Here is a 71,500-nt window from a genome sequence, read left to right as displayed (position 1 = left end):
ACCTCCGACTTGCAGATCTGAGCCTTTGTTGCTGAGGCTCGGTAGCCTAGCTCCCCCAGAGTCTTCAGGAGGTCCTCAGTCCCTTGAACACAAGTTTCCGGGGACCTGGCCGCTATTAAGAGATCATCAACATATTGCAAAAGAGTTATTTCAGGGTGTTGCCGCCGGTACTCACCCAGATCTTCATGAAGGGCTTCATTGAACAGGGTTGGCGAGTTCTTGAACCCTTGTGGCAGTCTGGTCCATGTTAGCTGACCGTTGATGCCCCTCTCAGGATCCGTCCATTGAAATGCAAAGAGTTCTTGACTTTTGGGAGCCAGAGGAAGGCTGAAGAAAGCGTCTTTTAGATCAAGAACGGTATACCACTGTTTTTTGGGATGTAAGGCACTCAGAAGGGTGTATGGATTGGGCACAGTGGGATGTATGTCCATGACCCTTTTATTAACTTCTCTTAAATCCTGTACTGGCCTGTAGTCCGTACTGTTGGGTTTACGAACAGGTAACAGTGGAGTATTCCAGGATGAGTGGCAAGCCCGTAGGACTCCCTGGTCTAGGAGTCGGCGGATATGGGGCGTAATTCCTTCTCTTGCCTCCAGGGGCATAGGATATTGCCGAACCCAAACCGGGTCCGTCCCTGGCTTAACTTCCACAAATATGGCAGGTCGATGTTTAGCTAGCCCTAAGCCCCCAGTTTCTGCCCACGCTTCAGGGAAATGCTGGAGCCAAGAGTAAATTCCCTAATCGGGGGGCTTTTGCTCTTGATGGAGTCGGTACTCATCTTCTAAGGTGACAGTCAGGATAGATATTGGCCTGTTTTGGGAATCAGTTATCTTGGGCCCTTCTGGCTCAAAGTGGATTTGGGCCCCCATCTTTGTCAGCAAGTCCCTCCCTAGTAGAGGGCAGGGGCTCTCTGGGATGACTAGGAAGGAATGGGAGACTTTTCCCGTTCCTAAGTCTACAGTCCTCTGGGTTGTCCAGGGGTATTTTTTTATGCCTGTGGCCCCGTGCACCCAGGATGTTTTCTTAGACATTTTTCCAATTGGTTTGGTTAGGACTGAGCGTTCCGCCCCAGTATTGACCAAGAAGCGAACTGGGGACCCCTCCACTTGCAAAGTTACCCTGGGTTCGGGGAGGGGGTCCGAACCCCGTCCTCCCTAGTCAGAGTCCTGGGTAACGAGTACGGAGGTAGGGTTAGCTGGTCTCCGTTTCTTTGGGCAGTCTTTAATCCAGTGGCCACATTCCTTGCAATAAGCACACTGATCTTTTTCTAATCCTTGCCTAGGGCCTTGCTTTTTCTGCTTTCTGTTTTGGCCATTTCCTGCCTGGGGGAAAGCTGCTACTAAGACTTTGGTCATTTCTTTGGTTGCCTTGAACTGTTTTTCTTCTGGAGTATCCCTATTATTATAAACTCGCTGGGCCATCTGAAGGAGGTCCTGAATCTGCTTTCCTTCTAAACCTTCTAATTTCTGGAGTTTTCTTTTAATATCTGGTGTTGCCTGGTTTACAAAGGACATTACTACCGCTGCCTGATTTTCCGGTGCTTCTGGGTCCATAGGGGTAAACTGTCTGAAGGCTTCCATTAATCTCTCTAAATACACAGCGGGGCTTTCTGTCTTACCTTGTAACACAGAATATACTTTAGCCAAATTGGTGGGCTTGCGAGCTGCAGCCCGGAGACCCGCCATTAGAGTCTGGCGATAAATGAGCAGTCGTCCCCTACCTTCTGCCGTGTTGTAGTCCCATCTGGGCCGGGTCAAAGGGAAAGCCGCATTAATGAGGTCAGGATTTGCAGTTGGCTGGCCGTCATCTCCTGGAACCAGTTTTCTGGCCTCAACTTGGATTCTTTCCCGCTCCTCCATTGTGAACAGGATTCGGAGGAGCTGTTGACAGTCATCCCAGGTCGGCTGGTGAGTAAACATGACACTGTCTAACAACGAGATTAGATCTTTGGGATTATCTGAGAACCGAGCATTTTGGGACTTCCAATTGTATAAATCACTGGTGGAAAAAGGCCAATACATGAGACGGGAGAGCCCGGTATCATCGAGCGATCCTATTTCTCTGAGAGGCAGGGCTACAGTGGAGTCAGGGAGTCGGGAAGCTTGGTCCCGCTGTACGCGGCCTCGTGTTCGGCCGGCCGGCCCCCCCAGGTTACTTTCGCTCTCGGCTGCTTCCGCTTCTCGGTTTCCCTCTACGGAAGCACCACCCTGGGGGACTGGGTCCTGCGGGATAAGGTGCGGATATATGGTGGGGGAAATGTGGGTTCTAACGTTAGGGGGTCCTGGCTGTCCGGCAGCACAGGGGCCGAGGGAGCAGAGGGAGTCTTTTGTCTTGTAGGTCGCGTTACTAGGACTTTGCAGGGCTCAGGGATGAATGGAGTTATCCAGGGTGGTGGGTTTTCCACAAGATCCTGCCACACTAGAATATAAGGGATTTGATCAGGATGTCCTGACTGCCCTGGCAGGAAAATCTTAGTTTTTACCTTAGTAATAATAGAGAGACAGAAAGTTCCTTCGGAGGGCCACCCTACGCCGAAAGAGGGCCACTCCGAACGGCAGAAAGTAACTAGCTTTCCCTTCTTTAGTTCTACGCTTAAGTTACGCCCCCGAGCCTTCACATCCTTAAAATTGGTAACAAGGAGTGAGAGCGGCGTGCTCTGGTTGTTGCCCATCTTTGGACTGCTCCTACAAAGAGAAGGGGGGACGAAAATGAGTGTGAAGCAGAGGGGAGTATCCGACAGGTCCGGTCCTGGAAGGGGAAGAAAAGGTTTTATGTTTCGTTTTGGGCTTACACTTAACACTTAAGAATAACGGACAGACAGTAATAACGATGAGCATTTGCGAGCGCGTGTCGGACTTCCGACCTGAGTCAGACGGGGCAACCAAGGATGGAGGCCCCCAGATGGGCACTGGGGAACGTCTCCCACCAGTCCCGAGTGGCTGTCTTCTAGCGCATCCGCCAAGACCGTGCCACTTACAGAACAGACCAATACAGATTACAGATTACGGATTTCGCGAAATTTCAGGGAGACAGACAGAGACAAAGACAGAGACAGTGACAAAGCCGGCTTACCTACAGATTAAGATCCGTTGACTTGGGGGTCTGGTGGGCTTGGGGGAAATCCTGGACGAGCCCCCATTTGTTATGCCCAGACCGTTTATTCCCCGAAGAAGACCACCAGAGTCCAGAGTCAAAGCTAAGCAGCAAGGATCTTTATTACAGGTTCGAACCTGGAACTCTCCCTCGCTCGTGAAACGAGACGGGCAGGAGAGCTCCCCCACTCAGCTCCGAACAATGTTATATAGTCTAAGAAAAGTGGGCATAGAGTTATTATACAAATCAGATATATGATTGGCTAGTGTTTGAACAAGGCGATTTGGCTAACTATGATTGGTTCCTGCCATTTCTGATATTTTGGTTCAAACTTTGAGGCGGGAGAGCAGGTTTATGGCAGCAAGAGTTTATCTTACTTAAACACGTCTTGTGACCTTGCCTCAGAACTTACAAAATCTCTGGTATGCGCAAAACAAAATCTCTGGTACGTGCAGAAAACCAGGTACTCACAGAACTTACGAAATCTCTGGTATGTGCAAAGATTAGAGAGCAGAACAAGGGTGTAGCGGGTGGGGGGCGGGTACACATCTATCTTTGTGTCCTTTCAAGGGGACTAATCCATTCAGTAGGGCAGAGAAATTACTGATTTCTGAGCATCTTGCTTATTGGACATTTAAATCTCTTTCTGGTAAATTGCCTGTCAATATCCTTTGCCCCTGTTGTTCCTCTCTCTCTTCTTGATTTGTAGAAGTTCTTTTTATATGCTGAATAAGAATGCTCTACAGTCACGCCCTTCATGTAACCTTTTGGTCAATGGCAGGCTGCATATACAATAGTGGTCCCATGAGCTGATAATACTATTAATATATTTTGACTGTACCTTTCCTATGTTTAGGTATGTTAAATATGCAAATACTTACCATTACGTCACAATTGCCTGCAGTATTCTGTATGGGAACATGCTGTACATGTTTGTAGCCTAGGAGAAACAAGCTCCACCATCTAGCCTTGGTGTGTGACAGGGCTGTACCATCGAAGTTTGTGGGGACGCACTCCAAGATGCTGAAATGAGGAAATAGCCTAATGGTGCATTTCTTAGAACGTATCCCTGCTGTTAAGCAAGGCATGACTGTATGTGTTAAATGAATTGCAAACAATTTCCCTTGTTCTGTAGCTTGTCTTTTGCTTTGAAAGAAGTTATGTTATTAATTAGTAACAATTGAAAGACATTATTATATTATTACTTATAACATAGGCAAGTTTGGACATTTCTATGGCTGTGCTTTATGTGTCTTGTTGAGAAATCCTCCACCCCCCTAAGGTCATAAAGATGTTCTGCTATGTTTTCTTCTAAATCTTTTTCCATTTTACTTTCACATTGAAGTCTAATCCATGTGGAACAGATTTTTGAGTGTGTTTGAACTCTAATTGTTCCTCTGTCCTTGCCCACTACTCCTTGGAGTCAGGCTGGAGTGAAGCAGTGGGAAGGCACATCCAAGTAAACAGAAGCAACTCTGGGTTTGTGGCCCTGGTTATTCTCTGTGGAGTGACACATCGTTGCCAGCACACCGAACCTGCAGTAAGTGTGGATCAAAGTCACAGGCTGAGGGCTGCTGCACATTGGAGAATGAAGAGGAAACAGCCATCCTACAGGGATGAACTCCCCACGGCCAGAGGTCAGAATGCTGCAGCCTCGGCAGCCTGTGTAGAGGACAGTGCCAGGTGAAGCAGTACCCCGGGGGCACTGGGTCCAAGGAGCAGGGCACAGGAGCCAAACAGGCACTGGGGACGCTCTCAACAGCTGGCCTGCACTCAGTGGTGCCAGTTTCTGACAACAAAGCCCCTAGCAGCCATTACTACTGCAATTTAGCCTTCATGAAAATGCAAAACGAACAAAAAAAAATCTAATAGCAATACCTAGTATCAGAAAGAATCGGGAACTGGGATTTTGGTGAATTGCTGTTGGCAGTGTAAATTCATAAAAGCACTTGGGAGAACAATTAGTACCCAGCATCTTCCTGGTCTAGAGATCCTTCCACACCCAAAAGTTCACCTGACCCTCACAATGACCTTTACCTGGACAGGAAAATTCTTGTCTTCCTTTAATAAATGAGGAAACTAAGGCAGGGCAGGGAGGAAACCCTTCCTCCAGCAGAAGAACCCCCTGTGCAATGTTGTTTGCAATATTCTTTTCAACCCAGCCTTCAGAAACAGGGAAAAGAAAAAGAAGGCTGTCACCACGAGAAACTGAACTGTCCCAGTAGTCGCCCACGGGCTCTGCACCGGGGCCGGAGCTGTGCTCTTTTCTTGTTTCCATCCCTGCCTCTGGCCGCTCCCTAAAACACTTGGTTAGCCAAGCTTATAGAGTCAGCGCTCAAGTTTGGAAGAGCCAGGAGGGAGGCGGAAGGTTTTAGGCGCTACAGGAAAAAGGGAGACAATCAAACGTTTTTCTGCTAGGCAGAGCCCACACTGTGACACCAGTGATTTGATCTCTGGCTCCCCACGCCCTGGTGCTTCTGCATGGCTGGGACTGTTCTGCAGTCACTGTCTTATGCTGTGAGGTGTAAGTGGTTTTAAGGTGACATCCACTTCCTCTTATAATGAGACGGGTGGATTATTTTATCCTAGGCCATGAAGATGCCTATCAGGGTAAATGCTTTTGTTTTTAGAATGGTCTTAAGGAATAAATACAATAATGGCAATTTCAGGAAGGGTGAGGAAGATGTAAATCCCTTGAGTCACACAAGGTACCAGGGCCTGGTCCAGCCGGGAGCGGGTCAGTGGGCCCTGCCTCGAGGCTGGGCGCTCGGCTGGTGGAGGAGAGCATGCGTGGGGGGTGGGAGGGCACCAGCACCGCTCCCAGGAAGATTGGCAGAAGCCATTTTAATAACAGCAGTGACTCACTAGGGACTTTCCTCTATGGTAGCCACATGAGGAAGTTAAGGAATCGGTTGAAAACATTTTCAAGGACTGTATGGTTGCTAAATTAAAGGTCAAGATGTCAGCAAACCACCTGCGGGTCGTCCTCCCCCAGCAGCTCCTCCAGCGGCCTGCTCTTTCTTTGGGGGGCAGGGACCAGCGGGTAGCCTGTTTCCTTTTCCTTCCTCCAACACCCTCGCCCACCTATCCCTCCCCACTCCACAGTCAGTCTCCCGCAGACAGGCCTGCCCTTGCTTCTGAGTGGAGCTGCGGACTTTTCCTTTTTTTTTAAATGGGTAATCGCTTTTGCTAACTTAAAGTGATTTTGCTAATCACTTTTTTAACAAGACAAAAGCAAGACACAGGATGATTAGTAAGATTCTAGAATCTTCACATTCTTTATATTCAAGATCCCTGGTCCATGGTGCTTTCTCCCTTTCTGAAGGGAGCTATCAACTGATTTGAAGCTCAGTCTTCCATTTCAATTTCATGCCATTCAGGACATAGGCATTAAGGACTTAATATGGGCTGGGCACTGTCCTACTTCCTACGTTCGAGGGATACAGTAATGATGGAGAGAGAGAGAGAGACAGACAGAGATCCGTCTGTGACACTGCTCAGCAGAACACGGAGCATCAGCCAGAAGTATTTAATATTTTCAGAGCAGTCTCTTCTACCTGCTTAAGGGGCTCACCAAGAGCTCCCCTCCAGAGCAGAGAGGGAGCAGCTGGAAAGACAACTGTTGGTTTCCACACTTAAAGCCCCCAGAAGCAAATCTCCGGTATGTTTCTAATCACAAGAGTATATGAATAGGGGGATGTAGTCTCAGGCACGCCTCTCTACTGTCAGGATTTTTTTAAAAATCAATCTCTTTCATGATTAGAAATAAGAGTAACATTTACTTGTCTGGTTTTTAAATTGTTTCATTTGGAGGTGACAGGAAATCCTGTGAGGGTAAATGCTTTTCTTTCTAGAACGTTCTTAAGGAATAAACACAATAATGGCAATTTCAGGAAGGGTGAGGAAGATATAAATCCCTTGAGTCACACCAGGTACCAGGGCCTGGTCCAGCCAGGAGCGGGTCAGTGGCTGGGTACCCGGCTGGAGGAGGAGAGCATGGCAGGGCCACCAGCACCCCTCCCAGGAAGATCGGCAGAAGCCATTTTAATAACTCGCTAGGGACTCACTAGGGACTTTCCTCTATGGTACCCACATGGGGAAATTAAGGAATCAGTTGAAAACATTTTCAAGGCTAGACACCTGGATCCTCCCGGGCCTGCCTGCAGGGGACGGAAGCTCCTGTCTTAACATGGGAAACAGCTTTGGAAAGGGAAGTGAACAGCACCGGAGAAGCCAGTGCACAGAGGCACCCAGGGGGTGGCTGGGGCCTCCACACCTCGGGCGAGAGAGATGGAACCCAGTAAGGACCAGCGTGTTATTTCCCGGAGCCGGACGGCTTCACAACAGAAATGTGTTGTCCTGCAGCCCCGCCAGCTGGAAGGCCCAGATGGAGGTGTCAGCCGTGCTGGTTCCTGCTGGGGCTGTGAGAGAAGGATCTGCTCCAGGCCTCTCCATGGCTTCTCGTGATTTGCCCTTGGGGTTCCTTGGCTTGTAGAAGCACCACCCCCATCTCTGCCTCCATCTTCACATGGTTGTCTTCTCCCGTGTCTGTGTTCAAATGTCCCCCATCCCTTTTGTTTTGTTTTGTTTTGTTTTGTTTTTTGAGACGGAGTTTTGTTCTTGTGGCCCAGGCTGGAGTGCAATGGCCTGATCTCGGCTCACCGCAACCTCCGCCTCCCGGGTTCAAGCGATTCTCCTGCCCCAGCCTTCCGAGTAGCTGGGATTACAGGCATGTGCCAGCACACCAGGCTAATTTTTTTTTTTTGTAGAGACGGGTTTTTCTATGCTGGTCAGGCTGGTCTCAAACTCGTGACCTCAGGTGATCCACCCACCTCAGCCTCCAAAGTGCTGGGATTACAGGCATGACGAATGTCCCTTTTTTATAAGGACACCAGTCATATGGGATTGGGGGCCCACCCTACTTCAGTGTGACCTCATGTCAACTATTTATATCTGCAGTGACCGTATTTCCAAACAAGGCCACATTCTTAGTTCTGGGGGTTAGAACTTCAACACATAAATTTGGGGGGGACACAATTCAACCCAGATCAGAGGGAGTGGACTCTGGGACAGGGCAGGGAGCAGTCTTCCAGGCAGAGGTAGCCCTAGTGTCAAGGACATGCTCTGGACAGCCCTGGGCAGTGACATAACAAGAAGTCCAAAGACAGGCAGTCGGCCCTGGCTGTAAGGACATCACCCAGCCAAGGGTCTGATCTGGGACTTTGCTTGCTGGGAGCATTTTCCCAGGTGTGGTCTGAAAACCTCAAATGGCAGAAGCCAATTTGGAAGGTTCACAGAACAAACTCTATTTTGATATCTATTTGTTTAAATGAGTAGGGAAAAAATGTAACTAGTACCACAAAGTAATGTTTTATTAATGAGAGGATATGAATGAAGTAGCTAAGTTTTAAAAAGGTGAACCAGTTTTAAGAAAAAAATATCAATCCTATGTAGATATAAAAGTCCACATAGGGCCAGGAGCCGTAGCTCACACCTATAATCCCAGTGCTTTGGGCTTTGGGAGGCCAAGGCAGGAGGATCTCTTGAGCCCAGGAGGTCAAGGGTGCAGTGAGCCATGACTGTACCACTGTACTCCAGCCTGGGTGACAGAGTGAGATCTTGTCTCAAAAACAAAAACAAAAAAACAACAACCCACATGCAGATGGTATCTGAACAAGTTTTGGAAACTGTTCTTGCATCCATTTTTAAGCAGATTTGCCCTCTCAAAAGATGGATCTGCCAGCGTAGTGGATGTGGATAGGAATCGAGAAGGGGCCAAGGAGAAAACAGCAAGGCTTGGAGGCCCACGTTGAGTCCTGAAGGTGTCATCACAGTGGGCTCCCTGACCTCCATCCTCACAGCCAAGCTGCAAGTCTGACCCGGGTCCCCCCACTCCTCCACCCCAAGTCATCACTCCCTCCCTTAAATGGCACAACAAAACCCCTCATTGGTTCCCAAACGTTTTGAAATTAAAAAGCCACTCCTTAGCATGGCATGCTTAGTATGGAACATCAGCTGGGGCTTGCCTTCCTCTCCAACTCCACGTCCCTCAGGGCGCACTGCTCTGGTGTAATAACGACGCTCGAGATGCCCATCAATGTCTGTCACACGTATGGACACTGTATCACTGTGCCATTCACACAACAGAGCCCTGCCCCATTTCTACAATTGCTCACACAATACAATCCTTTTTTGAAAAAAAAAAAAAAAAAAGAAATTCCAATCTAAAGGCAATCTTAATATGTTTTGAGTTTTCCTGTTTTCTTTCACAGATTTGGATCGTATCTTCAAATGCCTAAGTTGGCTTGTGTATGGTTGCTTCATCAGATGAAAAAGATGTTATGACTCTACTCTTTTCTTCTCTTTGGAGCTTTTTAAAAATGAGAGTCCCAAAGGAAATCTGAGATTGGTAATGATTATGTTACAGGAAAGGGGTCCCAATTCAGACCCCAGGAGAGGGAGGGTTCTCGGATCTCACTCAAGAAAGAATTGAGAGTGAGGCCACAGAGTAAAGTGAAAGTAAGTTTATTAGGAAAGTAAAGGAATAAAACAATGACTCCTCCTTAGTGCAGCCCGAGTGCCTTGGTTGCCCATTTTTATGGTTATTTCTTGATTATATGCTAAACAAGGGGTGGATTATTCATGCCTCCCCTTTTTAGACCATATAGGGTAACTTCCTGATGTTGCCATGGCATTTGTAAACTGTTAAGGCGCTGGTGGGAGCGTAGCAGTGAGGATGATCAGAGGTCACTCTTGTGGCCATCTTGGTTTTGGTGGGTTTTAGCTGGCTTCTTTACTGCAACCTGTTTTATCAGCAACGTCTTCATGACCTGTATCTTGTGCTGACCTCTTACCTCATCCTGTGACTTAGAATGCCTCAATCCTCTGGGAACGCATCCCAGTAGGTCTCAGCCTCATTCTATCCAGCCCCATTTAAGATGGAGTTGTTCTAGTTCGAATGCATCTGACAATTATAAGAGTTGGGAAAACCTGGGTGACCAACCATTTAGACCACTGGCATTAGGAATAGTCAGTAGACACCATCCTATCCACAATCCTCCTGCCACAGTTACAAGATCTGTCCTGGGGATTCATCACCATGTATATATGTCAGTCTACTCCAGTAGAGCTACATAAATATGTATACAGTCGAAATAATCTTTAAAAAAAACCCAGTCATCTGAAGCCAGGAAAGACGTACACTAAGTATCCCATCACTACAACCTATTTTATCTTCCTAGCCTTTAAGACTCGATGCAAAATAAATTCCAAAGTTAAAAAAAATCTAACAGTGGGTTGGAACCTAGGTCTGGATAGTATTCTAAGCTCTGCTGCAGGCATGCAGTTTGCCCTCGGGCAAACTGGCTGTGTTTCACCACTCCCAGAATGCAGCCTAGCCAGTAATCCCTCCCTTTCATTATATGGAGAACAAGATACACTCATGTCCCTTTGCAGAATGGGACGCCTCTTTCCTAAGAAAGATTGAAATCATTATCGGGGGATATATTTTAAAGAGATTAGATTAAAAAAACATGACATGTGAAAAGAAAAATGATTAAGTTCTAGAGTAAACAAAACCTGAAATGAGTTTATAGTCTATTCTCACCCTTTTGGTCCAAACAAAAAAGTATTGCTCGATTATTTTTTCCAGCCTCACTAATAGATTACAAACTCCTTGAGAGAAGATAGATTCTGTGTGTCATACTTTCCATTCATTAGCAGTTGCTCACTGAACTGAAATATTTGCTACTTCCTCACTAGAGTGCTTCTCAATGTGTTTCATTCAGCATTGTACTCAACAAATGTTTGCTGTATGAAGAAATGTCTGTGTTGAGTAGTTACACCACTAGTTAACAATTTCCCTTTGTTAAATATTAGGTTTCTATTTTTTGTTTTACTAACCAATGCTGCAATATGCCTTCTCGTGCATCAGTGTTTCCCTATACATCTAATTGCCTTGTTAAAGTTCAATTTCTGTGACGTAGAATTTTGCAAAAAGGAAGGAAATTTACACAGCGGAAAACTATATATACAAATGAAACAAAATACATGATTTTAAAACACCGCATATTTAGAAGGAAAGGAAATATTCATAAACATTGCGGTTATTCCTCAATAATGAAATCACTGATGCTTTCACAATCAGAATAATATTACATATGTAAAAAAGTCCATGATACTGTCATTCGAAACAGGGAATTTAGTATTCCCTTACAGTTACACAGTTCTCAACAAGCCTTTTATTTTTTGCTCTGTCTGGTCTTCTGGCTCATCTCTTAAAGCTGCAAAAGTATAGTGTAGCCCACTGCACTTCGTTCCGAGGAAGGCGTCCCTCAGACAAAACCGAGGCTCTGTCCTGCTCTGTAAGGAACTAGGACTTGTTGATTCTCAGATTTTAATGCGAAGCCCTGCTCTCCGTAGGCGCTCCATAAATTTTAACCGGACATCTTCACCGCGCTCTACCGGGCCTCGGGGAGACCCGTGGCTCCCACCTGCTCTGGGCGCGGGCCCGCCGAGCCTCAACCTGCGCGCCGGGCAGCCGGGACTCCCCGCCCAGACCGGCTCCCACGCTGGAGACATCACGGTCCGCACCCGGGGCGCAGCCGAGACCCACAGCGCGGGCGGCCACCGGCCCCGCTGAGACCAATGCCTGGCCGCTCTACGCTCCCGAGCCCCCACACGGCCAGCCCCGTGACCTCAGAGCCCCGGAAGCCGCCGTAAGCAGCGGCCCAGCCAGGCCCCGCCCCCTGTACCAGAGCTCCAAGCGTTGATTCTAAACAGGCCCCGCCCCCGGCCGCCCCAGGCGTGGACCCAAGCCAGGCCCCGCCCTCTGCCTACTCCAGGCCCCGCCGCTCCAGGCCCCGCCCCCTGCCCGGACGCTTCAGCCGTCCCCTGGCCCAACCCCCTGCCCCGCTGCTTCCAGGCCTCTTCTGGTCCAGGTCCCGCCCCCTACCCGGCTACTCCAGGCATCCTCTGGGCCAGACCCCGCCCCCTACCAGCCGCTTCGGACGTCCGCAGCTCCAGGCCCCGCCCTCCGCCCGGCTGCTCCAGGCGTCCTCCGGCCCAAGAACCGCCTCCTGCCCGGCCGCTCCAGAGGTCCGCGGCTCCAGGCCCCGCCCCCTGCCCGGCTGCACAAGGCGTCCTCTGGCCAGGCCCCGCCCCAACCCGGCCGCTCCAGGCCCCGCCCCGCCCCCTCTGTGCGCGCTCCGCTCGGCAGCCTGTGGGACGCGACCGCGGCGCCAGTCTCGTTCCTTTGTGCTTCGGCGGCGGCGGCTTCTCGAGTCCTCTCCGACGCGTCCTCTCGGCTAGACAGCCCCGCGCTCTCCAGTGACGGACCATGTCGGCGGCGGGAGCGGGCGCGGGCGTGGAGGCGGGCTTCTCCAGCGAGGAGCTGCTCTCGCTCCGCTTCCCGCTGCACCGCGCCTGCCGCGACGGGGACCTGGCCACGCTCTGCTCGCTGCTGCAGCAGACGCCGCACGCCCACCTGACCTCTGAGGACTCCTTCTATGGCTGGACGCCCGTACACTGGGCCGCGCACTTCGGCAAGGTGGGCGCGAACGCTTTAAGGCGCCATTTTCCGCGGCTGTCCAGTGGGGGGTCGGTGAAAGCGGGTCTGAGGTGCGGAGGGCGCGGGGCGTGCCGGGATCGCGGGGCGGAAGCGGGGTCAGCGGCGCCTGTGCCTCGCGGGGCCTAAGGCGCCTGTGCGGCAGCGCTCGCCGTCAGGGGCCGCGGCGGGGCAGCCGGGGGGCGCGGGGCGTGCCGGGAGCGCTGGGCGGAAGCGGGGTCGGCGGCGCCTGCGCCCCGAGGGGCCTAGAGCGCATGTGCGGCGGCGCAGTGTAGCAAGTTTCTAACAAGGCGGGCTCCAGGAGTCCCGGCGCCTGTCGGCTGGAGCCTGTGCGCGCGCGATGGCGCGGGGCCCTCCAGGCCGGGCGGGTGGCGCGGGCGACTTCGCAGAGCCGGGTATTATGCCGCGTAGTCGCCGCGGCGGCTTACGGGGAGCCGAGGCGGGGTCGGAGGCGTCTTTCGCCCTCGCGGTGCCGGAAAGAGGCGCGCGGGGAATGCCCGGGCGCGGTCGACGTTCTGGTTCGGCACACCCTCGCCGGGAGCCAAGGGCCGCGCTGCGGACGAGCTCAGCCGAGGACCGAGCTCCCCGGCGGCATTGGAAAGCTCGGGCAGCTGTGTGGGATGGAGGCCGGCTCTCCAGCTTCTGGGTTTGCCTTAAAGCTCGTAACTGGCCCCGCTTCAGGAAAATTAGTGACGACTGTGTTTATCTGGGATCTAAATTACTGCAGAAGTGGTTAAATTAAGCAGAATTCTCTTCCCGTGGAGCCTTTACGTTCCCCTGTTTTTTAAAACTGAAAATTGTGAGGGAACACAGTGCTGCTTTAAGGTTTTAAAACATAGCTACAGTTTCCTCCTCTGTGAAGTCGCTGGGGTACTTGCTCAGAGAAATCTTAAAATGAGATTTCACCGTCCTTTTCAGAAGTGGCTGGTTTTAATGATTTTTTTATGATTAATATTTTTAATTCACTAAAATTCAGGAATATTTATAGTGTTTTTCTCGTAAATGATGAGATGGGGTTAAATGGTTTTGCAGAAATATGTGGGAGATAATGTGAAATAAGTTATTTTAAGAAGGCCTGGCCCTGGTAATGTCGTTACCAGCTGACAAAGTTGCGCTTTACCTTGCTGCCCCTGGTGCTACATTCACAACGCAGTTGTATCTTTTGGGAAGCAGTTTCTGATTCTCCTTTTAAAGTGGAAAAGTCACTTTTCTTTCAACAAAAGAAATGAGAAGGAGTTTTGACTATCGGGGTGGGACAAGCAAGTTAATCCACCCTCAAGGGCTGTTAGGTTCCTATGGCACTGTCTCCGAAGTTGTGCAACCGTAGTACCAGCTGGAGGAAACAGGTGCCCAGGGGAAATGAGTTTCTTAACAAACAAAAGTAAAAAAGCCGCCTCCCTGCGCTTCTGCCTGAGGCCTTAAATAGATTTCCCGAGGTAGTCAGTAATCTGAGGATTTCCTCTCTCCAGAGTGTCTCTTGCTGTGGTTTATTTTTACACTAAACTTTAGGATTCCGTGCTTGCTATCCTGGTTGAGAATGACACATTACTGGGTGACAGTCAACAACGATCTGTAGAATGCTTAAAGCTTCATTACAGATGGTCACTTACAAAATTTAACCCAATGGCGCCGCCACTTGTCTCTGGGGATTAAAATAGCCATAACTGCTTTAAAATGGTAACTTTTAAGGTGTATTTTATCACAATTTTTATAAAAACACCAACTGAAATCACTTTTCAAAAGTCTGCTTCCATGGAACTTTGAGTAGTAGCTTTACCTTGGTCATCAAATGTTATAACAAGCAGTTACTTCATTGTTTCCAGCTGTCTGAATCATAGGGCTGTTTGGTCTTAGATACCGAAGGGGCCTTAGAAAGCCCCTGTCCGGGGTCCAAACATTCCCTTATGAGAAGAAGCTGTTAGGACAGAAGTCAGGCCAGGACTCGGGGCTGCCGCTTGCGAAGTCTAGGCTTTCTCCCCAGCCCTGCAAACGGCTGCTCTCTTACACAGGTTTCAGGCTCCTGTGCTTAGAAATGTGCCAGTGCTGCACAAGATCCCTAACCGCTGCCAAGACTCGTTTGTTTCCAGAGGACTAAACGGGTTGTTTAAAATCTCTGTTGTACTTTTTATGATACCATATTGAACAGTATCTTTCCGGAATAACAAATTCAAGTTTCTAAACTAAACCCAAGGGTAACGGGTTTAAGCCCAGCGAGCCCTCAGTGGATGATTTTTGGTACGCCAAGTGATTTTCATCCGTTTTATTTTCATTGGATTTGAGACTTGTTCATCTTATCGCTAGTTAATACTTCTATTTTCACCCAGTAAATTAATAAAGGCAATAAATAAAAATAGACGGCCGGGTGCGGTGGCTCACGCCTGTAATCCCAGCACGTTGGGAGGCCGAGGCGGGTGGATCACGCGGTCAAGAGATGGAGACCATCCTGGCTAACACGGTGAAACCCCGTCTCTACTAAAAATACAAAAAATGAGCCGGGCGAGGTGGCGGCGCCTGTAGTCCCAGCTACTTGGGAGGCTGAGGCAGGAGAATGGCGCGAACCCGGGAGGCGGAGCTTGCAGTGAGCCGAGATCGCGCCACTGCGCTCCAGCCTGGGCCACAGAGCGAGACTCCGTCTCAAAAAAAAAAAAAAAAAAAAAAAGAGAGAGACATCAGCCTGTACTCCCAGGTCCAAGTTGGTTGAAGAGGGTGTTTTGAGTCTGTGTACCCTTCATCTCACAGGAGTGTGTATTGAAAGCCTGACAGTGCTTAGAGAGATGGAAAAGGAAACCTTGAGGTGGGATGGGAGAGTGTCAGGTGATTTTGCTTCAGGTGAGGTCTCTCCTCTTCAAGAGACTTGCTTGCGGTCAGGCATAGCTTGTTCCCTAACTGCATTGTGATTGGAGTGAGGGAAAACGAGCCAGTGTAGGATCAGAGAAGGTGGGTTGAACAATTGCTTGGCGCACATGGTAGGCACTTGCTAAATTTGTTGAATGTGGTGAATTATTTTAGCCAGAGGCTATCATAGTATTGGTGCCTGGCCACAAAGTCTTAACTTGCCAGTGTTAGTCACCCACTAGGTGTGCTGCTCACTTATGCTGTAGGCTTTTTTGGGGGGGTTTTAAAATACAAATCATTTGAAAAGAGTAAAAAAATGTGGAGAATGGGGTCTCAATTGAGTAATCAATGAGTATTCAGTGCTGGCTTGTGTAAAAGTGCACAGTTGTGCACACTATAGAAAATAGTGTTTGACTATGAGGAGTTTACTGTGGCTACACAAAGTTTGTGGGGTTTTTCGTTGTGTTTTGTTTTTTTGAGACAGGGTCTTGCCCTGTTGCCCAAGCTGGAGTGCAGCAGCGTGATCTCTGCTCACTGGAACCCCCACCTCCCAGGATCAAGCGATTCTCCTGCCTCAGCCTTCTGAGTAGCTGGGATTATAGGCATGCACTACGCGCCCAGCTAATTTTTTGTAATTTTGTATTTTTGAAACGCCAACATGGGGTTTCACAGTGTTGGCCAGGCAGATCTTGAACCCCTGACCTCAGGTGATCCATCCGCCTTGGCCTTCCAAAGTGCTGGGATTACAGGCTTGAGTCACTGCGCCCGGCATTACACAAAGTGTTGTTTGAGATGGAGACTTGCTCTGTCGCCCAGGTTGGAGTGCAGTGGCGTGATCTCAGCTCCCTGCAAACCTCCGTCTTCTGGGTTCAAGCAATTCTCCTGTCTCAGCCTCCCAAGTAGCTGGGATTACAGGTGCCCGCCACCACGCCCGGGTAATTTTTTTGTATTTTTAGTAGAGACGTGGTTTCACCATGTTGGCCAGGCTGGTTTCGAATTCCTGACCTCAAGTGATCCACCTGCCTTGGCCTCCCAAAGTGCTAGGATTACAGGCATGAGCCACCGCTCCCGGCCTACACAAAGTTTTTTAACCCACCAATCCCTTTAACATTTTTGTTTAGAATAGTCTGTGCAACATACATTTTTGTTGGAAGTCTTGGAACAGCGCAGTCTAATATTTTCTGATTTTGGCTTATTCAATTGTAGGGAAACCAAAATATTTAAATCTGTGTAGTAGTATTAGTCTTTTTGCATTTTTCTATTTCTATCTTCCATTTTTTTCATAAGGACAAGGGAAAATGTTATTTTAAATGCTCTTTAAAATTTGCACGGCATTGGGAAAGAGTGACTTAATTTGATCTATTAAAAAACTGGTAACAATGCCATTTGTCACCATTATAGAATTTAGATTATTCCTGTAATATTGAACAGTGTACTGACATGTCTGCGTGTTTTCATTACCCCTCTTGTTTTCGAAGTTGGAGTGCTTAGTGCAGCTGGTGAGAGCTGGAGCCACACTCAATGTCTCTACCACGCGGTACGCGCAGACGCCAGCCCACATTGCGGCCTTTGGGGGACATCCTCAGTGCCTGGTCTGGCTGATTCAAGCAGGAGCCAACATTAACAAACCGGTAAGAGTGCTGGTGATGGACTTTTGCTTTTGCTTTTGGTTTTTGCAGTTATAATTATACATGGTATTGCTTTAAATGGAGGCCTTAATTAGAGTGTGATATCTTTACCTGAGGGCAAACTGGAGTTTATGTTTCTTCACTTGTTTGTGAAGGATAATAGACCCTTTCCATAGGAATGCTTTCTGTTCATAGAGTGCTTTCACCTGTTGTGTGATAAACTGATCCAGGGTGATGTGCCCAAGGTTATAGCTTGTAATTAAAGGAGCCTGGCCTTAAGCCCAGGTTTCCTGGCTTTCTACTCACAGCTGCCTTAGCCTCATTTCCACAGATAATTATAAAAACACTTTCATCCTAGAAAAAGCATGACTATTAAGTCAGCTCCAAAGTGAGCTTTAGATACAAGTTGATGCCTTGATGCAGATAAGTAGCTAAGTATCATTTACTAAGTCGGAAGAGTAAGTGACTTGAGGACTTGGTATTTAAGCATACAAACAGGAACATAATCATGCCAAATTTTTTTCATGGTGTGTTTTCGGTATCAGTTCACCTAAACCATACACCCGAGCGTTCAGATTGTTGGGTACTTGGTTGTGTAAGACAAGCAGCATCTGATAACCATCAGGTTGTCTGACTGGGAGCAGTCCCTGGAATCAGTGTCCTTTGCTGAAGGTGGATTAGTCCTTAGACTAATTTATAATTTTCTTCTCTTAAGACTCTGGGAGCTGTTTTTTATGCCTCTTTTACTCGTATTTTTAAATGCTTTATAGTCATCACGGTCTTGTATGCAAAGTCGTCTTTGTATTTTTCTGTCTTTCCCAAAATTCAGTCCTTGATTATAACCAGGTATAAGGTTGTTGCTAGTCCCTCTCCTAAAAACTCAGCTGCCCATCTAAGCAGTAATTGAGAAAGAAGATGTGTTTAGCCATGATTTAAAACAAGGATCAATGGGAAAGTGGGGTAAGTGATAAGAAGGCAGTTTGTCGCCTTAAGAGATACGAAGTGTAAAAAACAATGTAAGGGAAAGTGGCCAAGAGTTTAGGCCTGTTTGTTACTAAACTGAAACTTGGGATGTGGGACAACTCTTAAGGTTATGCTGCCACTTCCCTCCTTCCATCTCTGCATGTATGCCTTTACATAATATATATTTCTCTACTGCTCTGTTGCTTGTATTCATAAATTCAAGAGTTATGAATTAACCTACTCTATACCCTTACGTGCTGGGCATCGCCTTGTTTTTTTCCTTCTTCCCTACCTCTGTCCCCTGGTAGAAAGGGCAGTGTGGGCTTGATTCCTTGGGCAAGTCATTAACTTGATCTGTGGCTCAATCTCCTTATCAGTAAAATACGGTGAATAATTCCATGAATGGCAGTAATTAGTATGGAATTTGTATAATTTTTGTATGTTAATTTTCATGAAATTGTTACATAGCATCTTATTTAGAAAGGACTAGAGAAATTGTCTAACACTGCTTTCCAGACCTTTTTAAATGGAGAAGCCCCCTTTAAGTGTCTTATGGCAGTTCAGTATTTTCGGTAGATAAAGGGAGTAGGGCAGAAAGTGTGCCGCTGTGTCCCCCACCTTCCTCTCAGATGCCTCTAGATAACACAGATAACACCTTCTGGAAACCTGTACCACACTCTGCTTCTTCCCAGGCAGGATCCTAAAATCTTTTTCTTTGCAGCCCTCCCTGTCTACTCTGGGTAGACATTTCCAAGTCCTCACATGTGCCTAGGGCATATCATTTGGCATTGTTAAGCATCCTGGAATTTCTCCTTAGTGGGTCTTAGGTAGTTGTGGTCTGCTAGTATGTGGAGTTTACATCCCAATCTCAGGCATCATCTCACTTTATTATGTAGTGGGTGAATTTCGGCACCCAGTGACTCTTGAGGACACAATAGCCCTTTTGTTAGCTCCCCACCCTGCCTACCTGCTGACTCATCTCCAGGCAGATGGTTTCTCATTTCTCATAGAAACTCAGGAGGCCAGATCCAGGTCTTCTTTGTTGTTTGTATCCATTTAATTTTTTGAGCCTGTTGATGCAGTGTTTTAAGACAATTTCTAGTCTGTTAATCTTTTGGAGTGTTAGCTATTAACAGTTCTAAGTTCATTTTCCTCAAGGTTAATACCACAGACTTTTTTGGCAATCTGTAAGGTGAGCCTGTGAGATTACCAAAGCTCATATGCTGCCTGGAGGCCCATGTTCTCGGTTTCCCCAAGAGGAAATGAAGTCAGCTTTCCTGTGATTTTGTTTTTAGTGAATCTATATTGACTAGCCTTGGTGTGTAATTAGCAAACATTCTCTTTCATATGCCTCTTATAGAATTTTGCTGGCATTTGATGTTATCTTTAATTTTTCATGTCTAGATTAGAAATGAAATTTTTCTTTATGAAAACCCAGGGTGCCCAGCCTGTCTTGAGCATTCTGGCACTGCTCCCAGTTCCCTGTATCACTCAATTTGCCGTGGCTGTGATGTGACTGGGCTGAGCTGGAGGCCCGGGCACCTTCACCTGGCTCTTTGCTGGAAGTATCTTTTCTCTTGGCTACCTTCTCTCAAGGTGCCCGGGCTTTTCTTTAGTGTTTGCTCTGCCCTTAAAGATTGTCCCTGAAGAGCTTGGTAGTTTTGCTTTTTCTTTGTCATCTGTTAATATCCCACCATGACAGACCCTTACTTTTTTGTCTTGTTCCAAGGATAACTTTAAAGACCTTTTTTCTTTTTTAGCTTTTTTCTTTTTTGGCAAAACTGTATCTAAGTCTCAGCTCCAGTTTTCCTGGGAATGTTTTTATGTAATTTTTATTTGTCTTTATTTTGTACTGCTTCTCTCCCCTCCCCACCTCTCTTTTGGGGAGGTTAGGGTTAGGTTTTCGCTTTTTAAGAAATCCGTGTTGGCTGGATAGTTTATAGCTGCATGGTTTTCTGTGTTTCTGTCTTCAAAAATGGATTTTTCTGTTTAGAGCTTTACATTGCTCTATATTCTCTTTAGACCTTTGTTTAAATAAATGTGCACACTTTTCCCTCCACCAAGCACTCGAGCCTTTCATACTCTTATTTTTCTGTGAATTAATCTACCGCTGTTTTTTTAACTTTGGGTGGCCCTCACCTCATGTTTTTTCCTGTGAGTACGCGTTGGTGAAGGAGCTTAGCTATTTACTGAGTTTAGGAATGAACTGTTTTCTAAGTGACCCACAATTACTGCACTCCTTTTTATCTTGGTCTCTTAATTGTGTGGTAGTCTGCCCAGTTCAGCTTCCAGTGAGGTTTCTGTGTGAGTATTCAACAGGTGTTGCTGTGGAGCCCCCCAGGATTTCCCAGTCTTCATTTTCCACCAGAAATCACTTTCTTCTCTTGATTGCTGTGTCTGATTGCCTTTCCTCTCTCTTGCTTAGCTGATAGCCTGTGAAGATGGTCTTTCACATTGTTTCATTCATGCAACTAGACCTGGGTTGGCTGCTGATGTTCCCAGTGGCTTTCCTGGGTCTGCTCGCCTTCCTCTGCTTCTGTGTGTGCTTCACCTCCCCTCCGCCCCAGGGGCGGAAGTGCATTTTCTGAAGCAGGAATTGAAGCTTGGTTTGCTTTGCCTTTGTGTTCTTTTCCCTTTCCTCTAATAAATACTGAAAATAGACTGGGAATATCTACTAACTATTCCCTCTAGTAAATATTGAAAATAGATCAATCATTGAACCTTAAGCCATCTTGTCTAAGTTGTGGTCCCACTTCAAGTTCAAAGCAGAAGATTTATGATCGACATTGATGATGTTGACTCGGGTTGGCCTTGGGGTAGGCATAGGGGAAAGTGGGTAGCTGAGACCATACGTCAGCTCTTACGTGCCATTTCTTGGCCTCGATGACTATTTTAATGTGTGTGTGGTTGGTTGGTTTGGTTACTTATTCTGGGTTTATATAAAATACACATGTGCTAAGATCTGCTAACATCCAGCATAAAGTGATTTATAAATCACTGTTGAGAGCATTCACGCTGTCACTACTGGAGAGGCCCCAAGATACTTGGTCACTGACCAAATTTTGCTTTTTGTTGTTTCAGGATTGTGAGGGTGAAACTCCCATTCACAAGGCAGCTCGCTCTGGGAGCCTAGAATGCATCAGTGCCCTTGTGGCGAATGGGGCTCACGTCGAGTAAGTGTTTTTCGTTTATTCTTTCCAGCTGAAGATGTAGTCGAGGATGTTTTGTTTAAAGGTAGTACCTAAGCAGCAAAAATCCTAGAACTTTGTTTTCAAAATTAGTAATGTAATTTTGCCTTTTAGAACAGTTGGTGTTAGTGAGGAAAATTGTGTGGATTAAATTGATCTCTAGAGGAGGGGGTTTGATCTCACAGCAGCCTCAATATTCTTGCCGAGAGAGTGTATTTGAACTGAAAGAACAGTTAACTATTTAGATTTGGAACTTGGCATCATTACTTTGCCACCATTACTTTGCCACTAACTAGTTGTGTCACTGTGGTCTTTAAACTTTGCCAAGTTTTGATTTCAAAACAAGAAGCTTGGATTGGATTAACATATCTTTTCAGGCCTCTCTGGCTCAAAAGTTTCTGAAGAAAATTCACTTTTCTTTGTTTTGATTTCCACATCTTAGCAGATGTGAGAAAGTTATGTTTTAAAGCCTATTATAACTTAATGGTTGATAGTTCCTTGTAAAATAGGATTATTTCATTAAAGACCTCAAGCTTGCTGTAAGCTTCTGGTACTGGTGGCATTATTTTAAAATATCTTTTGTTTTAGCCCAGCTTACATCAGTTAGCTTATTTATGCTTTGATAGGACAATCTTAATGTTTACTTGTATTCTTTTAGAAGTGAGATCTTATATGCAAATCATTAGCTAGCCATGGCATTATACATTTATTTTAACTATTAAATTTATTTGTATTAACTTTTTCTTAAAGATTTATATTATAAAAATTTTTCTTCTGCAGTTCACAGCATTAACAAAATGGATGCGGTTTTCACCCTTAAATATTGAGTGTAAGCTATAGAGCCATAATAACCAAAATAACTGATATCAGCTTTTTTGTTTTACCTTAAATGTTACGAATAATTCATAAAGATTAATTATAAACCACATTATTCTAATCAGAAATGTGAACATTTAGACTTTGGAGGAAATAAAACCCACAAAACTAGTTTAACCCTTTGGTTTCCATTTCATTGCTTTGACTCTGTATTATAGTAAATATTGAAAATAGATCCTAGACAGCAAAACCATACAGGTTCATGCACAACATGTGTAGGTACCAGAGGCTGTCAATCATCTGTGAATATCTTAGCTTCTGTTTTGTTAAGTTTATTGGCAAGATTCGCCATTAGTTTGGGCTGTGATCCTTATATAGTGATTTAGTATTATAAACATGGCCTCTATTTACTGTTACATTGCAGGGACTCTCGCGACTTCATGTATAGTTGTGACTAAAGGTAATGTTGAAACAATTGATAGTATGTTTTATACAATAGTAGAACATTGAGATGATTCTCAGTGGATTGCTTTAAAGCAAAGTTGTGCATTTTTCTTAGCTGTAGTTAGATTAAAAACTCATCTTTAATTTTAATAACAGAAGCTTTCATTATAAAATACGGAGTCATATGATTAAATTGCTTGTCATTTATTGAAACAGTGGATAATTAGAAGGTGATATTTTAATGACTTACTTTCTAAATAATACTCTAATTGGTCCTGAACATTTTATTACAAAGGTGTTATATTCATTTTATGGATAGCTTAATCTTTTTAGCCAATAAATATCACAATGTCCTTTTTTCAGTAGGTGTCTTTTTAAAAATGAGAATCTTTTATTTACAATTCTGTCCTTGGTTACAGGGCCCTCAAGTGTCTCTTTTCCACCAGGTGTGGCTGAGATGGGCTCAGGTGCCAGTCTGTTTTTCCTTCTCAGTATAAGAGCCACCCCTCAAGACCCTGCATTATGGTGACTTCCCTGGACTGAGCTTTCATATTTTTTTTTACAAGAAATATTTAGCCTGAGCTACCTAGCCAAAAACAATTCTCAAAGTTATAAGCCTTTGGCCTGGAGATAGAGCACAAGTAATCATTATTCATTGCTATTGTATATGTGGTTATTTCATTTTAACATCTAGATAAAATGTCACTTTTGTCAGTAAGTTAATTTGTAAGTTGCTTCTTGATTTCTGCACATTTTTATACTTTACCCCATTTAGTCCACCAACGTGTAACAGTTTGAATCTCCAAAATAATGGTACTAGGTCTATTTTATTCCCTGTAATGCTGCTTATATGGTAAAGTGTAGTCCTAGCAAATCATAACCATTTCTTTTTTTAAGACGTTCAAGGAGCATAGAATTATTTAAAGTTACTTATTTTTTTTTTTCATTCAGAATGGACCAGATTATTAACTCTTCATATTACATGCTATAATATTTAGGAGATAACATAAATTTTTCCTTGTCCTGTGAATAGATTAAAAGCTGCCTTATATCAGTATTATTAAATTAATTTGCTCTTAATTCCTGCTTTGCTTTTTATATATCTGCTACATAAAGTGCCCAAAGTCTTCAATTGTTGTGCTTTTTTGGACATCAGGTACATAATTATAAGGGCAAGTACACTAAGTGTCTGTGGCTAGAACGGTTTGTTATATAACTTACTTGTTAATGTAGGTTGCATCTGTAAGATAACGCATTTCAGCTGCTGTGCATCGTATTAAATTTTCTAGCACCACACGTGAGTATGTTAATGGACTTTCTTTTTCTTTTCTTATTTTAAATCTTGAGTTTTGGTGCCAAGTTTTCTGTGTGTGAGGCTGTTTCTGGCTTATATGTTGGTCATTATTATTTACCATTGTTTAAATCTAAAAATTAAAATGCACAGGATTAAATCTAACTTGTGACCAAACTCAATGTTTGTATACTTTAAAGGACCTAAATCTCTGTGTGTGGAGTTTTCAGCAAGTACGTGAAGTTGTCACCATCCTTAATCTTGCTTATATAGTAGTTCCATTTTTCCACTACAGCCAGTATTTGAGTGCTGCTTGCTTGATATTCAGGTTTTGACTGGAAGAAGAGGATATATTACAAAAAGATTGTCATCTCATTTTTCTTTTGGACGATGGAACAAGTAACAGTATAACATTAAGTCTTAATGTGATTTTGGAAAAAGACTTGAAAACTTACTATCTGCTGATAATTAAAATCTTTTCACTACTAACATTGTAAATAGCAGAATTCGAGCCTTGGATTAGCTGTACTTTTAGTAATTTGGTACCAATTAATTTTGGCTAATTCGTCTTTATTTTCTTGAGATAAAGTGGAGGATGTTTCCATATCAACCAGCTAGTAAAATAGCTTTATACCACTGAGTAGAAATAAAGAGATTCAGAATGAAACCAGCATTCGTTGCATCTCAGGCAGATTTGTAGATGCATTTTAATACTACATTATACGGATGCCAGTGTTTAATGGCAAAGTCTCAGAACTTTTCTATAGGAGAAGATTTCTTTGGAAGCCATTTATTCTGTGGTAACCAGATCTTCAGCTGGGCTACCTGTATTTTAACTTAATTATTTTTATCTTAACTGGGATCATTAGATAGCTTGAGAAGCATCAATAGCCTTATATAAGCAAATTCAGTGACTGACTCTAGAAAAGTCTCCCCTGCCTGGTTTAGAAAGTGGGCACAGTTGGCTATAATAACAACAGCCTAGAATGTGATGTTAGTGGACTGTTTTAATGCCACGAAAACTGCTTCACTTGTAGATATTTTAATTAAAATGGAATTGTCTTAGTTTGGATCATAATTGACCATTTATGACCCACCTTTGTTTACCATAGAGCCCGGTCTAGAAATCAGATTTTCATTAGGGCAAATACAGGTGATGAGCATATTTAATACTAGTGTTAAATTCATTTGTGACTTTTGCCCTTGGCAAAATGTAACCTAGATTTACTTTTAGCCGTTCATTTTGAAATTTGTGGTTTATTTTCATTTGTTCATTTTTTTTGCCTGTCAGAATAATATTTTAGTTACAAAATCTACCAGAATTATGACTCTGAATTCATATTTTCTGATTTTAGGTCCTCTGAATTCTGGTCATCCTCACATCCTACTTTTTGCTTCTGTGTTTTTTTTTTTTTTTTTTTTTAAAGAGACAGTCTCACTCTGTCGTCCAGGCTAAAGTACAGTGGCATGATTATAGTTCACTGCAACTTCAAACTCCTGGGCTCCAGTGATCCTCCTGCCTCCGATTCTTAAGTAGCCAGGACTACAGGCACATACCACCATGCCCAACTAATTTTTAAAAATGTTTTGTAGAGATGGGGGTCTTGCTATGGTACCCAGGCTGGTCTCAAACTCCTGGGCTCAAGCAGTCCTTCCACCTTGGCCTCCCAGAGCACTGGGTTTACAGATGTGAGCCACTGTGCAGCAGCCTCCTTTTATCTAGTTGTCACCACAGCACACTTGTCTGGTCTTGGCTATTTTCTGGTTGTTAAAGTATTTCAGGATGGAGGAATCTCTTCCTGAGATAGCTGTTAAGTTCTGCCTGCTAGACAGGGACAGTAAGTGGGTTGATACCATTCCAGACTTAAGAAATTAAGTTTAGAATTTTGATTGTTTTTCACAGCAGCTTGATTAAAATACAGATAAAATTTCTTTACTGCTTTTGTAGATAGTGCTTTCAAATAAAACCAATGATTTCTAAATCCAAATGTCTTTTTCCCTTGCTAAATTATAGCAGGAGCATGCTAAATATTTCATCAAACTCCTGGAATGATGGTTTTACATTTTAATGTATGCAAACATAATTGTGGTTCAATTGCAGTGTAAAACTATCCTCAGTAACTTTGAACTTGAAAACTTGGCACCAAATTTATTTAGGTAGAAACTCTTTAAAATAGTTTCTTCCTGTTATTAACTGAAGGATATATTTAAGAAAGTCTTCATAATTAAATAAGATTTTGGATACCAAAGGGTTAAAAATACACGTGTTTCTTTTGCTGAAGATATCTTAGATGTTTGCTAATGTTTTGTCTGTACAAATGGACAATTTAGTAATGTTTTTTATCTTTTTTTAATGATTCCATGTATTTGCTTATTTCCATCTAGGAATAGTTACTAATGTATTTGAGATACAGCATACCAAATTTTAAAGTAACCAGAATCGTGAGTTGATGGTTTTTAGTCCATACTGTTAAACTTATGTTGAAATATTGACATATTTAAATTGGCTTCATGCTAAAAAAATTACCAAAGGTAATTTAAAAGGCAGTGTTTTAGAGCAATAGCTCATGGTCAAGGTGGTCACATGACAATGGCTTAAGCTCAGTCAGTGTGCTTCTGCACATTATGTGTGTCTATGTATTTTTAATCCAAATGTTGCCTGCAAATATGTGATCCCTTATTATTTAAGTTTCCTGTATTATGAACCATTGCCCGTTTTAAATCACACAGAAGATTCTGAATCTGTAAAAACTACACATGTCAATGTTTTACAGCTACGTAATTCGAATTGACTTGATTTTTTCAAGTAATCCTAGAAAGGGGGAGCATTCCATATAGAAACTGCTGAAACTGCCACAGGTGCTTCTCCGAAAACCTTACAGTTGTGGCATTGAATGTTCAGTATCGCTTCCTTTCTGCACACGAGGCATACTGTTGAGGTATTTGTTGCGGTGATTGGTTTTAACGCTAATCTAGGAATTCAGATAGAGATGCTTTAGATTTGCATGCTTTGCTTACCTAATTTATGATATCTACCTTTCTATTTGTAAACTAACAATAGCTAAGTTGAGATCAGAATTTTAACAGAAATATTATTTATATAAAAATTGTTACCTTTTATTGTCACATGGCATTAACAATAAGAAAACATCCTGGAGGTGATGTGACAACTTGGATTCTAAAAATTAAACTTCAGGTATTTCCTGATCCGTGGTTTTTCAAAATTAAAACAAAGTCATTCTCATCAGAATGGCTTCTCCTTTGTTCTGGAATTGTGGCACTATAAGTGGAAACTGGTGGGACCCTGGCTGGCTTCAGAGTAGAACCTGATTTTTAAAGTTCTTTGGGGGAGAATTCTTAGATACAAATTTTAGTGAAAGTTCTTTTGGGGAGAGTTCTCACATATCAATTTGAGTGTTTGAAGAGACAAGGTCTTCCTGTGTTGCCTAGGCTGGTCTCAAACTTCTGGCCTCAAGTGATCCTCCTGCCTCTGTCTCCCAAAGCGCCAGGATTATAGGGTTGAGCCACTGTCCTTGGCCTAGAGGTAATACATTTTAATATTCTATTCAGAATAAGAAAATATAGCATATCAGCATTTGTATCTTTAGTAAAGTTAATGCCGGTTTGATTTGTTTTTGTCAGTTATTTAACAGAACATGTAATTCACAGTAAAGATGATTCCGTTTTGTCCCACATTTTAATATTCCTGTTTTGAAAGAATAGTAGAGAGCATATGGGTGGCCTGCTCAGTGACTGCTTTTCCTAGTCTTGGTGAATGTTACAGGGAGAGAATTTATAGATAAAAGCACAGCCATCATAGTTTCCACAATAAATTGCAGCACATTTAGCTTGCTAGCCTAAAAATCTGATCATGCTGAGTTTCTTTTAAAGAAAGTTAATTTTAGAACTTCAAACTAGAACCAGTTTGAACCGCAAGTTGACCGTTGTCTGAGTTTTAAAAATCTCTTCCCATTTTCAAAGATTTTTCAAATGGATGTTGGAGAGGACCAGGGAGGACAAGGCTATAGCTGTAGAACGACAGACTCCTATTTTCAGAAATGAACAGACACGCATTTTAGGTCAGGCACAGCCCGTGTATCTAGCTGCATCAAACTGGGAGTGCTCAGTTCAAAAGTGCGTGTTTTGAAGATTTCATCTGAAAATAATGTGTACACCTTCATTACCACCAGTTTGCATTCAAAATCGTTTTTGAGTCTTTTTAAACTCTTTCTTCTGGGTACTTTAATTTTCCCTTTGGAATAGTGTGCGTAAACACAATCCAGATGAACTTTTGTCTTTACTACTGATACCTCACTTGAGGTTGACAGGAGTGGCCAGCAGTTAGTGCCTATGGTCACGTAATACACTAAGTCGGTACCTGTGGAGTGAAAATCCGGTCTCCATAAAAAACTTAAAAACAATGGCTGGGCGCAGTGGCTCTTGCCTGTAATCCCAGCACTTTGGGAGGCTGAGGTGGGTGGATCACCTGAGGTCAGGAGTTCAAGACCAGCCTGGCCAACATGGTGAAACCCTGTCTCTACTAAAAATATAAAAAATTGGCCGGGTGTGGTGGTGGGTGCTTGTAATCCCCGCTACTTGGGAGGCTGAGGCAGGAGAACCTCTTGAACCCAGGAGGTGGAGGTTGCGGTGAGCCGAGATCACACCATTGCACGCCAGCCTGGGCAACAAGAGTGAAACTCCGTCTCAAAAAAAAAAAAGAAAAAAAAACCCAGAAAAACTAGTTGGGCATGGTGGTGGTACCTGTGGTCCCAGCTATTCAGGAGGCTGAGGTGGGAGGAGCACCTGAGCCCGCGAGGTAGAGGAGGCTACAGTGAGCTGTGATTGCACCAGTGCACTCCAGCTTGGGTGACGGGAATGAGACCCTGTTTAAAACAGACAAAAAACCTGTGGAGTGAAGGGTAAAGGATGGAGTATTTAAAAAGTACTATGACAGAACAAAGTACTAGAAGTAGTAGGTTTGAGTGTAGATAGAAACACAGAACCTGTAAATCAAGTGTTTCATTTATGTGTCCAACTCTTGCTGAATTTTAGCAATTAAAACATGAAAATTGAAATATTGCTTAACAAATAGGAAAGCACATATGAACATAGAATTTAAAGACCTGAACCTCTTTTATGATCTTTAATGATTATTTGCTCTAATCTTTGACTTGGAAACCCAAATTATTTTCAGTCTAACGTATTTGAAATTTAACTATTAAAAAAGTTTGAGGAACTCAGACTTTGAAGTTAGGGCTCCCTTTTTCCAGATAAAGCACATTGCCTGGTTTATTGCAAGGCACTTAGAACATGTAACCAAAAACACTCAATTTAGGAATAGGAATGATTGTTTCACAGCTAAGTGCTCTCTCAGGGTCTTTTTTTTTACACCCCTCTCAAGTTTACCTTTATATTTTTCTTATTCTTTAATATTTTGTGACAGATTTGGCAACTTTTAAAAAGTTAGTTTTATTTGAGTTGAATAGTGCATAAAATTAATAGATGTTTTCAGAAAATCCATTATTAAGAGTAGAGGAATATTAAGAGGAGAAATATTATTCTAAAGAGAATCAAAACCACAATGAGAGACCGTCTCATCCCCGTTAGAATGACAGTTATGAAAAAGACAGTAACAAATGCTGATGAGAATGCAGAGACAAAGGAACGTTTAAACACTGTTAGTGGGAATGTAGACTTGTACAGCCATTGTGGAGAACAGTATGGAGGTTCCTGAACACACTAAAAATAGAACTACCATATGATTCAGCAGTCTTACTACTGGGTATATATCCAAAAGAAAATTCATATACTGAGACATCTGCACCTGCCATGCTCATTCCAGCACTGTTCACAATAGCCAAGATTTGGAATCAACCCAAGTGTCTGTCAGCACATGAACAGTGGTATGTGTACCCAGTGGAATACTATTGAGCCATTAAAAAAAACAAAATTTTGTAATTCTCAGCAAGATGTATGAGCTTAGAAGACATTATGTTAGGTAAGCCAGGCACAGAAAGATAAATACGCCATGTACTGTACTTACGTGGAAGGTAAAAAAGATCTCATAGAAGTAGAGAGTGGCTCATGCCTCTAATCTCGGTGCTTTAGGAATCTGAGGTGGGAGGATCACTTGAGGCCTGGAGTTTCAGACCAGCCCGAGCAACATCTCTTTCAAAATTAAAAGAAAAAAAAGTAGCCAGGCATGGTGGCACATGCCTGTATACCTAGCTACTTGGGAGGCTGAGGCTAAGGAGGATCCCTTACCCCAGGAGTTCCAGGCTGCAGTGAACTACGATTGTGCCACTGCACTCCAGCTGGGGCAACAGGGAGATACTCTGTCTCTTTAAAAAAGAGTGGTTACTAGATGGAAAGAGTAAATTCTAGTAGTGTTACCTTGCCCTGTAGGGTGACTAGTTAACGGTAATTTTTTATTTTTATTTTTTATATAGCTAATTCAATACAAATGAAAAGTGTTTGAGGTGATGCATATGCTATTTTTTTTAATCCCTGTATGTTGTATTGGAATTTACAGTGTACCCCATAATAACAGAGGAATATTTACAGTATCTATTTGGTTAAATGTTATTCAGCAGTTCTGGCCTGCTGCCTTTTTTTGTATGACCTGTGGGCCAAGAATGGTTTTTACATTTTTAAATAGTTGAGCAAAAATCAATAGAATAATATTTTCTAGTATATAAAATTAGATGAAATTTCAATTTTAGTGTTCATAAATAAAGCTTTATGAGAGCATAGCCATGCTTAATTGTCTTGAGGCTGCTTTCAGCCTACAACAAAAGAATTGAGTAGAACTGAGAATGTATGGTCTTCAAAGTCTAAAATAATTACTACATAGTCCTTTTTAGAAAAGTGCCTTCTGGAAGATGATACTTAATGATCATTTCAGGCCAGTTTCTATAATGTGCACTACACAGTTGAGCGACCACTTGCAAGGTTTTTAATGTGAGCAGGGATAGTGGAGGTGATGAATGTAGGTAAGGAGAGGAAATGAGAATGAAGACTTTCAGGGGCAAGAGATGGTGGTGTCGTTTTGTGTTGTGTTCCTGAGTCAGGTACCAACAGATTTCCTCAGAGAAGAATATAAATGCTATCAAGTTAAACTGTATGTTGTATACATTCAGCCCTTGGTAACAAGGGAAATGATGAGTTGAAATGTTCTTGTACCTCACTAGCAGCAGAGAAAGGGTGCTGGATATTTCTGTTTCTGATAATGCTGCATAGATAGTGCCACTTAAATGTAGAGCAAAATTACAGTCTCCTCTGATTCCTCCAATTACCGTGTATCCTAGATTCTGATACCTGTCCAATACAATTTCTAGAACTTTTTGATCTCTCCATCATGTCTGCCTTCTAGTGCCCCAAAATTATGTGAGCTGCTAGAAGTTGTTTGACCTGTGATTGTTCTTGCTTCCTTGGTCCTTATACACGAGTGGAGTATATAGCATGAATGGGCCATAATCCATCTTTTGAGCTCTTTTAGTAAAGTAGGTTTTGAGATAATACCTAAGACCCCATGGAAATTTGGTTGGTCTAAGTAGAGGACAAGCACATGTTTAACTACTTTTGGTAGGGGAAAAAGTGAAGTGGGAGAGCTTACCAGTGCTATCTGTGTGTAGGCTAACACTCTCAAACTTCACAGTCTCCAGGAATCTCCATATGTTGGCACTATTTTGTTGATTATTTTTCTTTAAGGTTATATTTCTTTGGAAGATCAGTAAACTTGCTGTTTTAACCCAAATTCAGCGTAGTCTTCAGCTTCTGAATAAGGAATAAAAGTATTGAATGTGCTTTGGATGTTCTTTAACAACTTCAGAATGTTGGCATGCCCGTTGAGCATCTAAACTTCCCTCAGCGAATTGGCATTTATTTATTTATTTAGAGATAGAGTCTCACTCTTGTCGCCCAGGCTGGAGTGCAGTGGTGTGATCTCGGCCCACTGCAGCCTCTGCCTGCCAGGTTCAAGCGATTCTCCTGCCTCAGCCTCCCGAGTCGCAGGGACCATAGGCATGTGCCACCACAACACTCAGCTAATTTTTTGTATTTTTAGTAGAGATGGGGTTTCACCATGTAAGCCAAGCTGGCCTCAAAGCTCCTGACCTCAGGTGATCCACCCGCCTTGGCCTCCCAAAGTGCTGGGATTACAGGCGTGAGCCACCACGCCCAGCATGGTATTTATGATTCTAAGTGCCATTTCAAAAATCTGTTTGCTCTTTTTTATCCTCTGGTCCACTAAAGAGTAATCTTTACTGTGGGGTTTGTTTCATATTTTTATTTGTTCTAATACTAAGTAGTAGCTTCTCATGTCTCTATTTCTTGATTTTGGAGACCAAGTCTGTGCTTATCTGTAGAAATAATCAGTTTATAAACTTATGTTCTCCTTGAAGAGTTTTTGAATTTTCATATGGAAACTTATTTTTCTGTTCACATTCTTGACAGAGTAGACCCTCCCAGGTCATCTGCACTTCTGATATCTTTTGAAAGTGAAATAACACCATTAATAAAAAGTTCAGCTATATGATTAAGCTGTCACTTAATATTAGTATATTTTCTATTTCAATAACAAGGTGATCTGATTTTGTACAAAGTGTAATTAATGTAATTCAGTCTGCCCAAACTTTGGTGCTTCCTTTTCATTGAATTCATATATCAAAATAAAAATATGCAATACTAGAAAATACGGCCGTTCATAGCCATGAAGTCTTACTGGCTAATAAAAATACCGACTTTAGTCTCTAATCATCCTGCACATAGCTGCCTGACATTTTTAAGAATTTTGTTGGTTTCTGAGATTCTCAATTCTCTTATACCTGATCAAATAGGATTTGGGTCTTTTTTCAAAATGTGTAATACATTTATGCTTTAAAAAGTAGAGACACGTTTAGTGAGTGTCTATGCCCACTTTTCATTTCTGAGGTCAGAGCTTTATGATGTCCAGAAATAACGAATACAAGAGTATTGTTCTTATAAATAAGAAAATATTATTTGTCCCTAATTCTGTAGTTTTCACTCTCAAATGCAGGGTTTGTTTGTTTTTGTTTTTGTTTTGTTTTTTTGCATTAACAGTAACCCCAAGAAAAGCATCAGGGTTCTGGATTGGTTGTTTGAGAGACACAGCACAAGGCCTTTATTTCATCATGCTTTTGCTGTGGATGTAGTGTAGCTTGTTGAACAGGTATGGAAGGTGATTTTGCTGTTAAGTACTTCTCCAGTTTGTTTATCAACCTGCAGCTAACAGGATGTCTGCTTTTTTACAGGTTTATTTCACAGAGCAGTGTACATTCTTGTCTTCCAGGGGAACTTCAACATGGAGTTACCTTTGATCCCTCAGTTTTAATTCAGTGTCTAAAGGTTTACAAGTTCAACTTACTCTATTTTATTCAACTCTTTCACTTATTCTGCCATCACTTCCTACTTTAATCTGAGTTTTAGCTACTGTAGAAATCCCAGACCTTTCCTTTTTAGTACTATTAGCCAGGTAAAACTTTGGTTCTTGTGAGTGATAAGGATGAGTTTTTAGGACAGTATTCAAAGCCTTTTTAAAGGAACCAACTACTCAAATGCTCTAGAATGCCAAAAATGTAATACTCTTGCAAGTTTTTCCAAGCAAGGCCAAAACAATCAAAATCTGACAGAAAAACACAGCTTTTCAGCTCTGGAGTCTGGTGATAGTTACTTCAATGTCAGGACATCCTTCTAAACTTCCACTTACAGTGTCACATGTACGCATAAAGGCTGGCCTGTTGGTAAGCCATTACTTTTATTTTTAGGAAGACAGTTATGAATGCCATGGACAATTTCAGTACATGTTTGTTTGTTATGATTTTATTCACGCTAAAGGAATGGGTTATTAAAATTAAGTGCAGATAATATATAATTCAGTTTCAAGTCTGAAGTTAGCATAAATTTAGATTCTTCAGACTAAATTTAAACATAAAACATGATTTTGAGAAGTTAAATAGGAAGATGCCTTTTTAAAACGTTTAGCATATTTATTTTATCTCCCAAATCTTGCTTAGAAATCAAATGTGTATAAGAGAAGTTAGTTACAGAGCTAGATTGATTAACTACTTCTTTAATGAAGATTTGCTATGAATTTGTTTACTCTTTCATACCACCCTCAGATAGCTAGTCAGTTCAGCAGGAGCAGAGACCAGGTGAGCACGCGGACGGGGTGTAATTCAGTGTTTTTGTGTTGTACAGCCTGAGGAATGCCAGTGGCCTGACAGCAGCAGACATTGCACAAACCCAGGGTTTCCAAGAGTGTGCCCAGTTTCTCTTGAACCTCCAGAATTGTCATCTGAACCATTTCTATAACAATGGCATCTTAAATGGGGGTCATCAGAATGTATTTCCTAATCATATTAGTGTGGGAACAAATCGAAAGAGATGCTTGGAAGACTCAGAAGCCTTTGGAGTAAAGAAAGCTAGAACTGAAGGTGAGACCACTTTGTGGGTGGGAAGAGCACACTTATTTTTCCTTTCTTTAATATGTTTTCTTTTTATGGCTGAACGCACCTTCGAGATGAGACCTTCACTTCAGGTGGTAATGTGCCTGGTGGATTGTGCGGTGACGGTGGAGATTTCTCCTGTACTGCCACTGCGAAGATGGGACACTTAACAAAAGGGGATGTGAGGGAAATACAGCCCAAGTGTAAATGTCTGTGTGGAACTTTTTGAGCACCCATGTTTACCTGCCGTGAATTAGATTTTTTAATCTGTTGTATCTGTTCGAAATATATCTATTAAAGAAAATCTGCCACTGTGCCTGATTTTTTTTATTTTTTATAATTTGTTTCTTGTAAATGTTCCTGGGCTTATAAAAATTGCTGATGGTCTGGCAGTAAAACATTTTCACATTCGCGAAGGTAAATGTTTTCTGTACTATTTCTGTACTATGATTTGACCTCAGCTGGTCTCTGTACCCCACATGGTAATACGTGTTCATTTATCACAGCAAGATCTGGTGTATAATTTGATCTTGAGGATTTAAGTCGCTAAGGTAAGTTATTTTCATTGTAAGTATTTTTCCACCCTTTTTTAAAAAGATAGTCTTGCTCTGTGACCCAGGCTGGAGCGCAATGGTGTGATCTCAGCTCACTGCAATCTCCGCCTCCCGGGTTAAAGCAATTCTCCTGTCTCGCCTCCCAAGTAGCTGGGATTACAGGTGCATGCTATCACGCTGGGCTAATTTGTATTTTAAGGTATGTTTGAGTTTGCAAATAAGCAGCCAGCCAATCACTCTTGAAGTTGAAAACATCTCCCTTTCCTATAGGAAAATCATCTGTATCTATAAGATGTCTTAGGCCAGTTGTCATGGCTCATACCTGTAATCCCAGCACTTGGGAGGCTGAGGCAGAAGGATTATTTGAACTCAGGAGTTTGAGACCAGCCTGGGCAACATAGTGAGACCATGTCTCTTTAAAAAAAAAAAAAAAAGTCTTAATAAGGTAAATGTGACAGCTTGGCAGGCGTATTTAGTGGACATGGAAAGGAAGAGGTGGGAGTGTAAAGTAATGAACCAGATTGTGAGCTCAGATTTGCTGAGGATAAGCAGTTTTGCCTGTTGGTTTTAAAAAAAATCAACTGTACAAGTTATAGCATAAGAAAAACTGAGTGACTATCAGTTAAGCACTTAAAAATATAGAGGTCTTGGTTAACTTTAAATTTCATGAACCAATATCATCTTTTCTACCTTATTTTAATGAGTGTGTCCAAGTGAAACATTTTTTCCCTATAAAGATAAAATGTCAGTATTATGTACTTCACAACTATTTAAATCTTGTCACCATAAAAATTCCTGTGATAAGACTTTTTGTAGTAATGTATAAACTTAACAGTTTTATAAAATTCAAGATTTTTATGAGTTAAGCATTTCCAGAAAGATGCTAAAATCATAAGCATGACATGAAGATCTGCGTAAAATTCAAAATGGTCTTTTTTAATGGTGATGTATTGTCATTTATTTGTACCATGTTTTAACATTTTTTCTAATGTATTTTCAAAGCCTTTTAAAGAGCATCCACTTTTTAAAAAAATCCTTTGTCATTTCCTTTAAAGCCTGGTTAATATTGTAGAGTGGCCTTGTGCCCTCATGCACGAATTGTACATGTCTGTCCGTGTATGTCACTGTATAGTCCAAATGTCCTTGAAAAATGATTTATGTTTCATTTTCTTATTGCTGATAAATCTTAAATTCTGTTTAGTATTTTTAAAAAGAGATCACTTAACATGCTAATTGGACTCAAAATGCACCTAGAAGAGTTTGTAAAACTAGTCTCAGGGTTTCTAAGGTCAGTTGAATTGGCCAGTACCACGTTGCTTAATTACCCTGAAAAGCATTTCTGAGGATTCCTTGTTTCCTAATCCTCGATAACTACATACATTTGGTTTAAAGAGTCCTGCTGATTTCCGGGGATTTAATTTTCTTCCTTTAGAAGGAGGATTTGTTTTGGTTGACCAGTGATTAGAAGTTCACATTTTGCACATTAAACTTGCCATGCGGCCTTCCCAGACCATACATTCCTGGTCCTAAGCCTGAGGGTGCTAATTTAGACAAACATAGGGTTGGAGCCGGCACTTCTGCTTCAGTGTTGCAGGTAATCCGCAGACCTGACAGGTTGAGCCACTGTTCCAGGTACATAGGACATGACTGATGTTTCTGTGATTATCACAGTAGAAATATTTCAGCCAACATGCACATTACTTTAAAGCCGCTCATCTCTGGTTTTCCTAATTTGCATACTGACTGTGACTTGACTGATTTCCTGGAACTTCTAATGGTTCTGTCTTTTATGTAGTTGACAGTCCTTCGATTTGCCCCGCACGTCACAAGAGTGTGTTGTGTATGTTTTTTTATTTTGTGTTTGTGTGAGTAGAGATGGGCATCTTCAGCTTACCCACACTCCCACCACTCTTTTCCCTGTGGGAAAAGGTGATTTTTCCCCCCCTTTTACATTGCATACTGAATGTGGTATGTTAGGTATTGGGAATCTTTTTTTTTTTTTTTTTTTTTTTTTTTTGAGGCGGAGTCTTCACTCTGTCGCCCAGGCTGGAGTGCAGTGGCACCATCTCAGCTCACTGCAAGCTCCGCCTCGCGGGTTCGCGCCATTCTCCTGCCTCAGCCTCCCGAGTAGCTGGGACTACAGGCGCCCGCCACTGCGCCCGGCTAATTTTTTGTATTTTAGTAGAGACGGGGTTTCACCATGTTAGCCAGGATGGTCTCGATCTCCTGACCTCGTGATCCGCCCGCCTCGGCCTCCCAAAGTACAGGGATTACAGGCGTGAGCCACCGCGCCCGGCCCGGGTATCATTCTTGATCATTGAAACAGGATTTTTTTTCTCCCAATTACCTGAGTGTTCTGCATGAAATTGTTCTTGGTTTCAATAGATACATAATTATTTCCATTATTTGGCCAGTTTTTTAGTTTTGAATTAAAGATACATTGCTTTAGTTTTAATTGTAATTTCTGGCATCTTGTTTTGATTTTGTTTAAATGTGTGTGTTTTAAGTTTTGCTTAATCTGAATTACTAGGTTTTTGGTTCTCATGCCAGAGTTTAAAAAAAAAAAAAAAAAAGATGTTTTTTCCTCATTTAACACATGCATATAAAATACTTTGAGTAACTTCACATATAAAAATATTTAGAAGAGTTTAAGCTGGGTTTTTTGTTTTGTTTGGCTTTAAAAACAAGTTACAGGTGCCAGGGATAATATCGTGGCTGCATAACTTTTACCAATAAAACGTAGTCTGTTCCGTTTTCCTAGAATTTAAGAGTTAACAAATATTGAGGCTGTTAGTGTGGAATTTATATTTACAAAAGTAATTACTTTAGAAAGTTTTCTCTCTTAAGGAGATCCCTGTAAAATTCACTCTTAAAAAAAAAAAAAGCCAAAACACTTGTCTGAATGTTAACCACTCTTCCCCACAAAAAGTAGTATCTCTGCTTTTAGTAAACTACCTTCAAGTATTTTAAATTGGAGGAATTTTCTTTTGGAAACTGATCTAAAAGATCTCAAGTGAAGAATAAAGACTTGGCCTTTCGTATTGCTTGAATATTACCTGTCTTGGAAGTTATGCTACAAGAAGTCAGACTTTAACTTTCATAAAGTTATTTGCATCTGTATCAAATGCAGTTTAGTCAGAACATATAATAGGTGTAGACATGAACTCTGGAGGGTGAAATACAATCCACAGTTACTTAAGCAGTTTGTTTTGATGGAAAGTATCTTGGGATAATACTTTACCCAGTGTGGGATTTCGTTCATTTTAGATGGCGCAAGGAAGTATCAGTCTTTAAATTTTTGTTTTCTGTTTATCAATCATTTGCTCTGATGGTATGACGCATGGGCGTCGGGATTCCAGCTGCACTGTATAAAACTGAGTTCAGGTTTGCTAGTGTTCTTGGTTAATCTTCAGGAATAACCCAATGCAATTATTTTTATATGTACTCCTTGGAAACTTGTCAAGTTTTTCAGTGATCCTGGTTAGAAAAGAATGCCAGTCCCTTCCATGAGTGAAAACTTCATTTTGCTGATTGATAATTGTTTTGGATGGAGCTCAAGAGTTGTGGGGAAGAAGTGGGGGAACACAGTGTGAGTTTAAAAACTGACCCAATAACTTCAATTTCACAATTGGGACAACATTTGCCCCAGAAGTAGGCTGTGGTGACAGCAGATCTCAAGCGTTAAACTGACTTAACAGCTCGGTTTTAATCATAGGCATATTATTGATTGTAGAATCTCATTCATACTGTGAAGGTATTGAATATAAAAACACCTTACAGAAAAATATCTACAACCTGATGATATAGAGGTAAAGTTACTGGTGGAAAGTGTTAACACTTTCCCAGAATGGATTTAACCTGGATAAAGGATCTCTGCCTTTTGTCCTTAACTGTTCGTGTTGAACAGGGTTGAAGACTATTGGTAAAGGAGGGCAGATATGACCGGCTGGTTTGTTAAATGATAGATGGTAATTGCTTGAAACTTGAGAGGAAATAAAATGCCTCCCAGGAGTAAATTTGTAATTTAGTTCCTTGTAGTTTAGTTACATATTAGAGCACTGTAACTGCTGACATCCTTACTGTTTTCAAATTTGCAGTATATTTGTTTATAAAAATTTGGCCAGGATGATAGAACACACCTACCTAATTGTGTTCAAATAAGGAATGATTGTTTTTTGTTGATCCCTGAAGATGTGACGTCTTGAAATACAGTCTGAATTACTTCCAGTCCAGACAGTGTCTGCGTTTTCCACTGTTAAAAGTTTCCATTTGAGCAAACTTAACGGGCCTGAGTTGTCCTCAGCACAGTTGTGGACACCCCAGTGGGAAGCAAAACCAAAACTGGCACACTTGATCACAAGCTGCTTTTGTATTTGAGCCAAACCTCCAGTCCGCCCTGGTCTGTCCAGAGCGCTCACTGCCTTCCTCTGTCCTTGGTTGCTGCTGCTTCCTGCTGCCTGGAGTCATCCCAGCCCTCTGCACTGCTGGAATCTGGGCCCTGGTGGGTCCCACAAAAGGTCACCTTGTAATAGAAAAACATTTTGGTTTTAACAGGACCTTAAAAAGTTGAGTAAAATGTGCTCTACAGCAGAACAAACAGTAGTTCCAGGTAATGACTGGTGGGAAACCGGGAAGGCAAAGCATCTTTCCTTGCTGCTTTAATGAGAGGACATTGAGGCTTCCCCAGTGGAAGCAACAGCAGGATGCACTCAGTTCAGTGGAAAGGCCACAGGCGGGAGGGGTCCTGGGCCTTTTGGCCACCATTCAAGGGTTGTGGGTCAACACCTGGGACCCACACAGCACCTAGAGGCACAGTAAAAGGTAGATTACAAGTCTAGGTCATGATCTCAAGCTTCACCTAAGTTCATTGTGTGAAACTACTTGGCAGTTTTTGACTTGTAACATGTCTCCTGCTTTAGTCTTGGGAAATATAACCAGTATGGCTCGGGTCTTGGGAGTAATGTCCTGTTGGCTGATTGGAGCCCCTATATCCCAAAATATGACTGTTCATAGAGTGCCTTTTTTTTTTTTTAATGTAAGATTAAAGTTATGATCAGGCATTTTTCCTAAACCTTAGATGTATCTGCAGGCATGCCTGTCAGTTACAGTCCTGTTTCCCTGTGTGTCAGTATGAGTGGTGCCCCCGCAGTGTCTTCACCTGGCCAGCACTCCCACAAGCCTCTGTAGTGGCACGACCTTGATGTCCAGGTGCGTTACTTCTGTAATGCGGCAGACCTTCCCGAACTTGAAACTAAGACTTTTTTCATGGTTTCAAGCTGCTGGATCCTGAATAGCTCATAGTTGCAGTTACTGGGAACTGCCTTTAGGGGTTTTGTGCAACCCCCAAATTTCAGATGAAAATACAAATGCAGACTGTTTAGTTGCCCTGGGCATCAGCCCCAAGTGGAGCATCTCTGTGTGTCCCCCAGGGTCAGGAATGTGGGTTTCTCAGCCAGAGGCATGCTCTACTGGCTTTAGTTCTCACTTAGGAGGTCAGGCAGTGACCACACCTGGACATGGCTGTATTTGTGAGCAGGGAGGCTGGAGGTTTTGAGCTAGTCCTAGGTAGGTTTCCATCCTGAACGTTGTGTCTCAGGTGTACTAGAAGCCTGTCTTCCCAACAGACACCTGCTTTTACAGTCAAGTAAAGACCCTTTGTAAAAAGTGGTCTTGCTAACATTTTCAGAAATAATCATTGTTTAAGAGTCAATAGGAAGATAGGAAAGGATAGTGCTTCCTGAGTAAACTGATGACCTTGGAAGACATGTTTTTCTGAAATTGTACAGGCCACCTTTCTCAAATGCAAGATGTAATTGATTCCTTCAGCAGTGGCAACAGGTGTGTGGGAGCAAATGCCACAGTTGGCAGGGTCTTGGTTGTGGGAGGAAATGGGTCCAAATCCAATGTTCTTCAAATTTTGAGAGGCCAGTTTCAATTTCATGGCTTACAGCATAATTTAAAGAGAAAATTGCAGGCTTAGTATCTGTACCAGCCAATTGAGAACTTATGTATAGCTACTAGGAATGAAGGCGGCACTCATGAAACAGTATTACCCAAGGCTCTGGGACAGCTGGTTGTGGGAACTACACTGTATAGAGAGGCCGTATCTATGGAGATAGAATGAAATTCTAGGGTGTCTGTTGGCATGATTCCCACAATCAGAATCTTGCTTGGTAAAAGATGGAAGCCTTTCATTCTTACCCTGTTTTGTTAGAGAAACCATCTGCATTAATAAAAGATGCGGCTACTCAATGGAGCTGTTTCTGAGAGGTCCCTGGCCGCTGTGAGCCTTCTAGTTACAGGATGAATTGCTGGGAGCTAGTGTTTTGCCCGCTTTCTTTTCCCTGGGCTGCCCTTGGCGCGGCTCTAACGGCCGCCTAGTGGCGCCTCCTGCACCTGCACCTGGCACGGCCAGGCCTGCCTGGATGGTTGTGATTCCTCGGGTTGTATTACAGGCTGCGCCGGCTACTGATCATTTGTTTTTGTTTACCTTGTGTTTTTGTTTCTCCTGGCTAGTGAGTGGGCTTCATCTGTTGATGTGAGTACTATGCTAGGTACTGGACCTAGTGAAGAAGACAAAACACCCCAGCTTTCGTGAAGCTCTTCTCTGTTGGGGTTTTCTAACCTGCTTTTCAGAGGTGTGAAATTGCAGGCAACCCCTAGTTGTCACTTTATCTGGGGAACATTGGCATCTGAATGCCAATTGAGTGTGTAGGTATTTTAAGCTGTCTGCATTGTATTCCCATCAAAGTCCACCCTTTTGTGCAAACCGTGTTCGTGGTTGGCTTTGCAGGATTGCAGCCTGTGGGAGGAGCGAACGCTGACCTGCTCTTGGCTGCAGGTTCTCCGTGTATGCATGCCATGAAGGCTCCTGAAGTTGGGACGACTTTCGCACACTTGGGAGATCTGCTCTTCCACCACCCCACGATCCTTTTTTTTTTTTTTTTTTTAGACGGAGTCTCACTCTGTCACGAGGCTGGAGTACAGTGGCATGATCTCAGCTCACTGCAACCTCCGCCTCCCGGGTTCTAGTGATTCTCCTGCCTCAGCCTACCAAGTAGCTGCGACTGCAGGCACTCGCCACCACACCCGGCTAATTTTTGTATTTTTAGTAGTTTCAGCATGTTGGCCAGGATGGTCTTGATTGCTTGACCTTATGATCCACCTGCCTCAGCCTCCCAAAATGCTGGGATTACAGGCATGAGCCACCACGCCCAGCCCTTTTTTTTTTCTTTTTTTCAAAAGATGCCCTGCTTACACACTGATCTCTTAAAAGTGCATGCCTGAGTCACAGTGAAAGTGGAGCCTGGCCTGTGGGAGATTTTTTAAAGCTTTGAGTAAGGACTAAAATCCACCATTTAATGCCTCTGGTTTTAAAGCACCTGTATTTTAAGAAGGCTTTTGGCCTCCTACCTATTCAGACTTCTGACTACCCCCAATCCCCCCAGCTACACAAATCACACTGCTCTGTTTCTCTCCCAGATACTAATTCAGAAATCGGGTTTCTCATCCTGTACATTAGCATCTTTGTAGAATAATCCAGATCTAGTATATACAGTATAATCAAAAATGAGTTGTGTGCCTCTAAAATTAGAGCTAATTCAAGCTGCAAAGTTCCGTTCTCCCTATTTTTAAATGTTTATATGAAAGAGGTATTTAGCACTGAAAGTTGCTATTTGTGGTGTGTATTCTTTGGCCCAGAAATAATTCTAAGTATCTGAGTTAACCAGAAATACACACAAAAATGCATTTATGAGTATGTTAATTGTGGTGTTCATGATAGGAAAGAAAAGGGCTAAGCAGCCCAGACAGCTGCAGGGAATTGGGTTAGGTGAATCGTAATACAGTCATAGGGCAGAGGAGAGATTGTTTTGAAATTAACTGATACAACATTTATGCCATGGTAAATGAATAAAGCAACGTGTAACAGTGATTTGTTAGAATCCTTTTTGTTTAAAACACATTTTTAAACACTAGAAGCCATTCAGACACGTGGAGCTGCTTGTAAGAAGTGAGTCTTGCTAGGATTCGGAGGCGGAGGTGCTTGTGCAGAATGTATCACATGGGGCATTCGCATCTCCACAGTGCAGAGGATGGTAATCTTGTAAGTGAAGTGCCCATGTAGCTTTAACTTCACATTTCTAACTCTTTCTGTATTTTGGTGTAATTATTTTACTGTATTTTGGTGCTCAGATCAAATGCCACTCTGGGATAGTGCTGACAGACTAGTCTTGAGTCTCTCAGCCTTTACATTATTTTTTTGTTAATGGAAATAGTGGATTTTTTAAAAATCAGGATTGTTTTAATTGTATGTTAATTTAAGAATTGTCTTAGTATTTTTGTTTGTTTTTAAAGTCTACTGAATTTGAAAATGGAGTTTAGAATTGTTTCCAGGTTATATAACCACTTTATGTCCTCTAAATGGCCAGAAAATTAGAATTTTTGCCATCAAGTAAATCTGTAATAGGTATCTGAAATTCCATGACTTTAAAACACTGCACATGTCAATAAATTTTTTTGATTGTGGAAAAGTTTTTCAGTCGTGTGCTAAGCTCATTAGTGACCTGTCAATTTTTTTTTTAATGTGATTGTTTAAAGTGTTCAGTGCCCACACAAAATAATGTAAACTGTGTGTCTGAACACGTATCTTGTTACAGACAAAGGAATCTGAAACAGTCTTTGTTTTCTGTGCAGCTCAAAGCTTGGATTCTGCCGTGCCACTCATGAATGGCGACACAGAAGACGATGCTGACAAAATGCACGTTGATAGGGAGTTTGCTGTTGTAACAGGTGGGAGTGGACAGTTTCCTGTTAGCTGCAACAACAATCCAATGGTCGAAGACACCAAACAGCAGGAGAGTGGTTCTGTTGGACCAAAAGAAATAGAAATATATACTGTGTCAGCAATGCAGACCCCGTGTCGTTGCAAGAATCAGTATGCGTATTATTTCTAACATGAGTTTTTCTCAGATGTTTTGCACTGTGTTGTCCAGTGTCTTTTTAAAAATGTTACACTATAATTTGCATATCTTGGGCAAGTTTGTAGATAAAAGGATCAGTGTTTTGGGTATATTCTATGAACATGAAAAATGTAAGTGCAATCTTTCTATTCTGATTTGAAGCTGTTGCTTAATGTGCCTTGCTTATTTTTAATGAGGTTTGCATTTTTAATTTTCTGACATATGGCCTTTGGGTGAATATACCGAACATGCTACGGTTAATATTTTCAAACCAATATACCGCAAAGAGGACGACTAGCAGTAAACACTGAGAACTAGTCAGTGTGGTTCTGACTCCACCCGGTCACTCCAGCATGGAATCTTTTACCCAGGACTTGGTTGCTTTGGTTTCTGTGGTCTTCATTCTGAGTCTGTTAAAATGGTAAACACTGTGTTTCACAACACACATTTTATACATTAATGTTTTTAGTATATTAAAACAGTATTCCTATTTCCAATTTTTAAAAGGCAGAAGAAGCTCAGTTCTTATAGCATTTAGAATATCTAAAATGATTTGTCTATTTAGCTATTGCTTTTTTTCTGCTGCTCTTTTATTCAGGTAACTACAAAAACATTTTTAGCCATTCTCTTAACATGTAAATATATTTAGAAGTAGATTTTTTTTTGAGTTTATTATGTCTTTATGCAAAATTCATAACTGGGGATAAAAAAAAAAAGAGTATTTTGTTCCCAAACCCACATGAAAAAATCATTTCTGTTCACTAAAGTTAAAAGAAAATGTGTTCATCTTTCTGAAAGCTACAGAATTGCTGGGGTCACCTTTTTCCCAGTAGAGAAATTCAGATCAGTTAGTATATTTAAAATAATAGGTTTTCTGTAGTCAGGGACTATTTGACCTTAGGTAAAGATCCATAACAAAACTCAAATCCTGCGTTTTTTAAAAATGACCTTGCTACCTGCTTTTGAATTGGCAGAAGTGGCCACCCTTTATTCATCAGACATTACTTCTTTGTTAAACTATATCCAAGCTGGAACGTACTTTTGAAAAACCCAGCCCATCCCATTTACCAGATGCCAAGTACATACACCCCGTGTTTCCCGTCATTTGATTTATGACACTCTGACTGAATAAACAATGTGTTAAATCACTAGAGATTACTCGAGGTTTTCCTTATGGGACATGGCACTCCACGTCCACTAGAAGCTTGAGGGAGCTGCCTCCATAGTCCTTTGAGAATCAGACCAAAGGCTGCTCTCCTTTAAACACAAGTTCAAATTTTTGTTTGGCTAAAATTATTTCCAAAGAATACATTTTTGAACAACTATGTACAGCTATCTTTGCATTTTAAATGCCCCTAGAGACTCAGGGGAGTCAAGTGTCCTCACCCCTGGAAGGGTGCTTGCTTCTAAATCCCGATTTTCTCTATGGGATTGGCTGGAAGGGAAGTAGGATCTTGTCTGAAACCTCATCCCCAGCATTGTGTTTGGATGTTCGTGGGATCCGGGGGCTGGCCAGGCAGACAGTGAGAAGGGAAGTGCGGGTCTTGGCCGGCAGCTGGGAGCAGAGGAAGGGAGAGCGTTGGAGGTTGTGATGTGTGTGCTGTGCCTCGGTGGGTCTGAGGTGCCCGCTGTTTTATGCTGTTTTATTAGATTCTCTGTAACAACATGAGCTTACCAACCAGCCTTGATTTGGAGATTAAATAATAGAACAGATTTAGTTTAACTGGGCACTGAAGTAAAATTCTACTTTATTCTTAGTAAAAACTATACATACAATAAACAACTGTCAGGGTTGCCATCATATTTGAGTTTTGTCACCTAGGAAAACATTGTTTATACTTTGTTTTTGAAAAAAATCGCATGAATTTCCCCTGGAAATAACTTGTTTTATTTCTGTTTTTATTTTCTATTTAGTCCTTGAAACACATGTTTTCTAGTCTAGGATTTTAGCCAAATAGAAAAGCTATCACTTAATTTGGGGGAAAAAAATCTATTGACCTATGAAGAATTTATAGCAATTATTAAACTATGTTGCTTAAATATCCAAAAACTGGACAATTAATGTAATATTTAGATAATGTTTCCATTCACTGAACAAGCCGTGATCCTTTATTGGCAGGAAGACTTGCAGGACGTATCAGAAAGCTCTGTCAGAGGTACGCAGGCGGTGAGATGGAGGGAAGCCCTCCGTGGGAAGAGTCGCGCAGTGTGTGACGTGTTAGGGTAATCGGATGTGTTTAAGCTGCGTCCTTATTCTAAAAGTTATTAGAACTGAGCTCTTCTAGATTTAATATCATGCTTTGCTTTGGTAGTGAAGAACATTGAGATAAAATCTAGTATTACCAAGTTAGAGATAATTTTAGATCATCCCTTATACTGTTATATGAATTGTTGTGAACATGAATATTACTGATTCTCAAGTTCCAGTATACAGAAGAATGACTTGTCGTTGCCTGTCCTGGTGTGCCCAGATGTTCCGTGATGGACTCTTTATCCCATAAGACATCTCCCTCTTGATAGATGTCTGTATATGCAGATTAAACTATCAACATTTTTTCCAGCAAAGGTGGTTTTTGAAAGTAACCTAATGAAACCCTGGCTGCCATGGTCATTTTAATTGCTGGACTGAGAAGAAGCGACTACATGTTGTGCTGTTGGCCCAGGCCTGCAAGCGTGAGGACTGTTGGCCGTTACAGTTCCTCGCTGTGGTTGCCGGTTTCTCTGTATCCTGCCAGTGCTCTCATGTGGCATTTGGCAGAAGTACTACGTAGATTTCTGTGCTCCTGAAAAAAAATAAAAATAAAAACTTAGGGGTTCCTTTTAATAGCCCTGATTTGAGGCTCAGGGGAAGGGTCAACAGTCCCTACCTGATTTATGAGATTTTTTAAAAACCTCATGTGATGCTGTTGTACATAGTTCAAAGAGCTTCCTTAATTCGCTTAATTTACCTTTTTTTCCATTTTCGCTTGAGAACTAGAGAAGTTTGTGTTCTATTGAAACCCTCTGTAGAACACTTTACACTCAGTTCTGATGGACCTTTTCAGGGGCGATTTTTAAACCACTCTCGAAAGTAGTCTTAAAATGAGAGCACTTTATTGATGGCTTTTCAGGACTGTGTTGGTATTTTTCATGCAGTGTATTTGTCAGCTTACATTTTTCAGTTGAGCTACCCGATGCTACTGACATGCATGTGATTTTCCTATCTTACCAGGCAAATACTACTGTTAACGTTTTAATATTAAGTCTACTTATGCACATTCATTTTACTTTGAAAAAAGAACTGGTTTAAAAGGGAAAAAAAACCCAAAAACTAAAATTCTTTAAAATTGTAATGGCAATGAAGCATTTTATAGTTTCTCCTCTCTCACTGGTTCTGAATTTTGGTGACAGGTGTATTTCTTAATGCAGATATGAAAAACAGTAGCTCCGTATCGAATACATTGACAAATGGATGTGTCATCAATGGACATTTGGACTTCCCCTCCACGACCCCGCTCAGTGGGATGGAAAGCAGGAATGGCCAGTGCTTGACAGGATCTAACGGAATTAGCAGTGGATTAGCCCCAGGACAGCCGTTTCCAAGTAGCCAGGGTTCTCTCTGCATTAGTGGGACTGAGGAGCCAGAGAAGACCCTGAGAGCTAACCCTGAGTTGTGCGGTTCTCTGCACCTGAATGGGAGTCCAAGTAGCTGTATAGCCAGTAGGCCTTCCTGGGTGGAAGACATTGGGGATAACCTGTACTACGGACACTACCACGGGTTTGGGGACACTGCTGAAAGCATCCCGGAACTGAACAGTGTGGTCGAGCATTCCAAGTCTGTGAAGGTGCAGGAGCGGTACGACAGTGCCGTGCTGGGCACCATGCACCTGCACCACGGCTCCTAGAGACACTGGCCTGGCTCTTGGAAATGCAGGAGTCCTTCCTGGTAGCCAGCTCAGAACACCGATGTAGCAGCAATTTGAACGAATGTCACAACTTGTACTATTTTTTTTTATACTTTAACTTTCTGAAAAAGTAAACTTCGACAAGTTCCCAGCGACTGCTTGTTTGTGCATGAGTAGGGCTTACTAAGTGCATAGATGTTTCTACAGTGAGGTGTCCTTTTTATAAGATGTACTTTTGGAGTTTTTCTGATGCCAGTCTCAACATTGTCTTTTTAATACTGTCACCAGATATTGCCGTTTTTCCTTTTGTTAAAACATTATATGATCAAGATAAATTGGGGCGGTAAATGAGGTGCCTGGTAATTTATCTCTTTGCACATGGGCATCATTTTAAAAAGCTTTTGCTTCCACTGTTTTCTGTAGAATTTGACAGAACCCAACTATTTCCCTATGCAAGGTACAGCCTTACAAAGATTTCTGCAGTGATTTGTGTGAAGAAGAGAACGTTTGTCTTTTTCAGTGAAGCTTTGCAGATCACCATGTGGTTGAAGGTTTTAGTTGTAGACGGTGGTCCCTCCTTGGTGGAGATCACTGCCTTGGGCTTCATGAAAGCAGGCCCAGCCTGGGGCTGCGTTCTGATTCACTGTTTTTAATTCCACATTTCCTACTTGGTCTCTGGAAATTTTACCACACGTAACAGATTCCTTTATATGTAGTGGAAGTTACTATTTGTAGGAACTGTCAGGTCAAAGTATTTAACTGACTTTTGACATGTATTTTCTTTTTTCCTTGTTTTTGTTTTTTGGGGTTTTCCGCTTTAAGATATATACCACTATGTATATCCAGTTAACTGAGAGAATTTTTACTCTCTTCATAAAACTGCATTAAGTTTTTGATTTTGTAGAAATTAGCTTTGGTCTAGGCAACTAGTGGTTATACTGTGCAAATATTGTAATGAATTTTTACTTTTTTGATTTTTGTAATAAAAATTGGTGCAGATAGAGAAAATGTCAAACGAACAAACCAGTGTTCTAAGAGTGTTACTAACATTTTGTTTTGAAACTGTCCTTCACAAATTGAATAAAAAACTCTCACACACTCAAGTTTGTCCCTGGGGTTTCTCTCCGGGCTTGGGGACCAGCAGGGTGTGGATACCTGTGGAAGGAATGGGAAGGGAGGAGGAGTTGACTATTGTTTCCTTTTGCTTATAAGATTTTACTTGACTCTTCTGACACTCTTCATAGGGTGTTTTTTCCCATTTTTGAATTTCTACTCTAGTTTTATGGGCCCCGTTGGTGCTGAGCCTCTGTGGAGGAAGGATGAATTGCATGTCAGTTCAGCATCATGCCTGGGTGCTTATTTTCATAAAAGACAACAACCATCATGTTCTAAACTTCTTTGGTTTTAGCAAGTGTTCATTAATGTAAGCCTTTTAGGAATATGAATTACAGTTATAAATAGCACCAAAATAGCCATTCTGGCATGCCTACCTATGTTATTTAAAACATTCAATACATCATGCATATTCTTGTAAAAACTTAATAGACCACAATGAGAGAGCATTACGCTTTGGTAGTTTTGCAAAAATTACAGTGAGAACAGGAGGAGAATGCATAGTGCTGTCCAGGCCACCGCCCCCATCCTATGGCAGACACTAGTAACCAAGCTTACAACTGAGATTTGGCCTCAGACTGATCCAAGAAGCCACCCAAACTACTGAGTTTTTAAGAGATGAAACTTGATGCCGTCCCGTTTGGACTGTTTTCTAAGGTATTGCAGATATTCTATAGTGAGTTAATTTGCTGAAAAATGTTAAGTGAATCTCTGAAAACACACTAAACATACTTTTGATTAGTCTTGAATTTTTGGACAGAATATGACTGCTTAGGAACAAAAATATTGCACAGAACCTAAAGTAGGGCAACATCCACACTTGAGTGGATGACTGAAGTAGTTTGTCATATTCTAGTTTAGAGTCATTTACACTAGTATATTCAGTTCTTATTTAGCGATACATAAGGAAATGGTGATGATGGAATTAATACTATGCCTGGAATTTGCTTCAAAATATAAAAATATGAGTGGAGCCCATGCTCCCTGGTGAGTGGAGACAAGGATCAAACACAGTTGGTGCGAGCTGATGTTAAAGCTGGGTAGTGGGTATGTAGAGGTGCATTAGTCTGTCTACTTTGTATTTATTTGAGACAAGTGTTTTTGGGGTATTTTTAGGACTTGAAAGAAAAATGCTGTATTAAAAAATATGGTTGTCATTTTAACATTGAGAATCAGTTTAGGTTTTTCTGTGTCCACCAGAATTGACGTTTATACTGAAAGAATAGCTCCCTGAGTCTTAGCCTTTTTGGCCTGAAGATACTTTCCCATGCATGCATTCGTTTGTTCTAGTAGAAACAATTGGAATATGAAATAAAACCCATTTACAGTGACACCCGAACCATAGCATACCTAGGAAAATATCTTAAGATGTTCAAGACCTCTACACTGAAAACTATAAAACATTACTTGGAGATAGAATACCTAAATAAATTTTTGGTTGAAGTATGTGGAGAAAATCTGGCCTTACACAGATAGGTAATTGCAAAAAGGGATATTTGACTCGTCTTTGCAGTTAATTGTGAGTGCTTGATGCCACGCCCAAACTCTGTAGTGGTCATGGGGCAGGAGAATAGGAAGTTAGGGTAACCAAGCGCTAAGGCATAAGCAAAAGAACAGCAGGTACAGCCAGTTCTAGGCGAGATGAGGCAGCACTCAGGCCACAGTCTCCTACCTGTGATAAGACAGTCTCTGCTTCAGCCTGATTGGTTGCAAGCCAATCTGTCATAGGATGCAGCCAATTGGAGGCCTCTAAAGGGCACCTAGGGGTGTTAGTTACCAAATTCTTTAGCTTAGTGACTCTTGAGCCTGGCTCAAGTTGGCTCCCATTCTGTGGAGTGTACTTTTGCTACAATAAATCTGCGCTTTTTTTTGCTGCTTTCGTTGTTTCCTTCTTTTATTGCTTTGTGTGTTTATTCAACTGCACCAGGAACTTGGACAACTCGCAGTCAAGACCTTCCGTCCAGTAACAGTAGTTTCTTAAAGGCCAGTTGCAATGTTGAATCAGGACCCACATCAGTGAGCTTCTTGTATCAGGTTGCAGTAGAGTCCATCTATCTTTCACTTAGAAAGGACCTTTAACCCATGCGTAATTTTGTAACTTTATGCATTATTTGCTTGGGAAAGATCTTTTAACTGACTTCTGCAAGTCTTTCAAGTGTTGAAACTTTCATTAATATGAAAACATTGATCACCGGCCAGGCGCAGTGGCTCATGCCTGTAATCCCAGCACTTTGGGAGGCCGAGGCGGGCGGATCATGAGGTCAGGAGATAGAGACCATCCTGGCTAACAAGGTGAAACCCCATTTCTACTAAAAATAAAAAAAAAAAAAATAGCTGGGTGTGGTGGCACGCACCTGTAATCCCAGCTACTTGGGAGGCTGAGGCAGGAGAATCACTTGAACCCGGGAGGCAGAGGTTGCAGTAAGCCGAGATCACGCCACTGCACTCCAAACTGGGTGACAGAGCAAGACTCCATCTCTAAAAATAAATAAAACATTGATCACCAATAATCTCAGGAAAGTCAAAAGTTGGAAATTGTCAAGCACATGGTACTGGATATAAGTTTTACAACATTCTGACTTACGCTGAAAAACTCAAATTTTATCACTGGACACAAATACTGTCAGTTTTCCTTGAAGTAGAAGGTTCACTGGGTTAATTTCTTTGTTTTTGTTTTTTTTTTTTTTAAGTGGAGGCAGGGTCTCACTCTGTCGCACAAGCTGGAGTGCAGTGATGTGATTTTGGCTCCTTGCAGCCTTGACCTCTTGGGCTCAAGGGATCCTCCTGACTCAGCCTTGAAGGTAGCTGGGACTACAGTAGTGCACCGCCATGCCCAGCTAATTTTTTTTTTTTTTTTTTTGACATGGGGTCTCACTATTTTACCCAGGCTGTCTCGAACTCCTGATCTCAAGCAATCCTCCCACCTTGGCCTCCTAAAGTGCAGGGATTACAGGCTTGAGCCACTGCATTATAACCTTGTTATTTTTTTAAAAAATCACATAGCTTGTCAATCATTATTTCAAATGAAAATGACGTTTCTGAAAAAGCGACTGGATACACTTATCGCACAAACAGCCAGAGATGTGCTTTTCCTGGAGACAACCGTACACAACAAATCCTTTACGCACACTTTACATCACACAGAATGCGTGCTGTCAAAATTTACTCATTTTTGCTGCATTGAGGGCATTCTTAAATGAAATTGACTTTTTTCTTTTTTTGACTGCACAGCAGTGAAGAATATAAAGGTGACCAGGTCGGGGCCGTTTTTGCTAAGGTGCTAGTAGCTTTACCCACAGTTTCTTTTGAACCCTCACAGTGCAGATGTCAACACTGAAAAAGGCAAGTCACATCTTGGTAATGAGACCGTTTTGATCTTGGGGACCCCCTGAAATGGGGTCCTGGGGACCCCGGGGTTCTGCAGGCCACAGTGAGAGAAGTGCTGGAATGTTTCGAATGATGAGATCTAAGCAACTAGTGATAAATACTGGAAAATGTAGACTGGGTATTCATTGAATTACCCTTTTTGACTTTTCCATAGGTTGGGTTTTTGGGGTTTTATTAAGGACGAGAAAAAGGTAGAATAATTTCGAGACAGAACGTGGGAAACATTGAAGAGTTTCCCGGAAAAAGGCGAGTCAAGAAACAGCGGGTGGAAGGGGAGGAGCCATCGGGAGGGCGGGAACCGGGGGAGGGGCGCAGGTGCCGGTGGAGGGGGCTGAGCCGGGCGGTTCCAGCGCGGCTCTGCTTGGGGGAACCGCAGCCGGGGTTGGGGCGAATGGGGGGTCCCGGGGCAGTGGGAGGGTAGTGGGGGCTGCGGCAGGGCAGGGCTGCAGCTGGGAGCTGTAGGTAGACGCCACCCCAAGTGTCTGCACTGAGCAACGTGAACAGTGACCCCGGACACAGCTGCAGCCAGGGAGACCCTGAGCGTGCGAGTGTGTGATGATGCGTATCAGTGTGTGCAAATGCATGAGTGAGCATGAGGATGTGTGTCCGTGTATGAATGTGAGTGTGCCAATGTGTGCAAGGACTGTGGGGGTTTGAGAGTGTCAGTGTGGGAATGTGGGGGGAATGTGGAGGGAAGTGTGTCGGGAATGTGTGAGTGTGCAGATGCGTGTATGGGAATGTGAAGGGAAGTGTGAGTGTTGTGAGTGGGAACCTGGTGTGTGTGAATATGTGAATGTTTATATGTGAATGTACGTGATGTGTGTGGATGTGGATGTGGTGCACGTGTGAATGCTGATTTGTGTGACGTTTGCGCAGATGTGTATGTGTGATGCATGTGGATGTGTGTAAATGTGTGTGGCTGCTGTTCATGTGTAAATGCTGTGTGTGACGTTTATGAATGCATGTGTGCAGATGTGAATGTTTTATATGTGTGGCTGGTGTGCATGAGTGGTTGTAGTGAGACTTGTGTTATATGTGTGCACGTGTGAACATGTGTGTGACGTGCATGTGTGGATGTGCATGCTGCATGTGGGTGTTGTGTCGAGGTGTGGGCATGTGTGCGAGTGTGACGTGTATCTGTGGATGTGTGTGAACGCAGGTATGTGAATGTGTGACTTGTGTATGTGTGGATAAACGTGTGTGCGTGGGTGAATGTTACGTGTGTGACATGTGGGTGTGGATGTGTGAATGTATGCACTTGTGTTAATGTGTGACTTGTACATGTGTGGATGAATGTGCATGTGTGAATGTGACTTGTGTGGGTACGGATGTATGCACTTGTGTGAATGTCGTGTAACTTGTACATGTGTGGATGAATGTGTGTGCGTGTGTGAACGTGTGACTTGTGTGGGTGTGAATGTATGCATGTGTGTGAATGTTATGTGTGTGATGCGCAGATCTGGAGAATGGATGGAAGAGCAGGCGCTTGGGGAGGGGGGAGGATCAGAAGCCATGGGGAAGGGTGGAGGGAGAGGCCGTGGGGGAGGGGAGAGGCAGAGAGGCCATCAGGGAGGGGAGGCCGGGGTGGGGGGCACCTGCACACCATGAAGAGGCCCCTGAGGGCAGCTCGGCCTCCTGTTGGGGGGCAGGAGGGAAGGGCCAGGGTGGGCTCCGGCGGGAAGGCCCAGGCAGTGCAGAATCATGGGGCTCAGGGGCCCTGCTGGGGCCCGCTCAGGAGCCTAGGGGCCTTAGGTCTCAGGAGATGGGCAGGGGAGATGGGGCCGGAAAGGGGCCATGAGGACAGAATGGGTTCGGAATCGGAGTCTGCCGGGCAGGAGTCGCTGGGAAGGTGGGCATCTCAAGCCCTGGAGAAGCTTCCACTCCGCGGAAAGAGGAGAGGACTGCAGCTCCTGGGTGTCTGGGGCAGGACGTGGATGGGGTCACATTTTTCTCTGTTGGGAATAGCACGTGCGAGGCGTGCGCTCGGGCTTTGAAGGTTGCAGGGTGGGGAAGGGAGGCCGGTGAAGCGCTGAAACCATCCCTGAGGGACTCTGAGTGACCACTTTGTGGTCAATCCACAGGGAGAGCTGAGGACGAGGCGGAGGCCCCACAGGTGAGGGCCAGGTGAAAAGTCCTACAGCTGCTGCGTGGCTGAGCCTCGTGGGCGGGCAGGCAGGGAAGGGGTGGGCAGAGGGAGGGGCGCCATGGGTCCCCCAATTCTCTGGGCATTCAGCAGAAAAACCGGCAGGGCTAAGCCAGGGAAGCTGAACTAGAAGTTTCTAACCTGCACAAGCAGGGCCACACAGGTCAAGAGGACTCTGGGAGGTCCCAGGGCTCCGGGAAGTGCAGGCTTGGGAAAGGGGTCTCCACCGGGAGTTCAGGCCTCATCCCAGTAATGGTCACAGCCCGCGCATGACCAAGCGCCCCAGCACCTGGGCAGGCAGGTCCACAGTGCGGCAAAGAGGATGTGTGCCTCTTCCGCAAGGTCTGGCAGAGGCTGGGGGGTGGGTACCCGCCCAGTACCTGTGCTGAAAGGTCACCTCGAAGGGGTCCCCGGGACATGACCAGGGCTGCAGAGTCCCCAAGGTTAGAGCTGGTCAGTGCAGCACGGGGCATCCCCCTCAAAACACAGCACTGACAGCAGCAGCAGAGCATTCAGCTTTGAGGCAGGACATCCCACCCGGGGAGAAGCCCCTTCCTCGGGCTCACGTTCTCGTGAGATCGTAGTGCAGTGTCAGCCAGGGCTGCAGTCTCATCTGAAAGCTCCCCTGGAGCCTCTGCATCCAAGCTCATGCCCATGGCTGGTGACTGGACCCAGTTCCCTCCTGCTCCCCCAGGTCACTGAACTGAGGGCCTGAGTTCTTTGATGGTTATTGGCCTAAGGCCACCCTAGCTCCATGCAGGGGAGGGCAAGGGCCTCTCCACCAGGCACCCTGAAGAGTGCTCACCCACGGCAGGTAGAGGCAGGAGGGCTGGGGAAGGGCAGAGGACACATCGGGTGTTTCATTTTATTGCCTTTTTTGTTTTCAAACAGAAAGATCTGAAGCCAGTTTTCTTAAGAACATTCAGCAAGTTTTCTTAAGAACAAAATAAAAAAGACAAACTAGAACAGTCCTGCTTGGCTTATCTTGGCCTCACCTTAACCCTCCCTTTCCTGCCATCTTTCTATGGCTCCCCTCTGCCAGGTGCCCCCTGAACTTTAAGATTCCAGGACAGTTTGAGAACTACTTCGATTTTTCTGTTTTCCCATTTATGAAGGCCACTGTGCTCTCACCAGGGAATTTAATTACAAGGTTTTTAGAAACAAAAATTGCAATTCAGATGCATCAGTGAATCAGTCCTATTCCCTGTCTGCTAAAGGATGTCTTTTCATTACCATCATCTACTGTAGGGCTTTTCTGACAGTTCATATAATTCAAGATAATTGAAGCCAACTTTGCAAGCAAAACGACAGGAATCACTACATGAAACAGCACATTAAGTCTCTGATTCATAACAACGGCACTATTTCCTTAGTGGTTTTAAAATTCTCTCGGCTGGGCGTAGTGGCTCACGCCTGTAATCCCAGCACTTTGGGAGCCTGGGATGGGCAGATTGTTTGAGCTCAGGGGTTCAAAACCAGCCTGGGCAACAACGTGAGACCTTGTCTCTACAAAAAATACAAAAATTAGCTGGGCTTGGTGGCGCATGCCTGTAGTCCCGGATACTTGGGAGACTGAGGTGTGTCAATTGAGAAAAATGACAAGACAAGTCTCAATCATTTTAGGAGGTTTATTTGCCAAAGTTGAGGACGAACACCCGGGAAACAGTCTGCACCTTTCTCCGAAGATGATTTTGAGGGCTCCAAATTTAAAGGGGAAAGGGTGGGATAATGACAAGTACACAATTTTCATGTAAGAGGCAGGTAGAGAAAAATAGTCACGCCTTTGGCTCATTGAATCTGCATTATTTTTACACAAGATAACGTCTTATTTAGGGACCAAAAGGGGAGGCAGGTTTGCACGACCCAGTTCCCAGCTTGACTTTTCCCTCTGGCTTGAGTTTGGGGGCCCGAGATTTATTTTCCCTTCACAGGTGGGAGGACGGTGTAAGCCTGGGAGGCAGGGCTGCAGGGAGCCGAGATCGTGCCACTGCACTCCAGCCTGGGTGACAGAGTGAGATCCTGTCTCAAACAAAACAAAACAAAACAAAAAACCTCTCTCTGGGCGAGGGAGGGACTGTGAAAGCAACCGAGGAAACAGGCAGCTTTCATTCCCAGCAGCGTGGGATCCTCGCCCAAGGCCGGGAAAACACAGGAGTGAAATGACAGCTATAGAAGTACACTCCACAGGCTGCACAAAAAGAACAAAAACAGTGCTACACACACCAGTAAGCAACGGCACTGGCATGCTCCACCTCCTGTGGGCAGCCTGGGGATGAGGTCATTTTCCAAAACAGGGAGCTGGTCAGCATTTTCCATGCCCAGGGCAAGTTCCCCTTGATGGGCAGCGCCTAACGACCAGCGCTGAGTCAGTCTAGGAGCAGAAAGACTGGAAACCCTGGAGCAGGAGCCACGTCAGCGTGACTCAAGCAATGGCATGTTTTCACAGCAACAACATGAAACGCCCAACAGGGTAATGACTATGGGAGGAAGACAGACCGGAACCTGGATAGTGCGTGCACTGCACACCCTCCTGGTTAACAGCCCCACGCCCCGAGAGCTGTTCTTTACACAAATTTCTTCTGTTAAAGCAGCTCGTGTGGCTTCTGCAGCCTGGTGGAGCCAACACGTGCCTGTCACGGAGGTGAGGAGTGGGTGCCCACCAGCATTTCATGCTGACCTTCCAGAAACACGGTGTCCCTCAGAGCCTTCAGCCTGCAGGACAGAGCCACCCCTGGTCGTTCTGTTGGAATTTCGGCGTTCCTGTCTTTTAGGCGACATCCGCCAAGCGCAGTTTGTGTGAAGAAACGCATTCTGTCGCGTCTGCCGGAGCCCAGCGCGGCTGCTGTGCACGAACCAGCTTTTGTGGCCCACAGAGCGATGACTCAGTCTGGAGCTCAGCTACTCTCCGGCCCGGGGTGCTGGCATTTCCCTGGGGCCCAGTGCCTCTATTTTCCCCATGAGGCCTCAGCCAAGAGGAGGTTCTGGAAGAAAGGAAAACCCTGGTGCCGAGAGAGAAGGGCTGGCCAAGAGGCACCACGCCATCAGTGCTGATGGGGAGAGGCGGCTCCAGCCCGGCACTGCTGTCCTTACGAGGCGTGTTTCCTTTTTATTCAGAGGAAGGGCAGCAGAGGAACACGTCATGGAGACGGACCGAGTGGAAGGAGCCAGGGATGGCGACAAGCAGAAGGAAGTGTATTTTGTCCCCATCCAGGGAAACTTTTGTTTCATGAGACTTACTTGCACACGTCTGATGGCCGCCCTGGACGTTCATGGACTTTTGTTTTCACTCAGATTTTGTGGTTCAAGTGACACAAAGCATGAGGACGTCACTGGGTGAAAGGGCCAGGTCACCCCACCGCGGAGGGGCACGCCCCAGCTGTGCACCGCAGGAGTGGGCTTGTCCAGTCTTCAAACACAGGGACAGGATGTGCCCATCTCATGTTAAGACGTGAATAATAGTAGAAATTTCTGTTACAGGAGAACTCTCTGCATTATCCTCACCATTTTCCTGTAAGAGTAAAACTTCTAAAAAATTTTTATGAGCACACTGATTCCTCACTTAAGGTCATCATTAGGTTCTTGGAAACGGCAACTTTCAACAAAAGGACAGACAGCAGGTGCTCAAATAGCATTGTTTCCTTCAACATCATTTCATCCTAAGGAGAAAAAATGGATTTTGTTACATGTCCTTTCATTTAAGGCTGCACTTTCCAAGAACCTACTGATGACATCAAGTAAGGACCTACTGCACCTTACAAGTTGCTGGCATTTGCAGAGTGCACCCCAGGTGGGCCTGGAATTGACCTAAGGTGGAGGAGAGCAGGTGTGCTGCTCCGTCCTGGCTGTGTGGCTCCGTCCTGTGGACTGATGCGGGTGGACAGTCAAGAATGCTTTCAGGAGAATGTGGGTGGCCTGCCAATGGGACCTATTCCAGAGGTCTGAGAAGAAACTGTCGTTTAACCTAGAATCCTACGAGGAATCAAACTAGCTTTGACATGAAAAGGAAAAAGAATGACGACTCTGAATAGGTAGAGACTCAGAACAATTCTTACCCACTCATCATTTAGGAAAAATTCTTACAGCACGTGCTTCACCAGGGTCACCAATTGTCCCAATTTGCTTGGGACTGAGGATTTGTTTTTGTTTGTTTGTTTGTTTTGAGACAGAGCCTCTCTCTCTGTTACCCAAGCTGGAGTGCAATGGTGCGATTTTGGCTCACTACAACCTCCATCTTCCGGGTTCAAGTGATTCTCCTGTCTCAGCCTCCCTGAGTAGCAGGGATTACAGGCACCCACCACCATGCTGGCTAATTTTTCAATATTTAGTAGAGATGGGGTTTCACCATGTTGGCCAGGCTGGTCTCGAACTGCTGACCTCAGATGATCCACCTGCCTCAGCCTCCCAAAGTGCTGTGATTAAAGGCATGAATCACCATGCCCAGCCTACTCAGGGGGTTGTATGGACATGGGACTTTTACTGCTAACACTAGCGTAGCCTCTGTCAGACTGAGATGATGGTCACTCTTTAGCCAAACATCGCCACCACTGTCCCCCAACATCCACAACAGCAACAGTTTGAGTAAAGACGCAAGTACCACCTGCGGTCCAAACACTTGAGTGTGTTAACGGTGCGTTGCGTGCGCACGGTGGTACCCAGAGTCTCCAACTAGCTCCTCGTGAGCTGGGTGGGGCATGCAGGGGAGGAGGCAGAGCTTCCTGCCTGTCTGGGGAGGCTGTGGGCTCCACCTCTGCAGACTTTGGGAGGAAACCAGTGTTCACACACTTGTAGTAATGCACGTGTAGTTTAGGGTTTCTTTGGAACTCAGCTGTGGACAAAGCACAGAACTCAGTTGTCTCTGTAGAAAAGCGTGGCCTGTCACCCGGTACCAGCCGAGGGGAGTGCGGTGGTGAGAGCACCTGGTGGTGGCCGAGAGGAGGCACGGAGCAGAGTCAGGGTCCCCTCACGGAGTGAGTGCAGAAGACAGAACCACAGAGGCAGTCGTAATGACATTACTTCATTTGGGGTTAAATTAGGGTGCACATCACACAAAATCCCCAAACCACAGGGAATGAAATGGAAGTTGTTTCTCTCTCGTTCTCTCTCATAAAACAAGTCTGAAAGCTGCAGTGTCATCAGATCCACGGCCCCGCATCTCTGCCACACCCCACCATGCACCTCCACTCCTCCCAGCCTGTGGCTTCCAGAGCTCCAGGAACTCGGGAGAAACAAAGACACTGGGATCTTCTGCCATGGAAGCAGAGAGGAACGCTGGGGAAACACAAGGGCACTTGCTGCCACAAGTGCCTCCTGGAAGACCAAAACCCAATGCCATGACTGCCTCCCTCCAGCAGCGCCAGCATGAGTGAGCCAGATCCCCACCTTTGATCATCGAGGCTGAGAGGTAATATCTGAGGTCGACAGATCAAGAACTAGAGATAAAAGCAAACCACGCTGGTGGTAAAGAGGAGGAATGACCGTAAGATGCCTCTGAAAAGTGGGACTGCGGGGAACCTCCTCTTGGTTTCTGGTTGCACGTGTGAATTTGTTGAAAACTGAACATATTAAGATGTGAGCTTAGGAGTTGGCAGCCTGCAGCATGGGGAGGTGTGGGAAGTGGACAGTCTCAGGCCAGGTTGGGCTGGAAAGTGGTGCCACCTCGAGAACAGTAGGTGAACATCTACCCCCAGTGACGACATTCAGACCTTCACCCAGCATCCACGTCCAGGGGAGATTTTCACAGAAATATTCACGAGTGCACACAAAATATACAAAGGATGATGAGGGTTGAACATTGTTACGACAAAACATGGGAAGCAACTTAAATGCCATCCGTGGGAAACGGTCTACTGGTGGAACTGTGGGGCTGTGGGACACTGTGGGTGGGTGAGAAATGGAGAAGCGTCTCCAAGCATCAGCAGGATAAGACGGCTCTATCTGTTTTCAAAGGAGAAAAAGAGCAAGCCCCAAGCTGTGCATTTACACAGGGACATGAGTGCAGCCATCTGTAATGCGTCTGTCACCCCACACCAGGAGGGTTTACCTCTGCATGGGGAGAGGGTGAAGAAGGGTTTTTACCTGGTGCTAGACTGCCTGGGTTCAAATCCTGCTCCTACTTAGTGCTGTGCATTTGGGCAAAATACCTAAACCTATCTGTGCCTTCCTTTCCACCTCTCTGAAGCAGGGTCTGTGACAATGCCCACTCCTCATTCATAAGATGGTGGTGAGGATTAAATGAGCTGATGCCCTCACAAGGTGTTTGTCCACCAGTGATATGGTTTGGCTGTGTCCCCACCCAAATCTCGTCTTGAATTGTAATCCTCCTAATTCCCACGTGTCGAGGGAGGGACCCCGTGGGAGGTGATTGGATCATGGGGGTGGTTTCCCCCATGCTGTCCTCATGATACTGGGTTCTCATGAGATCCGATGATTTTATAAGGCAGCTTTCCCTGCTCTTGCACGCTCTCTCTTGCCTGCCGCCATGTAAGATGTGCCTTTTCCCTTTCCACCATGATTGTAAGTTTCCTGAGGCCTCCCCAGTCATACAGAACTGTGAATCCATTACATCTCTTTCCTTTATAAACTGCTCTGTCTTATAGCAGTGTGCGAATGAACTAATACAGTAAATTGGTACTGCAGAGAGTAGAGTACCGCTATCAAGATACCCGAAATGTGGAAGCAACTTTGGAACTGGATAATAGACAAAGATTGGAACAATTTGGAGGGCTCAGGAAAAAGACAGGAAAATGTGGGGAAGTTTGGAACATCCTAGAGACTCGTTGAATGGTTTTGACCAAAATGCTGATAGTGATGTGGACGATGAAGTCCAGGCTGCGGTGGTCTCAGATGGAGATGAGGAACTTCTTGAGAACAGGAGTGAAGTTCTCTCTTGCTATGCTTTAGCAGAGACTGGTGGCATTTTGTCCCTGTCCTAAGATCTGTGGAACTTTGAATGTGACAGAGATGACCTGAAATTGGAACATATGTTTACAAAGAAGCAGAGCATTAACGTTTGGAAAATTTGCAGCCTGACAATATGATAGAAGAGAAAAACCCATTTTCTGGGCAGAAGTCCAAGCTGGCTGCAGATATTTGCATAAGTAATGAGGAGCCAAGTGTTAATCACCAAGACAATGGGGAAAATGTCTCCAGGGTATGTCAGAGGACTTTGCAGCAGCCCCTCTTATCACAGGAATGGAGGCCTAGGAGGGAAAAATGGTTTCATGGGCCAAATCTAGGGCCCCACTGCTCTGTGCAGCCTCTGGACTTGACACCTTCTGTCCCAGCTGCTGCCACTCCAACTCCAGTAGTGGCTAAAAGGTGTCACATACAGCTTAAGCTGTTGCTTCAGCAGGTGCAAGCCCCAAGCCTGCACAGAATTCAAGAATTGAGGTTTGGGAACCTCTGTCTAGATTTCAGAAGAAGTATGGAAACAGCTGGATGTCTAGGCAAAAGTTTGCTGCAGGGGTGGAACCTTCATGGAGAACCCGTTAGGGTGGTGAGGAAGGGAAATATGGGGCTGGAGCCCCCATAGCAGAGTACACACTGGGTCACTGCCTAGTGGAGCTGTAAGAAGAGGGCCACCATCCTCCAGACCCCAGAATGGTATACCCACTGACAGCTTGCACTGTGGCCTGGAAAAGCTGCAGACACTCAACGCCAGTCCATGAAAGCAGCCAGAAGGGGGGCTGTACCTTACAAAGCCACAGAAGCAGAGCTGCCCAAGACCATGGGAACCCACCTTTTTCATAAGTGTGACCTGAATGTGAGACATGGAGTCAAAGGAGATTATTTTGGAGCTTTAAGATTTAATGATTGCCTCACTGGATTTTGGACTTACAAGGGGCCTGCAGCCCCTTTGTTTGGCCACTTTCTCTCATTTGAAATGGAATAATTTACCAAATGCCTGTACCCCCATTGTATCTTGGAAGTAACTAACTTGGTTTTGATTTTACAGGCTCATAGGTGGAAGGGACTTGCCTTGTCTCAGATGAGAATTTGGACTTGGACTTTTGAGTTAAGACTTTGGAGGATGGTTGGAAGGGCATTATTGTGTTTTGAAATGTGAAGACATGAGATTGGGGAGGGGCCATGGGCAGAATGATAATGGTTTGGCTGTTTTTCCACCCAAATCTCATGTTGAATTGTAATCCCCATAATCCCCACATGTCAAGGGAGGGACCTGGTGGGAGGCGACTGGATCATGGGGGTAGTTTCCCCCATATTGTTCTCATAGTAATGAGTTCTCACAAGAGCTAATGGTTTTATAAGGCATTTTTCCCTGCTCTTTTTTGCTCTCTCTCGCCTGACGCCCTGTAAGACATGCCTCTTCCCCTTCTGCCATAATTGTAAGTTCCTTGAGGCCTCCCCAGCCATGCAGAACCATGAGTCAATTAAACCTCTTTTCTTTATAAATTACTCCGTCTCAGGTAGTATCTTTATAGCGGTGTGAGAGCAGACTAATACAATCAGCTTCTATGTTGTTGGCAGTTTTACCATGAGCATGGATTCCTGTATTCCTCCTGAAATTTTCTTTAAAAGTTTCAGCTTATATAGAAAGTATATTTGACACTCACAATCCTTCCCAGCCATAAAAGACAGTGGGGTGTGAGTGTGTGGGGTGGGAGGCAGCAGTGGCAGCCCAGTGACAACAGCAGTGTATGCCGGGAACAGCTCAGCAGCAGGGCAGGTCAGGGCTGACCTGAATTGCCAGGCTCGCTACACCGAGTGATTTGGTTTGCAAATAAATATTATTTGTTTCTGTTTTAACGTGTAAATAGAGCACCTGAATTACTCAGTAATGTAACTCTGAAAATGCTAAATTTCTACCTGACTTTATGCCTAGGAGAAACAGTCCGGGAGCTGAGGACCACTCACCCTACAGGGGTTGCAGCAGAAGGAAGGGCAGGCACAGACATTGTAGGGCCCCACCGAACAAGGGTGCTCTGGCCATAGCACTGCCCCGTGTCAAAAGCAGGAGAGAGGTTCTGACAAGCACTGCTCACGGCGTTATTTGATCCCAATGCTTTCTATCAAAGATGAACTGAAAAATATTCATTTTGTCAAAAATATTTTATCTTCCTATCATTATACGGAGTACTCCACATTAAAGAAAAAAGCCAGGTATGTGATACTGCCGCTGCTATGGCCACTTGGAGAGGAGATGCTGCCCACCAGGCCTGCGTGTGTGACGACAGGTGGACTCAGGTCACAGCAGGAAATGGGAGTGGGCCTGCGGGGTTAGACTGGATCTGCAGGCATGGGCCTGAGCTCAGGGTTCCCAATACATAAAAATAGGCCCAATAATGAATGCAAATGTGCAGACACAAACATTCACACACACGATGGGGCACATGCACACATGTGCCTTCCAGAACATTCCTTCCAGAGGCACAGACCTTGACCCTGACTCAGAGCAAACACCAGAGAAACTCAAGTTGCGACCTTGACCCAGGAACTGGGAGCCTGTGCCAGGGTTGGAAAGGTTAAAAGCGTCTGGGGAGCGTCCCAGCAGCAGGAGACCGAAGAGACCTAACAGTGGTGCTCCCTGCCTTCTGAACCAGGTTCTTTCTTTCATTTTTATTAACTTTTATTTTAGGTTCAGGGGTACATGTGCAGGTTTGTTATACAGGTAAACTCATGTCACAGGGGTTTGTTGTACATATTATTTCATCACCCAGGTATTCAGCGCAGTATACAATAGTCCTCTTTTCTGCTTCTCTCCCTCCCCCCACCCTCCTCCCTCAACTAGACCTCAGTGCCTGTTCTTCCCTTCCTTGTGTTCATGAGTTCTCATCATTTAGCTCTCACTTGTAAGTGAGAACATGTGGTATTTGGTTTTCTGTTCCTGCGTTCGTTTCCCAAGGATAATGGCCTCCAGCTCCATCCATGTTCCCACAAAAGACATGATTCCTTCTTCTTTGTGGCTGCAATAATGTCCTTTACAGTGAACCAGATTCTTCACTGCAAGGGTTATCTAATATCAACCCCATTCAATGAGTAAAATCTTTGGGAGGATTCACTATCGTTAATTTTGTTCTCAGTATAATTTGTGCTATTGGTTTATTGTTCATGTGTAAAACTGGAAAAAATACTCTTCAATCCAATCATGATCAGTGCCAAGCTATGATTGCTATGGCTCATTTAAATCAGAGAAAAGGGGGAGATGTAGGGAGACCCCCTGAAACTATTGCTATGGAATAAAAGATGAAATGCTCCTGATTATTGTAAATACAAAATTGCATGCAGGATTGTGTAAAAACAATGCCAGGTTGGGCTGCCAGAATGAGCCGACAGCACGAGATGTGCTTCCCCCTGCAGAGAGCCTGTGAATGGACGTGCAGTCAGGGAGGTTTCACATCACCAAGATTCCTATCCCAGAAAAGCAGATGTTCATCGCTCTGGGAATGGAATGCAACCCTTGTGGAGAGCCTATAAATGGACGCATGGGGGGGGGCACCTGTCCATATGGATAAGATAGGGCTATAAATGCCCTCATCTTGCCACAGCTCTTCCAGACCTCTTTAGGGTTAAGGCATACTCCCTTCTGAGAATTTCTGGTCTAACCGGTTGTCCAGCTTCACCTCCTATTTCTATGGATTGTTTGTAACCAGCATTTGCTGCAACTGTTACTGCTGATTAATATCTTGCTAATCACAGGTTATGGAAAGACTGTGTTTCTGTTTTAAGGCTCTGTTAGAAATTCCTGATGCACACACTATATTGTAAATTCTTACCTCTGTATACTGTCCTTCTGCATACAGATGTTATGTTAAAGAATTACTTCATCCCCATCTGACCATCTCACCTCATAATCAAAGGACCCCGAATCCCTCACTAACCTACCCCCACCCTCACCCTCACTAAACTTAATAGTAAATGCTAGTATATCCAGTGCACTGGTGGCATTGTGGGACCAGGAGGTGGTGACCCCCCTGGGCCCAGCTTTCACTATTTGTGTGTGTCTATTATTTCTTGACCTGTCAATCCACCTGGGAACAAAGAAAGAACCCTGTTGCATTGCGGGATGCTGGCCAGATCCCTCAATAGAGGACATTATTGTGACACCTGGAGACATGTGAGTAAAGCCTGTAGGTGGGTGGGGTGGTGGTCAGCACAGCTGTCATGCATGGTGCCCAGGGGTGACTATGGAGGAGTGTGTCCTTGTTTCTCAGAATCACACCCCAAACTTTTGGGGCATGATAGAGCAGGAACTTCAGATTGTTTGGGAAAGAAAAATGTGTAAAGCCAGATCAAAATGAATAAACCAGAAGCTGACCAATGAAAAGGGGAAATTTATATATAGTGTTATCAGAAATTGGTAGAGAACGGATTAAATATCATGACTTAGCATTGGGGGAAATAAGTTTTAAATCACTACCTCACACCATGCTCCAAGGTATATTCCACATGGAATAAAAAAATGAATGTCACAAGCTAGACCAAGGGCTAATGTCCTTCCACATATAGAGAATATTTTAAAAATTAATCAGAAAGCCTATCAAATCCCAAAGGCATTTTTGCAGAAATAGAAAAATCCATCCTAAAATTCATATGAAATTTCAAGGGACATTGAATTGCCAAAACAATCTTGAAGAAGAACAAAGTTGGAGGCCTCACACTTTTGGACTTCAAAACGTATTACAAAGCTAATTTTCAAAATATGGTATTGGCATAAAGATATACCTATAGACAAATGGAATAAAATACACAGCCAAGAAATAAACCCTTGCATATATGGACACATGATTTTCAACAAGGGTGCCAAGATCATTCAATAAGGGAAAAGACCGTCTTGCCATCATGTGATGTTGAGAAAATTGGACATTCACATGCAAAAGAATGAAGTTGGACCTTTACCTTCCACCACATACAAATAGTACTTAATATTAATTACCATATATGTATACATTTAATTATAGTTTAGCTCTTATTGTTATTTTGTAAGATTTAGCTCTTACTAAATGTAACACTAAAACTATAAAACTCTTAAAACACACTTCAACAACTTCATGACATTGCAGTTGGCAGTAATTTATTGAATATGACACTGAAAGCACAGGCAACAGAGGAAATGAGATAAAATTGACCACAGCAAAATTTAAACCTGTGCACCAAGGGACACAGCCATCAAAGGCAACTCATGGGATGCAAGAAAATATGTGCGAATCAGATACCTGATAAAGGGTTGATATCCAGAATATGCAAAGAACTCCCACAACTCAACAACAACAAAACATTTAAAAATGGGCAAAGGACTTAAATAGACATTTCTTCAAGGAACATCTACAAATGGCCAATAAGCACACGAAAAGATGCTCAACATCACTAATCATCAGGGAAATGTAAATCAAAACCACATAGGATGCCCACCATAAAAGATGATTCGAGTTGAAGGACATGGATATTTTCTCTCACCACAATGAATTAAACTAGAAATAAGTAATAAAAAGACACTTGAAAAATCCTCATGTATTTTAAGTAAGATATATATATCTAAATAACCCATGCGCTACAGACGATAACATGGTGGAAATTTAAAAGTATTTTGAACTAAATGATAATAAAAGTACTACATTTCAGTAGCTTTTAGCTTATAGTTAAAGCCTTGCATGAAGAAAAGTATGAAGATAGAAATATGTATTATGGAGTAAAAAAGCCTAAATAAACTGAGTATGCATTTTAAGAAGTTAGAAAATAAAAATAGAAGAAATTAATGAAATAGGAAATAAATGTAAAATAGAGAAGATCAATGAAACCATTACTTGGCTCTTTGAAATAACTAAAAAATTTAAACATCCATTGGTGAGACTGATCAATGAAAAGAGGGAAGATATAAAAATTTCAAGACTGTAAAAGGTCATATTGAATCTTTCTTATTAAAACGATAAGAGGATATTGTAAACATTTTTAATCAACAAACTTGAAATTTTAGATAGACAAATTCCTTTAAGAAATACAAGTTTTCAAAATATACACAAGAAAGAAATCTGTATAGTCCTAATTCCAAATTTACTGTCTGAAGATGCAATGTAAAACCTTCCCACAAAGAAATCTTTAATCCCAAATGAATTTGCCTGTAAATTCTTGTAAACATCTAACAATAAAATGGCAAACACAAATTCTTACAGAGAATAAGTAAAGAAGGAGCACTCCATATTTATTTTATGAAACCAAAACAGCATCGATGCCAAAACGTGACATTCCAGGAAAGGAAAACTGCAAGCCAACTGTGTTAGGCCGGTTTGGCATCACTGGAAAGAAGTACCGCCAGGTGCGGTGGCTCACGCCTGTAATCCCAGCACTTTGGGAGGCCGAGGTGGGCGGATCACAAAGTCAGGAGATCGAGACCATCCTGGCTAACACGGTGAAACCCCGTCTCTACTAAAAAATACAAAAAACTAGCCGGGCGAGGTGGGGGCGCCTGTAGTCCCGGCTACTCGGGAGGCTGAGACAGGAGAATGGCGTAAAAACCCGGGAGGCAGAGCTTGCAGTGAGCTGAGATCCTGCCACTGCACTCCAGCCTGGGCGACAGAGTGAGACTCCGTCTCAACAACAACAACAAAAAGAACAAAACACAGAAATACCTAAGACTGGGTAGTTTACAGAGAAACAGGTTTATTTAACTGGCTCCTGGTCCTGCGGGCTGTAAGGAAGCTTGGCTCCAGCATCTGCTCCGTTTCTGGGAGGCCCCAGGGCGCTTTCACTCAAGGCCGAAGGTGAAGCGGGAGCAGGCACGTCACTCATTGAGAACAGGAGCCAGAAAGAGAGGGAGACGGAAGGTGCCACACACTTTTAAACAAGCAGATCTCGGGAGAACTGATTCACCATCTTAAGCGTGCACCAAGGGGATGATACTCAACTACTCCTGAGAAATCCACCCTGTGATCCAATCACCTGCCACCGACCCCACCTCCAACACAGGGGATTACATCTCAACATGAGATTCGGCAGCACAAACATCCAAACCACACCACTAACTACTCATGAGCCTAGATGTAAACCACGAGCACGTCAGGTTCATTCCAGGAATACAAGATGGGTTAACGTTTGGAAATTAACCAGTATAATCCATCACGTTAACAAGAAAGAAAAAAGAAAAGTCATCTGATTATCTTAATCCGCGCAGAAAAGTGTTTAATACACACACATTTGTAATATAAAAATACGAAACTTTCTTATCCAAATTAAGGGAAACTACAAGACAGAGCGAGACTCCATCTCAAAGAAAAAAAAAAAGAACAAGAAAACTACATATATATAAAAGCAATCGGAAATCAAATGTTAAGCAAGAAGCCTGTTTTAAAAACGTATCTTCCCCTTGCCTGTGGGCTCCGCAGTTCCGAGGCGCCCTCGTTACTCCCTGGTTTCTTTCCCGAGCCTCCCCAGTGTCTCCTGTAGCCAGAATAACGCCCCCCACCCATGTCCACAACCTAATCCCCAAAACCTCGCCTGGCAGCAGGGACTTGGCAGACTGAGGGAGCTGGGGACCTGGGGGTGGTAGAGCAGCAGGGACTTGGTAGACTGAGGTAGCTGGGGACCTGGGGGTGGTAGAGCAGCAGGGACTTGGTAGACTGAGGGAGCTGGGGACCTGGGGGTGGTAGAGCAGCAGGGACTTTGCAGACTGAGGGAGCTGGGGACCTGGGGGTGGTAGAGCAGCAGGGACTTGGTAGACTGAGGGAGCTGGGGACCTGGGGGGGGTGGTAGAGCAGCAGGGACTTTGCAGACTGAGGTAGCTGGGGACCTGGGGGTGGTAGAGCAGCAGGGACTTGGTAGACTGAGGTAGCTGGGGACCTGGGGGGGTGGTAGAGCAGCAGGGACTTGGTAGACTGAGGGAGCTGGGGACCTGGGGGTGGTAGAGCAGCAGGGACTTTGCAGACTGAGGGAGCTGGGGACCTGGGGGTGGTAGAGCAGCAGGGACTTGGTAGACTGAGGGAGCTGGGGACCTGGGGGTGGTAGAGCAGCAGGGACTTGGCAGACTGAGGGAGCTGGGGACCTGGGGGTGGTAGAGCAGCAGGGACTTGGCAGACTGAGGGAGCTGGGGACCTGGGGGTGGGAGATTCTCCTGGGTGATGGGGCAGGCCTCCTGGAATCACGGGTGGGAGGCGGGAGGGTCGGAGGTCAGAGCGACTGAGGCCAGGTCCTAGGCCTGCAGCACCCGCTTAGAAGCTGGAAGAGGCAGGGACAAGGATTCTCTTCGGGAGCCCTGCGGACAGGCTCTGGCCTCTGACCCCCGGAGCTCTGAGATGATAAATCTGTGCTGCTTTAAGTCTGCACAGTTGTGTCATAGCGACCCAGGAAACCAGCACAGGCCTCCTTGGGGCTTCGCCCCGTAGCTGCCAGGCACTGAGCCCCACTGGAATGCAGCCTGGTTTGGACGCGGTTTCGTGGGCTGACCTTAGCGCCCCATCTAGAAGTCAACTGTATTCGCATTGCCTCCGAGTCCCCATCACTCCTCCCAGCACTGATGTCTCACTCCCATGTGTGGGCGACAGGACGGCAGATACGACCTATTTTTAAACCATCTTCTCCCATCCCCCATGCGAATCTGGCCTCATGGACCGTTTCTGAGGTATACCATGGCAATCCTTAAATGAGGCCTCATGGCTGGTGTGAACACTCTACTGTAAGACATTCTTTTGGAATGGAGCTGTTTTCTTACTTTCATATTCAGATTGTTCATGACCTGTTTGTGGAAAGACAAGTGAGTTTTGTATACCGACATCGTGTCCTGCAATCCAGCTACACTCATGCATTCTAGGCGCTTTTTGTGGATTTCTTAGGGTTTTCTACATATGGGATCAAATCATCAGAAAATAAAGAACATTTTATTTATTATTCTTTTGAAATTTGGTTACATTTATTTCTTTATTTAGCCTTAGTGCGCTGGCTAGACCCTCCAATACAGTGTTAACTAGGAGTGTCGAGAGAGAACATCCGACTCCTGTTCCCGGTCTTACAGAGCACACACTCAGTCTTTCATCATTAAGGATGAAGTCAGCTGTAAGCTTTTCATAGTTGTCCTTTACCATTTGTTTTTATTTGGTTAAGGATGTTCTTTTTCACTCCTAGTTTTTGAGAGGTTTTTTTTTCTTTTATCATGAATAGTTCTTTAGTTTGTCCAAAAATGCTCTTTCTCTACCTATTGAGATGAATGTAAATAGAATGTGGTTTTTGTCCTTTATTCTGTAAATATGGTATACAAGGGAATTGAAGTTTGCATGTTCATTCAGTCTTGTAGTCCTGGAATAAATAACATTAGATCATGTTCATCTTTTTTATGTTTTCTGGATTTGGTTTCTAACATTTTGTTAAGAATTTCTGTATCTATGTTCAAGAGGGATACTAGTCTATAGTTTTCTTTTCTTGTATATTTTTCTTGTATATTTCTTTTCTTGTATATGTTTGGTATCAGGATAATACTAGCTTCATAGAATGAGTTGGGACTTATTTCCTCCTCTTCTCTTTTCTGGAAGATGTTGTGTAGAATCTGTGTTGATTTTTCCTTAAATATTTGGTAGAATTGTCCAGAGAAGCCATCTGGACCTGGAGACTTCTTTAAGTTTGATTGTAGCAGTGTGGGGATAAAATTAAAATTTAATTTTCTTAATATTTATAGGGCTATTAAAAACAAATTTTACATGGTGTGAGTTTTGGCAGTTTGCATCTTTTTAAGAAAAATTCTGACCCACTTCTCCTAAGTTGTCACATTTATGTATGTAGAGTTGATCACACACTTCCCTAATGTCCCTTTGATGTCCACATGGCCTGTGGTGATGTCTGTTTTATTCCTGATACTGGTCATTTGTGTCTTCTCTTTTTTTTTCTGTGTCAGTCTTGCTAGAAGTTTATCAGTTGCATTGATCTTTTCAAAGAACAAGCTTTCTTTCATTGCTTGTATTTATTGTTTTACTGTTTTCAATTTCACAGATTTCTCTTCATATTTTCTTTTTTCTCTTTGCTTTGAGTTTATTTTGTTCTTCTTTGTCTGGGTTCTCGAGGTGGTAGCTTAGATTACTGATTTCAGATCCTCTTTTCTAATGTGTACATTTAGTGACTTCAATTTACTTCTCATGGTGCTGTGTCCCATAAATTTGGATATGCTGTATTTTCATTTTTATAAGGTTTATTATATGACTTTTGATGATTTCCAGAGCATTAAAATGGTTGTTTT

The 71,500-nt window shown here is 43.7% G+C and overlaps 2 protein-coding genes across 3 annotated transcripts; both read left to right on the top strand.

Moving 5' to 3' along the window:
• The first annotated feature begins 12,177 nt into the window (after positions 1-12,177).
• ANKRD10 (ankyrin repeat domain 10) lies at positions 12,178-48,784 on the top strand. 2 transcript variants are annotated; one of them, XM_050766613.1, is made up of 6 exons: positions 12,178-12,640; positions 16,972-17,124; positions 21,166-21,257; positions 34,042-34,277; positions 43,538-43,633; positions 47,212-48,784. In XM_050766613.1, exons 1-6 carry the CDS (start codon positions 12,431-12,433, stop codon positions 47,685-47,687), a joined length of 1,263 nt encoding a protein of 420 aa, XP_050622570.1. In that variant the 5' UTR covers positions 12,178-12,430; the 3' UTR covers positions 47,688-48,784. The 2 variants fall into 2 exon arrangements, with proteins under 2 accessions (XP_050622570.1, XP_050622571.1); XM_050766614.1 differs by lacking the exons at positions 43,538-43,633; positions 47,212-48,784 and adding an exon at positions 33,096-33,189 and having other exon boundaries at positions 34,042-34,605.
• Positions 48,785-56,602: 7,818 nt separating this feature from the next.
• On the top strand, positions 56,603-57,775 carry LOC126940607 (putative uncharacterized protein encoded by LINC00346). Its single transcript, XM_050766629.1, is given in 1 exon segment — positions 56,603-57,775. A coding segment is annotated over 1 exon segment (489 nt). The 5' UTR covers positions 56,603-57,286.
• The last annotated feature ends 13,725 nt before the right edge of the window (positions 57,776-71,500 follow it).

The sequence above is a fragment of the Macaca thibetana genome, chromosome 17 (assembly GCF_024542745.1).
Source record: "Macaca thibetana thibetana isolate TM-01 chromosome 17, ASM2454274v1, whole genome shotgun sequence".
Lineage (NCBI taxonomy): Eukaryota > Metazoa > Chordata > Mammalia > Primates > Cercopithecidae > Macaca > Macaca thibetana.
The sequence above is the reverse complement of the archived record's forward strand: the minus strand, read 5'-3'. Positions and strand labels throughout refer to the sequence as shown.

Excerpts from the sequence above, each read along its gene's own strand:
- ANKRD10 (XM_050766613.1), top strand. The coding sequence starts at position 12,431 with ATGTCGGCGGCGGGAGCGGGCGCGGGCGTGGAGGCGGGCTTCTCCAGC. Across the intron at positions 12,641-16,971 it reads GGGCCGCGCACTTCGGCAAG|TTGGAGTGCTTAGTGCAGCT; the intron begins GTGGGCGCGAAC and ends TTGTTTTCGAAG. Across the intron at positions 43,634-47,211 it reads GGAGTTTGCTGTTGTAACAG|ATATGAAAAACAGTAGCTCC; the intron begins GTGGGAGTGGAC and ends TTCTTAATGCAG.